Genomic DNA, 72,089 nt, shown 5'->3' on the forward strand with positions numbered 1-72,089 from the left:
CAGCGGGAGGTGTATACAGAATCAATGGGAGGATGGCAAACTTGTGTGATGCGTTGGGCTGAGTTCACCACACTGCAGTTTCTTGCGATCTTGGGCCGAGCAGTTTCCATACCAGGCTGTGATGCAGTCGGATTGGATGCTCTCTATGGCGCATCTGTAGAAGTTTGTGAGAGTCAATGAAGACATGCCGAATTTCTTTAGCTTCCGTCGGAAGTAGAGAAGTTGTTTGGCTTTCTTGACTTTTGCATCAATGTGAGTGGACCAGGACAAACTGTTGGTGATGGTGACCCCCAGGAACTTAAAGCTATCGACAACCTCCGCTTCGGAGCCATTGATGCAGACAGGGGGGGGGGGGGGGGGGGGGGGCGGGTGTAATGCTACGCTTCCTGAAGTCGATGATCAGTTCCTTGGTCTTTCCAGCATTTAGAGAGAGGTTGTTTTCGGTACACCATGCAACCAAGTGAACTATTTCCCTTCTGTAGTCTGATTCGTCGTTGTTTGAGATACGACCCACCACTGTCGTATCATCTGCAAACTTAGAGATTGAATTGGAGTTGAATCTCACCACACAGTCATGTGTGTACAGGGAATACAGTAGACTGAGCACACATCCCTACGGTGCCCCGGTGTTAAGCTAGCGATCTGTTACAGAACAAGTTGTCATGAAGTTTCTTTGTACTCCTCTGGACCTACACCTCGCATGACTGTTCACCTGTATGTCTTACTACCATCTCCTACAACCATCTGCTGATGGCCAGATGTGTCTCCACTTATAAGGGAATCCCTGATGTCAAGACCGTGAGATTGTCATCAGGTCTTCCTCTGGGTCAGTCTTGGAGTTGCCTACTACTGCAACATCCAAGTCGCTGTCATCACAGTCATCACCGCTGTCTTCCCATTCATCATCAGTGTTGTCGATGGCTTGGGAATGATTTCCAGGAACCGTTTCAAAGACCTGGAACGAGTCACCATGTACCTCTGAGGCCAGTTTCTCTAATACAGGGATGATTTCTTCTGTCTCTGGCTCAGTCAATGGCTGATCTTCTGTGGTATCAGCAGCTTCAATTTCTAAATGTTCCATCTCCAAGCTCCTGCTCTTCTCAGAGTCCAGCGCGGTCTGGGAGTCCCGCGTGACCACCTCGTCATTTCGTCCAGACCACCGGAGTACTGCTTCTGAAGCCTTGTCATTAAGCCCTGCCTGTGCTGCTGGAAAAGAGATCTGCAAGTAGCTCATAGTGGTCTTCATCTTTCTCGCCTTCCATACCTTCACTTTCTGCATCATCGTCAAAATCTTTGAGCAGATATTCGTCGTAGTCTTCATCGGATTCAGCATCGTCTGCAATGTTATCTCCTGTAAAATATAACATTGCAAAAGGAATTATTTGTTCACGCAATAAGGCGCCAAGTTCAAAGTCAGCCTTGTGTTTGCCGCCAAAATTTGGCTGAACATTCTATTCTGTGGAACTTCAGTGGGACTGAAGAAGTTGAAGAACGATTCGTTTGGTACGGTTTTCGTCGCTGTTCTGGGAGTGCTCCGACCTTTGTGCTTTGGTTTCATTTGGATTACTCTCATCACTACATTTTTGCCCTCACTCCAGTCAATTTTGCAGCCAGTGCAACAGATGATTTGTGGTTCAGCAATGAATGATTTAAGTGGCCACGAGTCCAACTGATAAACGTTCGTGATCACCTCATTTGTGAAATACACATTAGGCTCGAACTTAAACTCCAGAGTGAAGCTCCACGACTTCCCATGCTCTGTCCATTTAACACTCACATCTTGCAGGTGCTTTAATACGGGTTCGTCACGCTCCCGTGCCATTGAGTCTATGCACGTACTTGAAGACTGTTATCCAGAATTGCGGAATGTTCACCGGCAGTTCCATCCCCTTGTCTGATTTGTCTTCCTCCACCTGGACTTCTTCTGAATCTTCATACACCATGCACACTGTAATGTCTTGTGGGGATCTGGAGTGTTCAGCTGACCAGCCATCTTCTAGGACACATAGTCGCTCGACTAGATTCAGGGACTCACATGATTTTACTCCAAGTACGGATCATCGTCCTCATCTATAATATGAAAAGTATTGTGTGCCTCATGTCTGCCAAAAATAGCTCCAGCTCACAAACACCGAAGGTCTCCATTGCTCTTGTTCCGATGTCCACCGGCAACCCTGGACGATCAGCGAATTTCTGCTGTACACTCAGCTGTTGCAAAGCAGATCGACTCACAAGGTTGGCTGTCACTTTAGGGTCAAAGTCACAACGTATTAGACAATTGTTCAGTCCCACCATCGATTTCAATTTAGATGTAAAGGTTTCCGGAGAGTTCTTATTAGCTTCAGTCTTCCTGACGATTCTGTTTTCACCATTCTTGTTCGGAGCTTCTGATTCCTCTTCGCGGTGAGATCGATGAAAAACTGTTCTTCGGTATTTATCCGCTGGTGAATGGTCGATGGTAGAACACGCAAAATATTGTTTGCAAATACCCAATACGGTCGCAACTTGGAGCAGACGTTTTCCAAAGGCTGGACATTGCCATGGGGCATGTCGCATCCCACACTTTTGGCACAAGATGGTGGTGGCTTCTGTTGGCTGCTTAAAATAGCCACCCACACTGAGACCATAGCCGGGATTCTCCAAAAACGGTGGCTAAGTGTTGACGCCAGCGTAAACACCAGAGTATTTCACGCCGTCAATGGGCCTCTTGGCCTAGCGATTCTGTGGCCGACAGGGGATCAGCATGGCCCAGCTGCTGTACGTTGCCCTGCACTACTGGCCGCAGGTCCACGAATGCGCGCGCCGGCCGCTTCCGCGCCAGTGCCACGCAACATGGCGGAGCCGCACAGCAAGCTGGCGCGGAAGAAGTTAGGCCCCCCCCCCCAGATCGCGTGGGCCGATCGGTGGCCTCCGATCGTGTTCCTGGCAGTCGTGGAGGACTCCTGGAGACTGACCCCACCCCCACCAGGACGGCCACCATAGCCACGACACCAAGCTCAGCCGGGTGAAACCATTCATGAACCACGCCGGCGGGAACTCGGCCAGTCAACCGCAGAGAATCGCCTCATGGGCCTCTTTCAACAGCCCCTGACTGGCGGCACAACGACTGTGCGCGCGATTGGCACTGATTCTCCAGTCGTCGGACAATCGCATCCCGGCGTTGGACCCGATCGAGAGTTCTGAGGCCCCATTCTCCACACCCGCGGCGAGCGCCATTTCGGCGCGGAGGCTCGGCGAATCCCGGCCCATGTTTCTTCATGAAGTGCGTCACAGCGCTAATCACGCTGGCTTCTTCTTCCGAGTTGGTGCCACAATCCTTCGAGCAGAGTGCTCCTATTCTCTGTGCAGCAATCTCACTCATCTGGCAAAACTTCACTGCCTGTTCCAGCACTAAATCTACCTCCCACAATAATCTTTCTCGGAGCTTATCATTAGCTACACCAAAGACAATTTGGTCGCGGATCAGCCAAGATTTCAGGTTGCTGAAGTTGCATGACTGGGCCTTGAGCCTCAGGTCAGTGACAACACTGTCAAATGTGGTTTTCGGGTACACATACCAAACATGTATCGCTCAAACGTGTCATTCTGTTTATGAAAGTGCTTCACGACTTCATCATATTTCTTGCGATCCTCTTCTTTTCAATTGCTTGTGGACCTGCCACCATTAGCAGCAACGCGATTCGCCTTTCATCAGGCTGGGTCTGTAAGCCCAGGGCTGAAACTTAGAGTCTGAACTGTTGCTTGAACAGCCGCAAGTTTTCATCTACATTACAAGACATCTGAAGCTGGTGGGAGGATCTCAGTCTGTCCATCTCGAGCTTCAGCATCTTCTAGCGCAATGAGTCACCTCCGGTCGCAGTTCACCAGACCGGTCTTCGAGCTGAATGCCTAACTTTGCCACTGCTGTCGTTATCTTTAAACCTTCAGCACTCCTGTAACCATGTTGTGTGTGGTCTTCTATGCCTTGCAAAGGAATCCAGCAAACATGTAGATTTGTCCAAATCAGGATCTTTATTGAATCACACGTGTTAAGATAGTGATCTGTTACAGAGCAAGTCATCATGGAGTAGGGTGGCATGTGGCGCAATGGGTAGCACTGGGACTGTGCGCTGAGGACCCGGGTTCAAATTGTGGCCCTGGGTCACTGTCCATGTGGAGTTTTCACATTCTCCCCATGTCTGCGTGGGTTTTGTCATGATATCAACATCAGCATATCATGGTGCAATCACACACACACTGATGGACAGGCAGTTGGACCAACCAGCACACACATAACATCGCAGCCAATCACCAGTGAGAGCACACGCACTATAAAACAAGGAACACCACAGTTCCCGCTGATTCTACCAGGAGATAGCTCAGAGCACAGAGCTCACAGCGTGCCACTCAGACATACACCATGTGCTGAGTGCCTCACTAAGATAGTGATAGGGCTGGGTCCACAGGTTAGCTGGTGAAGCACGTACCCAAGCCAGCAGTTAGTTGTTACCGTTGTTTAGACAATAAAACTGAGTTGTACCATCTACAGCCGTGTTGGATCATTTGTGCATCAGAACACCCAACACGACATGATACCAGTAGTGGAAGCTAACCAGCGACTGTGAGACCTACCTGCACCCTTTCAAAAATCCGCCATCCTGCTCCATGGAAAACATCAGCCCGCCGCAGCCGCTCCGAATCGCTGGAAATCTCGGCGTAAACTGGAAGCTGTTTAAACAGCGCTTCCAGCTCTTCCTAGAAGCCACAGACAGGGAGAATGCATCCGACACCAGGAAGATCGCCCTCCTCCTCTCCACGGCGGGGTAACACGCCATCCACATCTATAACTCCCTTACATTCGCGGAAGGCGAGGACAAAACAAAATATAAGACGGTGCTCCTGAAGTTCGAGGAACAGTTCAGCGTGGAAGTCAATGAGAGCTCCGAGAGGTACCTCTTCCAGCAGCGCCTGCAGGGTAAGGATAAGCCTTTCCAATCTTACTTGACACACCTCCGTATCCTCGCGCAGTCCTGCGGCTATGAGGCCACCTCTGACTCCATGGTACGGGATCAGATAGTTTTTGGCGTCATCACGGACACCCTACGCCAGCAGCTCCTTAAAATAAAGCGCCTCCCCCTAGCGACTGCCATCGAGATCTGCGTCCTCCATGAGAACGCGACCAGCCGGTACTCCCAATTCCAGGCAGCCGAAACGGCACGGCACGGGTCCTACGAGGTGGAGCGGGTCCAGCCGATCGAGTTCCTCCCGGCCCATGGCCCGGACGAGGGCGGCCATTTTGCGCGCTTTCCGAGGCCTCCCGCGCTTGTACGCGCCAAAAGAGGGAACGTTGATGCAGAAGGACGTGATGCGCAGGCGTGCTCTACGCAGGACCGCACCACGCATGCGTGGTGGCGCAACGAACGCCATGACATCACGACGTGCGGCAACTGTGGCTCCACCCACTTAAAGCGGCAATGTCCGGCAAAAGCGCGACAATGTCTCCGCTGTGGCAGAATGGGCCACCATGCTGCCTGCTGTCGAGCAGCTCAACCTGCCAACTCCCAACAATTCCGCCAGCCTCGCAGGGACGTGCGGGCGATTCAGCCCCCCTACACTGAGTCATATCCAGATAGTATGCAGACCAGCGATACCGAAGACAGGGAGCCCTTCCACGTTGCGGTAATCCACAAGAACTGGATATCCCCAAGTCGGAACCACCAGCCGCTGCCAGTGCACAGCATTGATCCGGGCGATTGAGTGGTGTGCCACCCTAACGGTCAACCGATCACAGATCACATTTCGCCTGGACACTGGTGCCTCCGCCAATCTCCTCACATGGTCAGCCTTCCAGACCTTGAAGGTTAAACCACCGATTCTGCCATCCCACTGTCAGTTGGTTGACTACAATGGAAACGTCATCCCAGCCACGGGGTCCTGCCAGCTCGATGTTACAAACAACTCACACAAAGCCACATTATCATTTGAAATCGTAGGATCCTCGAAGGACTCTCTGTTAGGCGCACAGGCGTGCAAGATCCTCCACCTCGTTCAGCGGGTACACACTCTGTCTCCAGAAGCCACGTACAATTTCCCGGCTGCAGACTTTAGGGCGCAGCTCCACTCATTCCTCGCGCACAACCAGGAGGTTTTCGAGGGCATGGGCACACTGCCCTAGACGTACAAAATACGGCTCAACCCAGACGCCACCCCGGTCATTCACGCACCTCGTAGGATCCCAGCACCACTCAAGGACTGCCTCAAGCAGCACCTGCAGGACCAAGGAGTGCTTTTCCGGGTCACGGAGCCAACGCCATGGGCCAGCTCCATGGTGTGCATCAAGAAGCCCTCCGGCGAGCTCCGGATCTGTATCGACCCAAAAGATTTGAATCACAATATTATGAGGGAACACTACCCCATACCCAAACGAGAAGGAATCACGAGCGAAATGGCTCGGGCAAAAATATTCACCAAGCTTGATGCCTCAAAGGGCTTTTGGCAGATTCAATTGGATCAGTCCAGCAGGAAGCTGTGCTCTTTCAACACTCCATTTGGCAGATACTGCTACAATAGGATGCCATTCGGCACCATCTCAGCCTCCGAGATGTTCCATTGCATCATGGAACAGATGCTGGAGGGCATCGAAGGGGTACATGTCTACGGAGACGACGTTATCATCTGGTCCACCACACCACAGGAGCATATCAGTCGTCTCCAGCGTGTCTTTGCACGGATACGAGATTAGGGCCTGCGCCTCAACCGAGCCAAGTGCTCTTTTGGCCAGTTTTTGGGGTCCACATCTCCCGGTCGGGTGTGCGGCCGGATGCCGACAAAGTGGCAGCCATAGCAGCCATCAGACAAGAAGGCAGTGCTGCATTTTCTCGGGATGGTCAACTTCCTGGGGAAGTTCATTCCTAACCTTGCTTCGCACACGACTGCTCTTCGCCACCTGGTCAAGAAGACAACGGAATTCCAGTGACTGCCCGCACCGCAGAGTGAATGGCAGGAGCTCAAGATCAAGCTCACCACCGCCCGGTCCTGCCGTTTTTCGATACCACACGGGAAACAAAGATCTCAACTGACGCCAGCCAGTCCGGCATTGGGGCGGTACTCCTGTAACGGGACGACACCGCATCATGGGCCCCGGTCGCCTAAGCGTCGCGGGCCAAGACCCCCACAGAACAGCGCAATGCGCAGATTGAGAAGGAGTGCCTAGGCCTGTTGACTGGCATCGACAAGTTTCACGATTTTTATATGATCTTCCGCAGTTCATTTTTGAGACCGACCATCGCCCCCTGGTCGGCATCATTCAGAAGGACCTCAACGATATGACCTCTCTCCTCCAGCGCATTCTGCTCAAGCTCCGGAGGTACGACTTCCAACTTGTCTACACCCCGGGGAAGGATCTCATCATTGCAGATGCTCGGTCCAGGGCGGTCAACACACCGCCCGATTCGGAGGGGTTCGTTTGTCAGGTCGACTCACAAGTAGCCTTCACATCGGCCAATCTGCCAGCCACTGATACACATCTGGCCCACATTCGCCGTGAGACTGCGGCTGACCCCCTTCTACAGCGTGTGATGCGCCACATGACGGACGGGTGGCTCAAGGGGCAGTGCTCACAATTTTACAACGTCTGGGACGACTTGGCCGTCATTGATGGTGTCCTCATGAAGTTGGACCGGATCGTGATCCCACACAGCATGCACCGGCTTGTCCTCGAACAACTGCGCGAAGGCCATCTCGGAGTTGAAAAGTGCCGGCGGAGGGCCTGAGAGGCTGTGTACTTGCTGGGCATCAGCGACGACATCGCCAACATGGTGCTCAACTGTCCCACCTGCCAAAGGTTTCAGCCGGCGCAACCCCCTGAGACCCTTCAGCCCCATGAGTTGGTCACGTCCCCCTGGGCGAAGGTGGGCGTGGACCACTTTCATGCGCTCGGCAGGGACTACATTATTCTGATTGACTACTTCTCAAGTTATCCGGAGGTAATACGCCTGCATGACACGACGTCATCAGCTGTCATCCGGGCATGCAAAGAAACCTTTGCTCGCCATGGAATTCCACTCACCGTCATGTCTGACAACGGGCCTTGCTTTGCGAGCCAAGAATGGTCTTCCTTTGCCACTTCATACAACCTCACACCCGTGACGTCCAGTCCCTTGCATCCTCAGACAAATGGCAAGGCGGAAAAGGGCATCTACATTGTGAAACGGCTCCTCTGCAAGGCTGCTGATGCCGGATCGGACTTCTGTTTAGCCCTGCTGGCCTATCGCTCGGCCCCACTGTCCACGGGCCTCTCGCCAGCCCAGGTGTTGATGGGTCGCACCTTCAGGACCACTGTGCTGTCCATTCATGTTCCTAAACCCGACCATGCTCCAGTATTGCGAAGGATGCAACAACAGCATGCTCAGCAGAAGGTGGCACATGACGCTCGGGCGACTGAGCTTCCTGCCCTAGCGCCTGGAGACAACGTCCGCATACACCTACCGGAGGGTGGCTGGTCGACAACCGCCGATGTTCTCCACCATGTGGCTCCCCGCTCATTCGTGGTTCACATTACTGATGGCTCCATTCGCCGCCGTAATCGGATGACCCTTCGTCTGGTTCCGCGCTCGCTACGAGATCATGCACCGGTGCCACGCCCTCCTGTTGTCCCTGATGTCGATTTTGTTGAGCTTCCTGCCACTCTGCCTCTTCCTCCCGCACCCGTGGCCAGGCCCATTCCTCAGCCGGTGGATCCTGACCCATCCTTGAGACGGTCAACCCGAATTCGTCGTCCACCTAAGAGACTTGACTTATGAGCCTGTTAGCACATTGGACTCACTGAATTGTTTTACAGTACTGTTAACGAGTTTCTTTTCTTGTCGTTCATTGTTCCAGAAGTTTTCTCTCGTCGTTTGCTGATTGCATTTGTTCTGTTATTGGTACAACATCGTTGTTCTGTTGCACCTGACACTTTCCTCTGTATATAGTTTAGCCTCATGTACATGTTGTAAATATTGCACACACATACTCAGATGCATTCACTACACATTTCTATTTATTCTCATGTGGGCACATATCCTTTGTGAAAGGGGGGGGATGTCATGATATCCACATCAACATATCATGGTGCAATCACACACACACTGATGGACAGGCAGTTGGACCAACCAGCACACACATAACATCGCAACCAATCACCAGTGAGAGCAGACGCACTATAAAACAAGGAACACCACAGTTCCCGCTCATTCTACCAGGAGATAGCTCAGAGCACAGAGCTCACAGCATGCCACTCAGTCATAGGCCATGTGCTGAGTGCCTCACGAAGATAGTGATAGGGCTGGGTCCACAGGTTAGCTGGTGAACACGTACCCAAGCCAGCAGTTAGTTGTTACCGTTGTTTAGACAATAAAACAGAGTTGTACCATCTACAGTCGTGTTGGATCATTTGTGCATCAGATCACCCAACATGACAGGTTTCACCCCCACACCCAAAGCTGTGCAGGTTAGGGGGATTGGCCAAGCTAAATTGCCCCTTAATTGGAAAAAAAATAATTGGATACTCTAAGTTTTAAAAAAAAGTTATCATGGAGTTACTTTGTACTCCTTTGGACTACACCCAGCACGACTGTTCACCTCTATGTCTTACTACCATCTCCGACAACCATCTGCTGATGGCCAGATATGTCCCCACTTATAAAGGAGTCCCTGGTGACATGACCACAGTCTTGAGACCGCATGGTGTATCTGCACCGCCACCTGCTGGTTGGAGGCCGCACACTATCCATTTATGATATTACTTACAAGCATATCACCACAATCATCTTCTTCGTTAAACAACTACATGTTCTGTGTGCAACGTTACAATGGTTGTATCACAGAATACAGCAGGATGATCAGAGGACACCGGAGAGTTCTCCTTGCTCTTTTTCAAACTGTGCCATTAGAATCTTTATGTCCACCTGAGAGGGTGGACAAGGCCTTGTTTTAACGCATACTCCAAAAGACGACATATCCGAAAGTGCAGCACTTTCTCAGTATTGCTTTGGGAGTGTCAATCTAGATTGCAAATTAAATGGGCTTGAATCTATGACGCCTGACAGAGTGGTGATGGTGCTACCTCTGATAATGCTGATTTGCTGTTTTGCAATGCATAGCTTCACATCTGAATAAAATAACTTTTTCTACTCCCTATTGGACCTCCATTCTCCAATCCTGCTGCCATCTTGCCCTCGGCAGCACGGTAGCACCGTGGTTAGCACAATTGCTTCACAGCTCCAGGGTCCCAGGTTCAATTCCCGGCTTGGGTAACTGTCTGTGTGGAGTCTGCACGTTCTCCCTGTGTCTGCGTGGGTTTCCTCCGGGTGTTCCGGTTTCCTCCCACATTCCAAAGATGTGCAGGTTAGGTGGATTGGCCATGCTAAATTGCCCTTAGTGTCCAACAGAGGTTAGGTGGGGTTACGGGGATAGAGTGGAGTTGTGAGGATAGGGTGGAGGTGTGGGCTTAGGTAGGGTGCTCTTTCCAAGGGCTGGTGTAGACTTGATGGGCCAAATGGCCTCCTTCTGCACTGTAAATTCTATGTTATTGATGTTAATCACTCCACTACTGGTGGCTGTGCCTTTAGCTGCCTGGGTTCCAAGCTCTGGAATTCCTTCCCAAAACCTTTCTGCCTCTCTTTCCTTCTTTAAGATATTCCTTAAAACCTTCTTCTTTGGCCAAGCTTTTGGGAATCTGTCCTAATATCTCCTTATATAACTCAATGGTTTGAGCTGTTTGACTTCATTGAAGGTGGTAGGTAAGTGCAAGTTGTTGTTGTATACTTAGTGTTGCTGCAAAAGTGCAACCCAGATCACCTCCTACACTAAACATCTCGGTTGAATGCAATGTGTGAACACACATCTTACAGACACCAGCACAGTGACCATGATCAGTGCGTAGTTGGAGTGGACCTGATAGGTCAGGTGTTTCCTGTTATCAAAAGCAGTCACAGGCGACTAATAAACCTCAAGACACAAAACAGGGTGATTTTCTCATCAGGTTCAATACAAATGGCAAAGGAAATTTAAATTGTTTATCCTAACAGAACCAGAGGAAGTATTCCAGGAATACTCAGCTAGACACCTTGCACCCCAAACCAGAGTGAAGGTTTCATTTTATAAATGGATCACAATCTAAAGCTTAGAAAGACAGTAACAATCCACAGAAACGTGGGCTGAATCATGTAAAGAACTCAATTTTGCCAGTAAAGTACAATCAGCAGTAGAAAGGTTCATTCACATTTCCACTAGATAAACATGCTTGATAGCTACACAGGTTGGAGAAAGAGATACAAACATTGCAGCGCTGGCCCACAGGGAGACGGGGGAATTTCCTTCCACCATGATCAGGAATGAGAATATGAAGTTCTGATGGCATCTTGCCATTCAGGATCACCTGTGTGGAACACTTAGCGGAAACTTGGAGAGATTGGGGGCACGATCTACCGCCTGCCCGAGAGGCAGTGCGGCATGTCGCAATGCGTAGGTAGATGCCTGGTGATCCCGCTTCCCGGATCCACCCAGCTTGTAATACCTCGAAAGATCAAACGTGGTCTAACCCCCTGGCCTTGGAGAACTCGGGTGAGTGCCGTTTAGTGCTGGTTCCCACAAACGGGGAGCAGATGGATCAGCACTCATGGGGGTCCCCCAGGGATTGGAGGCCCCCAGGTACTTGCCCACTGGGCAGGTTTTCACCCTGGCTTTGATGGTGCCACCTGGGCACCCTGACACTACCAAGGTGTCCAATGAGCACTGCCAGAGTGCCAGGTGTGCACTGCCAAGGTACCAGGCTGGCATTTTTCCCAGAACGGGATCGGGTCTGGGGGTGCCCTGCGTGGGTGGGTGTAGCCATCTAAGATGGTCACCTGCAAAGGACCATGGGAATTATGGCCAACCCAGGACTCCGGCAGATACACCGCCTATGTGTATCTAAAACACAGGTAACCAGACCTGATCGAAACCCCCGCTCATTTGCATTTTAATGGCCCATTTTCCCAGGACAATAGAACTCCAATCAAGCAACCGGTACAGCCACAGACTGATCGGCGCCACTCCCCTTACTCAGAAAGCACAACTGCCAAGGTCAATGACCGCCAAGGACCCACCCAGATACCAAGGCACCAGCCCCTTTATTGGCCAAAATCGAAGAGAGTGATCAGAGCCCTGTCGAACTATTGGATCTAAGATTAAGGACCGCCCCAAAGAGCGCAAAATCCCAGAGGGATAAAAGAGAGCACAGCCATGTGTTCGGTCTCTTTTAGATCCGGCCTGTGCCAGCCCAATTGTAGCAGGAACAGCCAGCTAAGTTCAAGACCACGATCGCTACCTGACGGATGAGCCCAGCAGAGACAGAGCCACTTTCTTCGAACCAGCCAAGTGAAATCCAGATAAAGGCCTTATCCATTTGCACAGTGCCGGTCACCCTGAAGTTAAGTATAGGTTATTGTAGCAGATGTAAGGTGTAGTTTAACTCGTAGTAGATATTGTGTTTGCATGTTGAGATAACTCTAGTGTATGTAAATAAACCATCTTTTTAACTACCTAACTGGTTGTGTGGTCATTTGACCGATATAAGGGAAGGCTTGTGGTTCACTAAGATAAATAGAAATACCCACAGTATTGGCGACGCTGTTGGGACCGAAACAGAGCAACATGGGGGTGGGGGGTGCCTGAGGACCCCCTTACAGATGAGCTGGGGCTTTTGGAATTCGGGGATCATGTTGGGATGTCGAGAGATCCGGACACCATTTACAGATGGCATCCCGATTTTCTCCTGCACTGAGGAGTTCAGGCGAGTGGAGCACCTCAGTACAGAAAACGGGACTAAGTGCGGTGGCGTCGGGAGTTCCCCGCTGAGGCACCAAAACTACCCAAATGGGAACAGAGTCTCATTCGAAAGCATGGGAAACACCCAGCTAAACACAATCATTTTGGGACTTTCTGTTCCCATTCGGCAGATCTTGCCCTGGATATCTGTAAAAGAGAAGCAGCTATTTTAACTGACAGGCATGTGTTGTCTCTGTCCAATTTGCTTCTCTTTACTGTGCCCAAGTGATCCTTGTCACCAAGCTAAATAAGGAAAAACTACCCTCTATTCTTAACCTGTTTGCACACTTTAACATTCAGCTGTGATGGAGGAGGTCTGACCAAAATATTAACTTTCCTCTTTCAGGTGCTGTCTGAACTGCATCATTTACTGCTTTCACTCAGTGTTCCTCTTGTCTTGTTTGCAAATCCACCGGTGACCCCACCTCTCCCTATCTCTGAAACCTCCTCCAGTCCTACAACCCTCTGAGACCTCTGCACTCCTTCAATTCAGCACATCCCTGATATTCATCGCTCCATCACTAGTCGCCACGCCTCCAGCTGCCTAGGCCCTAATCTCTGGAATTCTATCCCAAACCTCTCCATCTCATTCTTCTCCTTTAAGACAACCTTTTAAAACTAGATGTAATATTTTCTTAAGCACTTTGATATCAAACATTCCTTTGAAGTGCCCTGCGATATTTTACTATGTTAAAGGTGCTGTAAACAGTAAAGCAGCCCCAACATTGCAAAGTCACCATGAAATGTTGTCTCTGCTCTTAGTACGAAGTCTTACAACACCAGGTTAAAGTCCAACAGGTTTCGATGTCACTAGCTTTCGGAGCTCCTTCCTCACCTTAGTGACAGAGGTCATAAGGGTGTGAAGGGGCTAGCAACGTGACTTTGGTGAACTGCCGCTGTGCATCCAGTAAACTGCTAAAACCACAGTGCACTGGTGTAGTAGGGGGTGGATAGAGTCTGGTGGCAGAGGCAGTGTCCGGAAGAACTGCTTGGCCCTCTTTGCTGTTTGGTTTCTTGAGCATTGTTGTGGTTGCTCCTACCTAGAGCAGTGTTTTTCAAACATTTTTTTTACCCGGGATCCATTTTTACCAATCGACCATCCTTCGGGATCCACGCCGGCTGACCTTCGTGACCCTCGCCGACTGACCTTTGCAACCCACGCCAACTGATGTTCGCAACACACTCCGCCCGAACTTCGCAGCCCACACCGCCAAACTTCAGGCCTGACCATTTTCACTTATCTTTAATGTCACAGGTGAGCCTGCTTGACCCTAGTGATCTCATTTGCTTTGTCATTCAATATCACTGTTATAACCTGCCTGGATCGTATCTGGGACAATTGATTACCCCATGACTCTTGGTGAATATGAGCTCCACTAATGGGGAAGATGGGGGTGGGGGGTGAGGGGCAGGACAACCACTAGTAGTTGCAGCTGTATAAATATAGCTGGCCAGTGTGGCAGCTAGAGAAGGAAGTAGTGGTGAACTACTGCTGCTGTGTACATATTGTTGCAAATAAAGTGACTTCCTGTTTGACTCTACAAACTCGTGCTGGATTCTTCTTGGCCCTCACAAATGTTACATTTCTGCTCCAGACTTCAGCTGATGATATAAGTTCTCACTGCATTCATTGAAGAAAATCAAGAGGTTTGTCCTCGAATTCACCATGCTTAGTCTTCAAATGCCGAAGAAGTTTTGAGGGTTTTAACTTTAATTTGCCAGTGCGTCCCTGCATATAACACACATGAGCTTTGCATTGACACAATTAATAAAGCCAAACATCAAGAAATCATCTTTCTACTGCGTTGTTCCTGATTTCAGCTTCTTCTTAATGGGTTGATCAGCAGAGGCCGTGGAGCTCACATCAGCACTACTGGCAGCTACTAAATGGAGGAATCACGTTGTGATCTCTGCATGTGTTAATACATGTTCAGTTTATGTAAAGTAAGTATCGGCAGATGATTGCTTGATGGCAACACTAACAGGAGCTATATAAGGAGTTTCCCGCTCTTTCTTAAGTTAGTGTGTGTAGCGAACAGCTAGAGTGAAGACTTGATTAGATCAGAGTGTAGTGTATTATCATAATTGTTAGTTTAATCTAAATTTACTTATTTGTTTTACAAGTCAAGTATTAAAGTGAAAGAACTCACAAGATTATCATATTACTCAAATAATTTGTCATCATCTGGAAGACTTCAACTATTTCTCATCAGAATTCAATACAACTCGGCAAGACAAAAGAGTAATATTTATATTACAATACAGTAATATAACATCTCTCTCGTGCCCAGAGCACGTGCCTGTCACTCGTGTGACATGCTTTCTGCCGCCACTTCTGGAGAGAAGACTCCCTTGATTTTTCAAATGAATCCGCTCGGAGGTCAGCGCACTGACATCAGGAGGAGGTGGTCTGCCTTGCCGGGCTCCAGGCCTGCCCACGCATGCGATGAATGGCCGGCATTCTGAAAGTTGGTCGCGGCCAGCATTTTTAAAAGCGAGTTGCGGCCGTTGGCCACTTCTTCTAGCGATCGGGAATGCCACGAGCGATGACCCCGCAACCCGCCCGACCCCCGCCCATGACCCACCCATGGGTCGCGACCCTGATTTGAAACTGACTGATCTAGGGAATGTGAGAGTATTCCATTACGCTCCTGACTTGAATATTGTAGATGTTGGCTATGCTTTGTGGGACCAGGGGTTAAACGACTGATCACAGAGTTCACCGGCCTCTGTCCTGTTTACCTTTGGTCAATGTGACAATGTGGCTAGTCCAGTTCAGCTTCTGGTCAGTGTTGAATGCACGGACATACGCTTTGGGGTAGGGGTGGGGGCAAGGTGATGTAAGGAGGTGTGCTGCTGCAAAAGGGGGTTAAGGAGCGTGGTTGGACAATTAAAGGGAGAGGCAGGTTACTCCTGGATAAAGGGCAGTCCCTGGGAGAACTTCATATTCATGTCGGATCCATCAAATCATTCATTCCCCAACACTGACATCATTCACCATGATAAGAACAAATAAAAAAAGCTTGAAGGAATATTCAGGAGAAAAAAAACGAAAGATCAAAGGGGCAAAAGTAAAACAAAGATGAAAAGACTATGTCGAGGTAGCAGCTCACTCAGGTCAGCAGATAGCAGCTGCTACATGTTCTACTACTATATCTCTGGACTATGGAGGAGAGGATATCAAACAGGATTCCCATTCCTTACTCAGGCAAGTGTGCTTATATGGAGTTACGACAAAGTGTCCATGACCAGAAATGTTAACTCTGATAACATTCTCCTGATAGATTCAAGCAGACTTGCTGAGTTTTTCCAACTTCCTCTGTTCTTACTTGTATAGAGGTTGGCTAAGGACAGCATTGAGTTTGTTGCTGTCTTTGGTGTAATAGTGTGCCGGCAGTAGTCTAACCTCAGTGAGATGTGTGAGTATTTAGAATTGGATACAAACAAATCCATCAATATTTAAGTCATTGAAAACAAGAAATCGGATAAAAATAAGGAACTGCAAATGAGCAAAATGAGATATGACCCTTTCACCATTTGACTAAATAAACCAGAGGGCTACGTAACAGTGGAATGTGCAATGTAGATTACCTCAGGCTAGTCCAGTTTAATTCCACAGACAACAGGAAGACTCTGAACATACGTTAGTTACTTTCAACACTGAGATTCAGAAACTGTAGCAAGCTATGATCCCTGTCAAGCAGCTGAGAGTCACCAAAGGCTTTGTTCTCCTTCTGGTACTGGTACAATTACCAGGTAAGAAATGTTAAAACTGTTGAAAAAACTTTATAGACGATAAAGGGTGAAAGTTTTGTATCTAACACGACGAGCGCGATTCTCCGACCCCCCACCGGGTCGGAGAATCGCCGGGGGCCGGTGTGAATCCCGCCCCTGCCGTGTCGCGAATTCTCCGCCACCGGAGATTCGGCGGGGGCGGAAATCGCGCCGGTCGGCGGGAATCTCCCGGCGATTCTCCGGTCCGCGTTGGGCCGAAGTCCCGCCGCTGTCAACCCGCGCCAGCCGGCGTGGATTGAACCACATTTGGGACAAGGCGGCGCGGGCGGGCTCCTGGGGGTGATCTGGCCCGCGATCGGGGCCCACCGAACCGCGGGCGGGCCTGAGCCGTGGGGGCACTCTTTTCCTTCCGCCTTCGCCACGGTCTCCACCATGGCGGAGGCGGAAGAGACCCCCTCCACTGCGCATGCGCGAGGATGCCGTGAGCGGCCGCTGATGCTCCCGCGCATGCGCCGCCCCGCAAAGTCAGTTTCGCGCCAGCTGGCGGGGCGGAAATCAGTCCGGCTCGGGCCTAGCCCCTCAAGGTAAGGGCTCGGCCGCTCAAGGGGCGGGATTCTCTGATATCGGCGCGATGTCCGCCGACCGACGCCAAAAACGGCGCAAATCAATCCGGCATCGCGCCGCCCCAAAGGTGCGGAAGTCTCCGCATCTTGAGGGGCAGAGCCCTTACATTGAGGGTCTAGACCCGAGGCGGACTGATTTCCGCCCCGCCAGCTGGCGTGAAACTGACTTTGTGGGGCGGCGCATGCGCGGGAGCGTCAGCGGCCGCTCACGGCATCCCCGCACATGCGCAATGGAGGGGGTCTCTTCCGCCTCTGCCATGGTGGAGACCATGGCGAAGGCGGAAGGAAAAGAGTGCCCCCACGGCACAGGCCACCGTGGGGGCAGCCCCCGGTGCTAGATCACCCTGCGCCCCCCCCCCCCCAAGAGCCCACCCGCGCTGCCTTGTCCCGCCGTCCCAAAGGTGGTTCAATCCACGCCGGCTGGTGTGGGTTGACAGCGTCGGGACTTCGGCCCATTGCGGATCGGAGAATCGGCAGGGGATTCCCGCCGACCGGCGCGGCACGATTCCCGCCCCCGCCAAATCTCCGGTGGCGGAGAATACGCGACACGGCAGGGGCGGGATTCACGCCGACCCCCGGCGATTCTCCGACCCGGTGGGGGGTCGGAGAATCGCGCCCAAGATGCGGAGACATCCGCACCTTTGGGGCGGCGTGATGCCGGACTGATTCGCACCGTTTTTGGCGCCGATCGGCGGACATCGCGCCGCTATTGGAGAATCCCGCCCAACGTAATGACACTTATGGCCCCAGTAATCTTTTACACTGGTAAAAAATTAATTCTCGAGATATGGACGCGCTGACAAGACCAGCATTTATTGCCCATACATTAGTTGCTCTGCAGTCTGAGTGGTGAAGTGCTGTTAGTTTGGGAATTCTGGGATTTTGACCCAGTGACAATGAAGAAACTACCATATATGCCCAGGTTGGGATGTTTTATGTGTCTTTGGGACAACTTGGAGGTTATGGTATTCCTATGCACATGCTACCCTTCCTCTTTCGGTGGTGGAATTTGTGGATTTTGGAGGTGCTGTTGAAGAAGTCTTGACGTATTGCTGCAGTGAATCTGTAAGCGGGTGCACTGTGGCCATATTTGTGCTGGTGTGTCAGTGAATGTTTAAGTGGTGATCATGTAGACTGCTTTCCTCTGGGTAGTGTTGAGCTTCTTGAGTGTTGTTGGAACTGCACCCACCCAGGCAAGTGTGGAGTACAGCTTCATACTCCTGATTTCTGCCTTGTAGGTGGTGGAGAGAGAGGTTTGGGGAGTCAGGAGGTGAGACACTCGCTGTTGAATATGCAGCCTTTTCTCTTCCATGTTCCTTGGTGGAAATGTCAACAGTTCCAGCCTCAGATGTGTATTTATATGACAAATTTGTAGAAGAAAAAATTCTCAGAATGTTCAAATTGAACAGGAATAAATACATGGGTAGCTAGAGGATGGAAAATATATCATCAAAAACGCCAATCTGGAGAAGGAGTTATATAAATACTTAAGTGACTGAGAAGTGGGATAGTTAATAGCTTGAAGATAAGGACAGAGTTGCATATGCGCCTGTAGGCGATTGGTACTAAGATAGTAAGAGGTTTTACAACACCAGGTTAAAGTCTAACAGGTTTGTTTCGATGTCACTAGCTTTCGGAGCGCTGCTCCTTCCTCAGGTGAAGGAAGGAGCAGCGCTCCGAAAGCTAGTGACATCGAAACAAACCTGTTGGACTTTAACCTGGTGTTGTAAGACTTCTTACTGTGCTCACCCCTGTCCAACGCCGGCATCTCCACATCATGGGTACTAAGATAGACAGCGCCATCTGACAGAAATGAAACAGAGCCCCGGGTTGAGCCCGTTTAGCCGGGTGTTTTCCGGCACTGGTAGCTCCAAGAATGACCCTGCTATTAAATGGGACACAGCTTCATTTCTGTGCCTTTATTTCTGGTATACCCACCCAGGCTGCACTTAGTCCCATTTTCGGCACTAACAAGCTCTCCTTGCCAGTGCAGGAAGAGATTGGCTTCAGGGGTGCCAGGGTACTACCTGTCATGATATGCAGACATGCAGATAATGATATACAGACAGGCAGCTAATGAATACAGAGAACAGGACATGACCAATGAGCAGGCAGGATACTCAGGGGTGGTATCTCACTATAAATGGCATGAGGCACTCACACTCTGCCTCTTTCCACTGATAAACATCTACAGAGTGTGTCAGGGTGTATGTACAGTATCACACCTCCAGCACATGGCTAAGAGCTAGTCTGGTTCAGTCAGACAGAGTAACCACACTTAGGTTAGCAGAGAGTCGAACTCACAAAGAACTGTGCTAACTGTTCCAATGGTTCAATAAATCAGTTTGAACTAACGTCAAGGTCTGGACTATCTTTTGGTTAAAGCTGCATCCAGTTGCAGCCTGTGTTATATCAGAGTACATAACACATCACTACCTGCCCAGAGACCGACCCCCAAGTGCCAGTATTCCTGGTCCATGTTGGTGGAGACAAGTGCTAAACGGCGCTCGCTCAGGGTCTCTGAGGCATGGGTGTTAGAACCCCAGCTTGGGTAACTCCAGCACGAATATATGCAAGTGAGCCTGACTGCACAATTGAATATGCAAACCTGGATCTCACCCATTGTGGGCGGGATACAGATTGTGACGCCTCGCAAAATACCATTAGATCTCGCGAGGCGTCACAAGGATATCACAGGATGAGGGAGAGCCAGGAGAGCCTGAAATGGGAACCAGGGGCGGGATTCTCCGACCCCCTGCCGGCGTGAATCCCGCCCCCGCCGGTTGCCGAATTTTCCGGCACCAGATATTCGGCGGAGGAGGTAATCGCACTGCGCCGGTCGGCAAGCCACCCCCCCCGGCGATTCTCTGGTCCGTGATGGGCCGGAGTCCCGCTGATGGAATGCCTGTCCCGCCAGCGAGGATCAAACCACCTCTCTTCCCGGTGGGACAAGGCGGCGCGGGCGGGCTCCAGGGTCCGGGGGGGGGGGGGGAATCTGGCCCCGGGGGGGTGTCCCCACGGTGGCCTGGCCCCCCGATCGGGGCCCACCGATCCGCGGGTAGGCCTGTGCCGTGGGGGCACTCTTTTCCCTCCGCCTCGGCCACAGTCTTCACCATGGCCGATGCGGAAGAGACACCCCCCCCCCTGCGCATTCGCGGGGCTAACATCAGCAGCCGCTTATGCTCCCGCGCATGCGCAGACTTCCGCCGCCCGGCAAAGTCCTTTCGGCCCCGACTGGCGTGGCGCCAAAGGACTTTCCCGCCGGCTGGCGGCGCGCCAACCACTCCGGCGCGGGGCTAGCCCCTCAATGTGAGGCCTTTTCCCCTAAAGGTGCGGAGAAGTCCGCACCTTTGGGGCGGCCCGACGTCGGAGTGGTTCACGCCACTCCATCCCGCCGGGACCCCCCGCCCCGCCGGGTAGGGGAGAATCCTGCCCCAGGACATTTTATGGGATCCGAGAATGGAGCCTCTTTAAAAATATTTGCTATCGCCCGTCTGTCAAGCACCCATCGAATACCTTTATAAAATAATGTTCATGACAGATAATTCCATATTTTGACCAAAGCTTTAGCTGACCCTTCCTTGCGTTCAGCTCAAATCCCATTTTTTAACTTCTGTAAAGCAGCTGGGGAGTTTTTATCTATTATATAAATACAAATTGTTGTTTTTTGGAATTGTTAACCCCCACCCCCGTCCCCAACTCCCCCCATTCCTGGTAATGTTCTAGAAAGGGTAAAGTGTCATCTGTGTCTCATTGGGTTGCCTCTGAGTCCGGAAGGTGTGAATTCATGTTCCACTCCAGAGACTTCAGTACAATACTGAGGGAATGTTGGAGGAGCTGGGCAAAACTCTCCACCTCACGATGCACCAAACACGAACCGTGCTCAGGCAGAGAATCGGGCATCCGGCCAAAATCAACGTCTGTGCCCGGTGCCGAATCGGTCACCATGCTCTGGTCCCTTGCTGGTGGCAGCATGCAAAACCGGCATGTGTATGCATTTAAATGTGATTAGAGCATTTGACCCACTATGCTCTGGGCCTCCGCGATGCTCCGCACCTCTCAGGCAGAAGTCCCGTGGGCGCAATGTATGACAGGTATTTACATACGGGGCCTGGATGCCATGGCTGCTGAGGGAGAGAGAAGATTAGCAAAGTTTGAAAACTTTTTAAAATGTTACCGCAACTTCCGGTACCGCAACCATGAGTTGAACGGTAGCAGGAAAGGTGCCTCCCACCTGGAAACTTATTTTTGGACCTTTTGGACCCGAGGAATGGGCACCAAACCTGTAAAAAGCCAAGCCAACCGAACCCGCATCAACAACTCGTCCAATTAGCGATATTGGCGAACCACCAGAGAGGTCACAAGGGGAGCAAAAGCAGGAAACGAAAGGCCCCAACATCAGAGCCAGGGGACCCATGCGGCAACGCAAATCCAAACATGGTGGACCCAGCAGAGTCACCAACGCCATCCCAGTTGTCGACGGAGACGCTGATGGTTCACCTTGATAGAAAATGCAGTGCAGAAGGAGGCCATTCGGCCCATCGATAGAACTCCAGAAGTATATAGAGGCCGTAAAGGAGGACCTAATGTCAGCAATGAAGACAGCAATCGAGACCACACTGGCCCCCATACATGGAATAATGGACAGGGTGGCACGACATATGAAGGGCCAAGGAGCGACGATCCAGGAAGTGGAGAAAGCGGTCACCGAGCAAGATGAACAGTTCACCTTGTTCGAGGCCGAGATAACAAGATTGGCGGCAACCCAAAAGACACTGAAGGCCAAGATAGATGACCAAGAGTACAGGTCTTGGTGCCAAATCCACCAAATACTTACACAGAAGATAGGAGCGGGAGAAGGCCTTTTGGCCCTTCGAGCCTGCTCAGCCATTTGTCACGATCATGGCTGATCATCCACGTACGTACTTCAAGGTGACCTCGGAGCCTCTTGACTAAGGTGCCCCACCAAGGTGATAGTCTCTCCGATCGTGGAGGGCGCAGGTGAATACAGTGCCGGGAATTTGGTGTTGTCCCCGGACTGGTCCTCCAGGATGTGCTGGGGTTGTGACTAGGGGGCGACATGCCACAGATGGGCCGGCATGGTCTGTTGATGATCCTGCAAGACAGAAGACAAAACACATGGTGAGATCTTGGGAAGGAATGGTCTGGGAGACAGGGGTGATATAGGGACATCATTTTGCATTAGGGGCTCAACTGGTTGTCGCATGCTGACCTCCGCCTCGGAGATAGTCCTCTCCTGCCGCTCCCCGGATAATTCCATTGCCTTATGCTTGGTGAGGGGGTAAGAGCCCTGAGCTCCAGCTCGCCCTCTCCAGTCTTATCCCAATTCATTATGTTATGAGCTGTCTTTTCCTAGGGGACACATAAAGACATGGAGACGCATGGAGGCGAGTTAAATGAGGAGAGAGAGACAGAGAGGTTTAGCAAGGGAATCCCGAACTTTGCAGCTGAAACTAGTCTCAGCAATCATTCTTCCTTCATCTCATAATCAGAGACACTTGGCAGGATTCTCCGTCGTCTGATGTCAGAATCGGGAAACACAATTGGGCGGAGAGTCGGCTTTGAAGGCAAAATCGTGGCAGGTGCCAGTTTCACACTAAATCGCAATTCTCCGATGCCTCGATAGTGGCGTCAATGCATTCCAGAACGCACGTACAGTAAACGCCTTTGGTAAATCATTAGTAGGACCGACCCGGTATTCTCCGGGGGCTCCACAATTCTCCGCCTCCACCAGGCGAATTCCCAACGTCGAGGTTCACTTGTGCTTTTAAAAATCGTGAAACTGGTGCCATGGCTGACGAGGGAGAGAGGGGGTAGGACACGGAGAGGCGTGACCCTGGTGGGGGGGTGGGGTGAAGGGGATCAGACTGTGGGGCCGCAGTAACCCCTGAAGGGACTGGGGCAGTGTCCAGGCACGGATCACCATTGCTGCGGCCTGCAAGCCCACATCCAACGTCCGCCAATTCTCCCCCCACACGCCCCTCCGCAGCCAGCCCAGACCAGCCTGTTTTGTTACCTGTCTGGTAGGTAACATGTGCTACTCAAATCTTGGTTAGTGATGAGGTATTCAGAATCCCAATGAAGAAGACTTCCAGTAGTAACAAAGGGTTTATTGAGTAACTACAACAATATTTACATGAGTTCTTTACTTTAACTTTGATACTAATGACAAGGTTAACAAGATCTAACTATGGTAACTATACGTAACTCCACTGACTATCTAAACTAGTCTGCTGTTGCTTTGACCACTGTGCACCCAAGAGAGAGAGAGCCCCATTGTGGCTGCCTTTTATACCCCTGTTGATCCGGCCCTCTAGTGATCATGTGGTGCTACTGATGACACATTAACCCCTTGTGTACATGCACACATAAAGATCACTACACAGTCCACCCCTCACGCCCTTCTGACAGAGCACCGAGGCAGGTTATAACATTGTGAACAGGTGTTTAATGTGAAAACATATACACAGATTTGTACGCTAGCCCCTATCGCTAAACTGTGCCCTGCACCCATGCCAACTTAACTAGTGTCTAATTTTTCAGCCTTACAGGCCCTAACACTATGTCCAGGTGGATCCCCAGATTGCACATCAGGAGTGCAGGCAGCCTGCTGTAATTCTTGCCCTGCGATCTGGGCCCCCTTTGGCGGCCATCTTTGGGGCGACCGGGCCTGGATGGATCCGGCTTCTGCAGTGTCCCAGATGGTGCAGTGCCAGCGTGATCTGACCGCTGCCCACCAGATGCTGCAGGGACAGGTTGGGGGTGGGGGGGGGGGGGGGGGGGGAGGAGCCCAAGGTGCTGCGGTGTTCCCGCACCTCCCCTGTGGGAGCCACCAGCACAGGCCTCCCCGGGGTGCCCGATTGCCCCCAGGCTACTCCGTGGACGGGGGTGCGAGCGGAGCTAGCCTCTGAGGCATCCCTGCCACCTGGCACTGCTAGTCCTGGTGTCTCGCTGCCACTCGGCAGGACTGCCACCTCCTTCTGGGTCTGTGCCACATTAGCCAGAGACTGTGCCATCTTGTTCTGGGACTGGGCTCCCTCCCTCTATGTCTGCACCGCATCAGCCTGTGTCTGGGCAATGCTACCGACATTCCCCGCTGTGACTGGGCCACGTTAGAAGCCAAAGTCCAGCTGGCTCTGGCACATGTCTACCTATGAGAGGGCAGCCCCGTCGTGGCCCTCGGCCATCGCCTGCACAGAATGCCCCAGGCCTTGGACATGCTGATCCACAGCCGAGACCGTCGTCCCAAGCATCCACCATGGACGCCACCTGTGTGACGTTGGCCTGGGTGGCACACATGGTTGGCACCATCTCCTGCTCCTGCAAGCAGTTGGACTCCTCAAAATTGCACCCACAGGTGCTGGATGTTTGCCGACAATCCCTCATGTAGGCCCTGGCTCTGCGACTGCATCTCCACAATCAATGGGACTGTCCTTTCCAGAAACCCGTCTGGACAGCAGCTAGTCCCTGCCGTCCTCCGACTTTCCACCCCTTCGGGTGTTCCTACCTCCACCTAATGTACCGGAGCATCTGTGTGGTGAGCACTAGAGGCCCAGGAGCTTCTTCACTAAAGTGCCCAACTGAGGTGAGTGTCTCTGGGATGGTGGAGGGTGTTGGAGACAGCTGTGACGGGAAATTGGTGTCAACATCGGTCTCGAGCTCTGGGGTGTCCTGGGTTTCCGGCATATGGGTCTCCGGTGTCATTGTCGCTGATCGGCTCACGGGGTTCAGGCTGTGGTTGGGCAGGGGCACCAGAAGTACCCGCCCCCATCATCAGCAGGTCCTGCAAGACACAAGACAAGACGATGATTAGACCGCAAGCCGGGTGGTAGTGGAGGTGGTGTGTGGGTGAGGGTGGTGGGGGGGTAAGGTGGTGCGAGGGTGGTGGGGGGGTGAGGTGGTGTGCTGGTGGTGTGGGGGTGAGAGTGGTGTGAGGGTAGTGTGGGGATGAGGGTGGTATTGTGGCTGGTTGACACACGTGTGGTGAGGAACCGCAATTCAGCAGGGTCTCACTTCGTTGCCTGAGGCCAAATTCCACCCGGCGAATGCCCTTTCCTTGGACCCACTGACCATGTCCAGATCCCGCTGCCCTGCTGTGGTGAGGCACCATAGTTCCAGTGGTTCCCATACATTATTTTCCCGCTCCTGTGGTTATGCACAGCCTTCTCCTGGGAGGGAAACAGAAAATGCATAATGTTAGACAGTCCGACGTGTGCAGCCCAGGGAGTGGGTAGCTAGTGGCTTCAATGGCCAGGGTACCCGGCCATGGGAGCCAGTATGGGTGCCCGCATGTGGTGCTGGGTAGGGGTTCGACCACCCTCCGGGTGGAGGGGTTAGGGTTACGGGTGTATGGGACACGGGTTACTGCCAGGGGCACAGTGTTGCCGACTCACCCTGGCCACCCTGAGGATGTTGTGCAGTTTTTTACGGTACTGCATGCCGGCCTGAATGGCATTGCTGGTGGCGCTGACCGCCTCTGCCACCTGTACCCAGTGGACGAACAGTGGCAGGTGGCAGCCTCCTTCCCGGGCCGGGGTACAGGGTCAACCACCTCTCCATCAACCAACTCTCCTCCAAGGCATCCAGGAGGGTCTTATGCTCAGTATCGGTGAATCTTGGGGCCGCTCTCCTTGCTGCCAAGTTGTTGGCTGGGAAGGTGTGTGTGGGGAGTGAATGCAGCTGTAACTTGTCAGCCTCCTGAGTGTCAATTGCGAATCCAGCGAATCCGGCACCGTTTCTCATTGGAATCGATTGTGTTCCACATGGCGCTGGTGCTAGCCCCTCAACAGTAGCAGAATCGGTCCAGGTGCGGTGCCAGGTTTGCTGTCATGGAACTCCACGAATCCTGCGCTGGCATCTTAGTCTCAGGTACGGAGAATTCACCGCCTAACTGTAGGAATTTAAAATTTTACTAGGATAATCTTTTAAGTTAATTAAGTGTTACATCTAAATTTTATTACAAAGTGTACTGGACAATGTAGTAGATTTAGTACATCGCGCACAATAAGAAAATGGAATAACTATAACTGAACCGTTTCCTTATTCAGAAAATACGAATTATGTCTTTTTCTTGATGGCAGTGTTGAAATTATACAAATGTATGATCTTGTTTGTTCTCTCTTTCAGAAAGTACAGTTTCTGTCTGTCCACTGAGGGTGGAATACCCCAGGGCTATGCTAAACTGCAGTGTAGGAGATAGACTAACACTGAACTGTGCAGTCCTGTTCTGTGGTCCTGTGGTGCCCGATGTTCACTGGTGTAAGTTCCATTCAAATGGATGTCAGAATGTATCAAATCATCATCAACTTGGACCTAATAGTTCTATTAGCACAGGACAACTTTTAATCATGGTTTACACAATCCCTGCTGTTAACCTGACTGACAGTGGCACATATCAATGTCAAGCGCGAAAAGGCTATGTGAGAGCAAATGGACACTCTATTGTTGTGAATGTATCAGGTAAGAATGCTTTCTAAACAGATATATCCTTTTTTTCTGTGACCTTTGTGCTATTCAGAGTGAGGGAGGTTAGCACTGGACATGAAACCTATCGCATTTTGCGCAGCTAAATCCTTTCAGGTTAGGTGTAGCACTAATCCCTCTACATTATCCAGTTAAGCACTCTCACACCAGGTAACGGCAAGTCATTCATTCCATGATGTACATCTGACCAGCAGATTTACACAAGACCACAAGGTCAGTGCAAAGCCAGAGGGTTAATGCGATGAGTGGCTCAATGCGTGACCAATAGATTACTCCAACACATAAATGAGACCCTTATATTCAACTCATATTTCAATTTAGGACTCCAGCCACCTCACCAGGGTCTTTGCCAGGATCTTTGCATCTACATTGAGTCGCAAGATGGGCCTGTAGGACTCGCAGTCAGTCGGGAGCTTGTCCTTTTTGGGCATCAGTGATATTGAGGCTTGTGCCAGTGCAGTGTCTGCGAATATCCCGCAGGTGCGGGGCCATTGCTGCCGCGAAGTCCGTCGGGAATCCATCTGGCACCGGCACCTTGGCTGCCTGCACAGAGTTGATACTCACCATGACTTTTCCCAATTAGAATGGTGCTTCCAGACCCATCTCTTTTCTTCCCCCACGACCGGCATGTCCAGTCCGTCGAGGAACTGCTTTGGCCCTGAGTCCCCCTCAAGGGGCTCGGAGGTATACAGCTCCCGGTAGAAAGTTGCGAGGGTTGCGCTGACCCTTTCTGGCATTGAGAATAACCTACAGCTATCATCCCTAACCAAGGCTATCTGCCTCGGGGCTGTCTGCTTTCTCAGCTGGTGAGCCAGCAGAAGGCTGGCTATGTTTCCATGTTCGTATAAGGTACCCTGTGTCCGGCGGAGCTGGTGCACTGCTTTCCCCTTGTAGAGCAGGTCAAAGTCCATCTGTAGCTTTTTTCTCCCCGCCAATACTTCCACAGTCAGCATCGAGGAATATCACCGATCAACCTCCAGTATGAAGTTGACCAACTGTTGCCTGGCTGCCTTCTCCTTCCTATCTTTGCGCACCTTGTACACAATAATTTTTCCTCTTATCACACCTTCTGTGCCTCCCAGAAGATGGAGGGTGAGACCTCCCAATTCTGGTTGTTGGTTATATACCCACCTATGCCCTGCGCTATCCATTTGCAAAATGTCTTATCGGTCAGGAGGGCCGTGTCCAGCCTCCATGGGGCGCGTGGAGCCCGGAGCGTCTCCAACCTCACATCAACATAATGCGGAGCATGGTGGTGTGAATCACCATGGGTCCACTGCTACCAACTGTTCCACAAAAACATTCAATTCTTTTGCCATGTTTAATTTTTCTCCTGACTTGGAGGTTTGATCAGTCTGTGTGTGGGTCTGTATGCAGTTAAAGTCCATCCCCCATGATGGGTGCGTATGTCGGTGATATCCACCATGGTTTTCTTCATAGATTCCGCGTCATCCCAGTTGGAAGCATACACATTTACAAGGATCACTGGTACCCCTTCCACTAACCATGATGTACCATCACCCTTCATCCATAACCATCCTCGTCGGTGTAAATGCTGTCCTCTTTTTGAGCAGTATGGTCCCCCCCTAGCCCTTGTCCTGTCTGTCCCACCCAGCCCTTTTTTACCCTCAGTCAATCCTTCTCACTCAGGTGGGTGTCCTGGAGGAAGACTATGTCGGCTCTCAGACTTTTCAGATGAGCAAAGACTCTGGATCTTTTCAGAGCCGTTAAGTCCCCTGATGTTCCAGGTGACTATTCTGATGGGGGGATCAACTATACTTACCCTGTGCATGGGCCCTGCACTTCGGGGTTTCCCTTTGTTTGTGGGCCATCCAATAAGGCCGTGGTCACTGTACTCACCATGAGGCTGGGCCCCTGCGCTCTGGGGTTTCCCTTTGTCCAGGGGCTAACCAAGTTGACCACCATCATTGTGTACGTCACGTGAATGCGCCCCTGCACGCCAGGGATTCCCCTTGTTTCCACTTGTACTTCCCTGTGCAAGATCACCCCTCCCCCTGAATATATCCACACCTTCCCCCGATTGTCTTCCCTGCTCTCCCCTTCCTCACCCTCTCTGGGTCCTGCTGTTCTCACCCCCTTCTTTCTGAGACCTATCGTCAGATCGAAGATGAGGCACATCAGTCCTGCACAAATAGTATCTCCTGTTTCTTTTAACCCATGAGACCAGGATTCTGGTTCACTGCTGGTGTCCTGGCCTCCCGAGCCCGTGCTTGTGCACTAATTTGTCTGCATCTGCCGGTGAAGTGAAGTAGTACTCCCTACATTGGAATGTCACCTAACGTTTGGCGTGGTACAGCATCCTGAACCGTACATTGTTCTTTTAAAGGGCCGCCTTGGCTGTGTTAAGCATGGCCAGGTCTGCCCCAATGTTCTGATACACACAGATCGAGTGTCCTTCCCATTTATAGGACCGTGTGTACCTTGCCCAGTTCAGGATCTTTTCCCTTGGTATTGGTGCAATTTCGCGATGATGGCCCATTGCTGCTCCCCAGCCTTGGGCTTTGGCCGGAGTGACCTGTGGGCTCTGTCTACTTCTGGGGGCTTGGGGAACCTTTCCCCACTAACAGGTTTGCCCAGCAACTGTGCCACGTACTCAGTGGGGTTCCTAACCTTGGTACCTTCCGGTAGGCCCACAATGTTAAGGTTTAGGCAGCGCGACCGATTCTCTTGGTCCTCCACCCCTTAGATTCCCTTGTGTCACCACCAACCTCCGTCTCCAGTGTGGCAATCCAGTCGCTCTGGTCAGTCCTGGCCTTCTTCAGCTCTCTGATCGTCGCCTCCTGTGTCTCCAGACGTCACTCTGTCTTTTCCAGCGCTGCTTGAAGGGGGACCAGCGCCTCCACTACCACCACTTTCACCGCCGGCAATTATTTCGAGTTTGATGGCGTTGTTGAGCCCTTGGAGCTCCTGTGTTAGGAGGTGCCTCCACACATTTATCGCTGGGGGGTGGAAGGGGGGGGGGGTAACCCAGAAAATGTTCTAGTGGCCCAGAAAATGTTCTAGTGGCCCATCCCATTCATATGTGATCAGATCCTCGTCACCCCACGTGTTTGCCATCGCCTAAATCTTCCTTTCCAGAATTTTACTGGATCTACCATCTTTTCAGCTTCTCAGGTTGTTACCTGAAATTGCTCCTTTATTGTGGTGGTGTTGAAGGAGGGTTTTGGCAGTATATTGTTGGATTTAAAGTGACTAATTTCAAGTTTCCCAGGAGGCGAGATGCCTTTTGTGCGTCCGCTCAGCACATCCCCTTCACCGAATGTCCCTATATGCACCACTTAGCCATGGGCCCAGACTGGGACACAATCCGCCTAGCTAACTATAATGGGCTTGAGGTAAAGTTTCAAACTAAGATCGAGCCTCCCAACTGAAATGATCTGTCATTCCTATACATAGTCCGTTGACTTCTCTGGGACACCCCCCCCTGACGTGCGCCTACCCTCCCCACCAGTTAGGAAATACTGAGCGAGTTCTGAGGTGACGGCCCATCAGCACCTCAGCAGGTGTGACCCCTGTGGTGGTGTGGGGTTGTGTTGTAGGGTAACAGAAAATTAGCAGGCTGATGACGCAGCAGTCTGTCTGATTGTTTCTTCCTGGAGTTTTTAGAAGTCTGTACGGCGTCTTGGCCAACCTATTGAACGCAAGGTGGTATGGGGCCATCCGAGTGTGGCGAATGCCATTCACTCGAACAAAGTTTTGGAAGCCATCGCCATTAAAAGTTGTGCCGGATACAATGAATTCTGGCAGTCCATCTAGAGCGGACACTCGCCGTATTGTGTGCACCATAGCTGCCGAGATCGTGGTCCCCATCTCCTATATAGGCAGCTATCTGGAGTGGGCATCCACCAAAACTAAAAATATCTTGCCCAAGAAAGGACGCATGTGGTCAATGTGGACCCGAGTCTATGGGCGACCCGACCATTCCCAGTGGATTGGAGATGGCCAATGGGGGCAGCGATTATTGAGTCTGACAGGGCACACATTGCTATACCATTTTTTCAATGGCTTTATCAATTTCTGGCCACCATATACAGCTAGGTGCCAATATCATCATCTTAGTTTACCTGGGTGGGCACGATGTAGCTGCTGTAAGAGAGGTTCCTGGCTGGTGGTAGACGACTTGTGAGCCCCACAGGATGACACCATCTTCACAGGTCAGTTCATCTTGGCGGGTTAAATTGAGTCGCAAATACTTGGATTTCTCATGGTGACACCCAGTCTGTATCATTTGTTTCACTTTCGACAATATCAAGTACCATTGGATCCAGTTCTGAATGTGGCCAGCCGACACTGGCAAGGTGTTCAAGAAGTTCAACACCAATATCATCTTCTCGGGTAGAACAAAGAACAAAACAGCACAGGGTACTAGGGGTGGTGACACGCCTTTCGGTAGGGGGAGTCAGCTCAATGCATCTTCATTGGCAAACTGAGTGGCAGGTCTGTGCTGGAAGCATTATTGTAGGCTGCAAAGCAACAAGGCCCTTGCAGACGCTATTGGTGGTAGTGGTTTACCCTCTCCCAATAGACCCAATAGTGACTTATGGCTGGGGATTATAACAACTCGCCGTCTGTACACGTATTGTTGGAGTTTCTTCACACCATATATGATTGCTAATCCCTCTTTCTCGATTTGAGCATAGTTTTGCTCTGCTTTTGAAAGGATCCTTGAAGCAAAGGTGATGGGCCACTCAGAACCATCTTCAACTTGTGGGACAATACTGCCGCTATACCACAAGGAGATGCACATGTTTGCACTGTTGCTTCACAGCACCAGGGTTCCAGGTTCGATTCCCAACTTGGATCACTCCCGGTGTCTGCATGGGTTTCCTCCAGGTGCTCCGGTTTCCTCCCACAATTCCCAAAAGATGTGCTGTTAGGTAATTTGGATATTCTCAAATCTCCCTCAGCGTACCCGTATGGGTGCCGGAATGCAGCGACCAGGGGATTTTCACAGTGACTTTGTTGCAGTGTTAATGTAAGCCTACTTGTGGCAGTAATAAAGATTATTATTATAAGATGTGAGAACGATCAGTTTCCCAAGGTCAAAGTGAACTAAAGGGTTTGAGGATTGCAAAGCTTGATTCACCAAGCAAAAAGCTTTTTCTTGTGGCTCTCTCCATTGCCACCATTGATGTTTCTTCAGTAGCTCGTGTAATGTTGCTAATGTTGTGGCTACATTTATCATGCTGAGGAAGGATTTATACTTAGTCACATTCCTGGGTGCTGGGACCTCACGGATGGTCTTGACTTTCGCCTCGCGGGGATTTAGGCCTATTGAATCTACACAGAATCCTAAATACATAATTTCTGAGGCCTGGAATGTACATTTTGTGTTTCTGGTGGACATTGGCATCCTGGGATCTTTTTAGCACTTCCTCCAGGCTAGACATGTGCCCTTAAGGAGCTGTCCTGGTGACTAAGACATCGATGAGGTAGACCATCACCTTGGGACTCCCTTGAAGGAAGTTTTCCATCTTGCGCTGGAAAATAGCGCAGGCTGACGCTATGCCAAATGGCAGCTTTGTTCATTTACTGAAATAGACCCTTACATGTATCTATTGTGGTGAACCTCTGGGACTCTTCATCCAATTACAATTGTTGATATGCATGGCTGAGATCTAATTTAGAGTAGACAAAGCCTCCCACCAGCTTGGTGTAGAGGTCTTTGATCCTAGGGATTGAGTACCTATCCACCTGTGTCGCGTGATTGAAGGTTAATTTGTAGTCCCCACAGATTCATATGGATCAATCCGGCTTGAAAATGAGGACTATGGGGGCTGCCCACTCAAAGACAACTGAACTGGTGTAATTATGCCCAGTTTTCCTAATTGCTTAAGCCCAGCTTCAACCTTTAGCCTGGGTGCCCTTTAGCCCCAGACGGTCCATCAGCTGTATGGGTGGCTCCAGCACAATCAATGCCATCTTTTTGGCTGGGATAAGAGTGTGCAGGGAGTGGATTGTGTATGTGCGGCTGCAGCTTGTCAGCCTCCCGCGTGTCAATCATGGACCTGACGTATCCCGCACTATTTTTCAATGGACTCAAGTGTGTTCCACGCGGCACCAGTGCTAGCCCCTCAACAGTAGCAGAATCGGTCCATGCGCAGTGCCAGTTTTTCTGGCGTAGAAGTCCATGGATTCTCAGAAATGGAGAAATGGAGAATGCCGCCCATACCGTTCACACTTCGGACGATTTTAATGTGGACTGTCTTGTTTAACTGACTGCATTCAGGCGATACATTGCGTGCCCCTCCTCAAAGCTCATCTATTGTTTTTGCATTGGTGTGCTCTGCCTTGCACGCAATGTGCTCGTATATGGCCTCTACAATTACAATAGAAACATAAAATGGCAAATCTCTTGGGGATGGTCCCCCCACTGCTTTAGCAGTCCACCTCTGTCTTACGTTGACGGCCTTTTCTTTTCCCGATCCTTTGACTCTGGTCCAATCCCAAGGACTGTGTCTGGTTTTCTGCTGTTGATCCTGCCACACACCTCGTGGCCATATGAAATGAAATGAAATTTGCTTATTGTCACAAGTGGGCTTCAAATTAAGTTACTGTGAAAAGCCCCTAGTCGCCACATTCCTGCGCCTGTTTGGGGAGGCTGGTACGGGAATTGAACCGTGCTGCTGGCCTGCCTTGGTCTGCTTTAAAAGCCAGCTCTTTAGCCCTATGCTAAACCAGCCCCTGACAACATCTGACAAGTGTTTTGTTGCCTTCATATGGACTCCATTTTGGATTCTTGCACATCCTTGCTCTCTCCACTGTAGCATTGATGACTGGGCCCTCATGCGGAGGTCTCAAGCACTGGAATTCCCTCCCTAAATCTCCCTGCCTTTCCACCCTAAAATCTATATTTCTGATCAGTTTTAGGCCACCTGCCCTCTGATCTTTTTAAGTATCCATATGTCAGGTTTTGTGACAACCACTCCTGTGAAGTACTATGGGATGTTATTTTACTACATTGAAGGCACTGTATAAATGCAAGTCGTTGTTGTTATTGTTGTTCTAAATTGTTCCCTCGGTGGGGGATGGGGGCGGTGGGCTGGAGTGAAGGACTGACATCCATTGAAAACCTCCAGCAGAGGGCAGTAGGGAACAATCGGCCGTGCAGTGGGATCCCTGAACCTGAACTCATTCTCTCCATCTCAGACCCCAAATGCCTCAGATCAATTATAATGGTTGCAATATCTCTACCCCAGCTGAGACAGACTACCAGCAGACAATTCAAACCAAGTATCTTCTTGTCTATACAGTACAATGCTGTGCTGTAATTTACCTAAGTGCCCTTCAGGCAAAAATTCATCCCTCAATCAACATAATTAAAACAGATTATCTGACTGTCAACAAATTGGAAACTTACTGCGCACAAACTGCCTACTGAGTTCCCTACGTATTGACTGCACCTCAAAGGTGTTTCATTGACTGCAAAGCACCTTGGGCCATCCCAGGTTTGTTTTTTTATGTTTTTTTATAAATTTAGAGTATCCAATTATTTTTTTTCCATTTAAGGGGCAATTTAGTGTGGCCAATCCACCTACCCTGCACATCTTTGAGTTGTGGGGGTGAGACCCACGTAAACACGGGGAGAATGCGCAAACTCCACACGGACAGTGACCCAGAGCCGGGATTGAACCTGGGACCTCGGCTCCATGAGACAGCAGTACTAACCCTCATCCAGTGGTAACAAAAGGTTGATTGAGTAACTATAACTGCATGACTTCTTTACTTTAACATTGATACTAGTGATACGGTTAACAAGATCTAACTACAGTAACTATACGTAACTCCACTAACCATCTGAACTAATCTGATACTGCCCTGGTCACAGTGCACCCAAAAGAGAGCGAGAGAGACCCAATGTGGTTTCTTTTATACCCCTGTTGGTCCGGCCCTCTAGTGACCATGCGGTGCTACTGATTACACATTAACCCCTTATGTACATGCACATAGAGAGATCACTACAAGTGTTATCGGACTGGAGCCACACGTAAGCCAGAACGTCTCTGAAGTTAAGTTTACTCCTCTAAAGGATTTTACTGAAGCTGTTATGGTTTGGGGAACAATGCGCATTTGGGGAACAATGCGCATTTGGGGAACAATGCGCATTTGTGCACCTTTTTACAGTACTTAACTGACATAATTGAAAAAAAACCTGAATATCGATTCTCTAACTGCCATGGTGGGAATTGAATTTGAATTCATCGTCAAGGCTTAGGGATTACTAGTCTAGTAACATGACCACTTCACTACCTTATCTCTGGGCGGCCAAGTATTGAAATTAAACAAATATATATAATAGATAGTCCTGTTTGTTCTCTCTTTCAGAAAATACAAAGGCCGCCTGCTCCTTCTTTGTACAGTCCCCGAGGACCGTGTTAAACTACAGTGTGGGAGACAGTCTGACATTGAACTGTGCGGTTCAGTACTGTGCGAATGGAATTCAGTTGCCTGAGGCTCATTGGTGTAAGATGCATGGGGAAACCTGTCAGCCAGTGACTGGAAAGATTCATTATCCAAACATAACATATTCTCCTCAGGATATGGAAAAGAAAATGCTGGTAATTCACACCGTGTCTCATGTTGAAATGGGAACCGGTGGCATTTACCAGTGTCGGGCCACACAAGGAGCTGTAACCACAGTGGGTCAGCTTGTGAGTGTAAATGTGGGCGGTAAGCATTGATTTCCTTCATTTTACTTTGCTGAAGTCACTCACATCATGTTTGCACAGTTGACTTGCCAATGATTCCTCCAATATTGTGTGCTAAACTTGACATGTACTTGAGGGTTGATTTATCACATGGAGCTGCAAGAGCCATTTTCTACCAAACTCTGAACAAGGTACAAGGGATCTTATAAATTATCCATGATGAAGGTTATTTAAAAAATTGGAGCATGTTTGTTGAGTTGATCAAAACATGTCGGGCGGAATTCTCCGTTCCCTGACGCCGATCCCGTAATCGGCGATCGGGCGGAGAATCCCTTTTTTAAAAAATTTTTAGGGTACCCAATTATTTTTTTCCAATTAAGGGGCAATTTAGCGTGGCCAGTCAACCTACCCTGCACATCTTTGGGTTGTGGAGGTGAAACCCACGCAGATATGAGGAGAATGTGCAAACTCCACACAGACAGTGACCCAGGACCGGGATTCGAACCCGGGTCCTCAGCATGGCAGTCCCAGTGCTAACCACTGCACCACATGCCGTCCTGGAGAATCCCTTTTGACGCAGAAATAGGTGGGGGGGCGCCACACTCCTTTGGGTCGGCCTCAGCGCATCACCTGAAGGCCCTCTTCCGATGCTCCACCCCCAATGGGCCGAGTTCCCAATGGCGCTGTTCACTTCTTGCCTCAGCCGTGCGGGAACCCGACATGGCGACTGCGAACTGTGTCCAGCACCTCCACAGTCAGGCAGGTGCCATGCTGCTGCCCAGGGGGACTTTCGCGAGGGTTGGGGGGAAGGTGGGGGGGTGGCCAGTGGGGCACTATCCGGCAGGTTAGGTCCGCGCACGGCCGACGCGATGTTTTACTGCGCGACCGCTGCAGGTCATCGCCGTGCACATACGCAGCCACATACCTGGCCATTCTCTGGCCATTTATTTCATGGAGGCCGGGAGTTTTACGTGGTGCAGCTGCTAGCCCCTCACCGGTCGCAGCATCGGTGAGGTGGCACCACCGATTTTTTTTCCACGTAAAACGCCACAGATCCTCCGCACGTAGCCTCAGAAATGGAGAATCTGGCCCGTCATTTTGTATATTCTTTGTTGCTTTTCCATTTAACCTAATTTGTTCAGTTTTTGGTTGACTTATTTCCTAGATCTTTTTCACCTTGAAAAGCAGAGAACTTATGCTAAAATTATATAGAGCCTTTATTATTAGACTGCATTTGGAGAGTGGGGAACAGTTCTGGGGCTGGATTGTCCAGTTTCCCGACGGCGCACCATTCGCTGGCAGCGAGATTCTATACTCCCTCCGCTTGTCAATTGAGTTGATCGAAACATGTCGGGCACCCCCCCCCCCCCCTCCCCCCCAGTCTCCGGGAAACCCACAAATATGAGGTAGTCACTGAGAAGTCCATTAAAGAACTCAGGAATTTTGTTACCCAGTCAGAGGTTAGAATATAGACTTTCTACATCAAGGAGAAGTTGAGATGAGCTCAATACGTTTAAGATGATCTAGCCCCCAATTCGGCCCTCAGCCAGCAGGATTAAAATAGAAGAGGTCATTAATAACACCATAAAAAGCATTCGGCCCGTCGAGTCTGCTCCGCCATTCAATGGGATCATAGCTGATAGGATATAATCCTCAGCTCCATTTTTGCACCTTATCCCCATATTCCTTGATTCCCTTACTGATTAAAAATCAGTTGGTCTCAGCCTTGAACATACTTAATGGCCCAGCCTCTATAGACCTCTGCCGTAAAAGAATTCCACAGATTAACTATCCTCTGAGAAAATAATTCTTCCTCAACTCTATCTTAAATGGGCGACTCGTTACTCTGAGATTATGCCCCCTGGTCCTAGACTCTCCTACAAGAAGAAACATCCTCTCAGTGTCTACCACGGCAAGCCCCCTGAGAATCCTATGGGCGGGATTCTCCGGTCTGCCAGCCGTGTTTTCCTGGGTGGTGCGGTCTCGCCGGCAACAGAATTCTCCATTCCTGCCACCTGCCTATGGGATTTCCCATTCTGGCCACCCCAGGAAGCCCGGGGGGCCATGGGTGCACTGCCGGCACAATAGAGAATCCCGCTGGTGGAGAATCGAGCCCTATATGTCTCAATAAGGTCGTCTCTCATTCTTCTCAACTCCAATAGTACTGATGCAACCTACTTAAACTCTCCTCATAAGAAAATCTTTCCATGGTCAGGATCAACCTAGTGAACCTTCTCTGTACTGCCTCCAATGCCAGCACATCTTTCCTTTAATAAGGGGACCATGACTACTCACAGTAGCCCAGGTGTGGTCTAATTAGTGCCTTGTATAGTTTGAGAAGTATTTCCCTATTTTTATACTCATTCCCTTTGAAATAAAGACCAACATTCCATTTGCCTTCTCGATTAGCTGCTGAACCTGCATGCTGCATTTTGTGATTTATGCATGAAGACCCTCAAATCCCTCGGTGCTGCAGTTTTCCGCAGTCTTTCTCCATTTGAACAATATTCAGCTCCTTTATTCTTCCTACTAAAATGCATAACTTGATATTTTTCTGCGTTATATTCTATCTGCCAAGTTTTTGCCCTCTCACCTTACCTGTCTATATCCCTCTGTAGAGTCTTTGTGTCATCCTCACCACTTGCCTTCCCACCTATGTATTGTGTCATTTAGCATTGGTGACAACTCGCTGTGTGCAGACTATTTGCTATGTTTGCCTGCATAACAATGACTGCACTTCAATATGTTATAAATTCAAGTTGTTTCTTTCTTCCAGTTTTATTTAGTTGTGTATGTTTTTCAGCTACTCCACTTGCACATTCAGTGTGGCGATGGTACAGCATCTGCAGATGGATCATATTCGGTTTGCTAGCCATGATACCAATTTTGTTGTGCACCTTAGGGTGTGGCCAAGGTACTGCCCATCACATAAGCTTCCATTATTCAACAGTGAAATTAATCTGTAATAGAGTCATAGGGCCCTGAGCACTGTGCACACCAAAAGCCAGGGCCTACTGATCACCAGGAGTTGGTCCTTGGTCTTCACCCATCCTAGTCAGTGTGAGCTGCAGGCAATATTTGTGCCTCCATTGGTAGAATTCCCCCACAGGATAAATCAATTCTCTTCCTCCTTAACAACAGCCCATTGAGAGCAAGAGGGGTTTGGAGTGGGGAATGGATGGTAAACTTTGTTGTGATATCTCTAGTTTGTATTAGGCCTTCTCATTAACATATTCAAGGGGTCTAACTTCTGTTTTAGGGGTCTGCCTGTGATGCCAAATGAAAATGGCATCAAACTTAGCAATGGGCTCAATGCCTGTATTGTTTGGGCACAGGCCTTCCCACTGCTAAATTGGTACACTTTCCCCCAGTTTACTCCAGAGAAACATTAACCTGGCGGTGGGTGGGTCTTATCATGTAGTGATCCTGACATATTTACTTGCACACTCCCAGCAGGATCCCTTGTCCAATGTTCAGGCACTCAATACCGGAGCACAGGATCCAGCTTTGAGAATGGATGGTGCCCAATGGAAACCACCTCTTCGTACTTGCTGCTAACCATCTCATTCCCCATCCCCTAGACCCCCAACTTGTGACCCCTTCCCGCCATCACTTACATGTACTTGGACCCCCCCCTCCTTCCGAAGATCCTGCTGGATGTAGTACCAGCAAATGCCATCACGTCTCTGGTGGCGCTACTGAGTATGTAAGAGTTGCCAGTCTCTGTTTGGCCGACAGCTCTTAGTGGGCTGGACCTCTGCACCCCAAGATCCTTGATCCCAGAGAAGTCTTGCTGTTGTGCTAAGTGCCTGAGAGGTATAAGGTGCAGCGGGACCTCTTTAAATAAGGTAGCATGGTGACACAGTGGTTAGTTCTGCTGCCTCACAGCGTCAGGGTCCCGGGTTCAATTCGGGCCTTGTGTCACTGTCTGTGCGGAGTCTGCACATTCTCCCCTTGCCTGTGTGGGTTTCCTTCGGGTGCTTCGGTTTCCTCCCACAGTCCAAAGACATGCAGGTTAAATGGATTTGCCATGATATAAATTGCCCTTAGCGTCCAGGGATGTGCAGGTTAGATGAGGGTTACGGGGATAGGGCGGGGGAGTTGGTCCAGGTAGAATGCTCTTTCAGAGGGTCGGTGCAGGCTCGATGGGCTGAATAGCTTCCTTCTGCTCTGTAAGGATTAAATGATTCTATAAAATGGAGCTCTGGCCAACCCTTGAACAGGAAGGCAAGACCCCGGTCACCTCCACAGATTCCACCCCCAAGAGTGAGTCGGGACAGAAACATTTTGGCAAGAAGACCAAAGACAGATGTTAATGTGTGAAACCGGGGGAAAGGACTGTTTTTGTGAATACCACCAAGTAGAGTGCTGGTGAGGATGGATTCCCAGTTTGAAGAAATGAGGCATGTAGAGATTTAAAGACCAAGGAGACCCCAGAGGGTGCCTTGCTATGAGAGGTCCATTCCTTTATGCCCAGAAGATTGAGTGAAAGGATGCTGTTTAAAAGGACACTGGAAGATTCTCCCTGGTGGGACAGGGAGAATGGATCCTGTTAAAACCGGGAGGAGCTTGGGACTTTAATAATAATAATCGCTTATTGTCACAAGTAGGCTTCAATGAAGTTACTGTGAAAAGTCCCCAGTCGCCACATTCCGGCGCCTGTTCGGGAGGCTGGTATGGGAATTGAACCGTGCTGCTGGCATTGTTCTGCATTACAAGAATGTTGTTTAGCCCACTGTGCTAAACCAGCCTTATAAACTCTGCTGAGAGTGTGGTGTAATGTATAAATATGGCATGGGGATTTTGGTTATTTATTTTAATAAATTTAGAGTGTCCAATTCTTTTTTTCCAATTAAGGGGCAATTTAGTATGGCCAATTCACCTACCTTGCACATCTTTTTTTGGTTGTGGGGGTGAGACCCAAGCCAAAACGGGGAGAATGTGTAAGCTCCACATAGACAGTGACCCGGGGCCGAGATCGAACCCGGGTCCTCAGCGCCATGTGCCGCTAACCACTGTGCCGCTTCAGATTTTGGTTGTCTTAAGAGCTTAATGGAGAGTAACATTTCTGAGGTTTAGTGCACTGGTTGTCCACTGAGTAATGTTTAGTCATTTTGATTTTAGTTTGTTACAGCGGAAGTCTGAAAATGTGAAATCCTGCCATGTGATTCTTTGCGTTGTTCACTGGGAAACTCCATTCCTTTCAAAGTTATTGGTCTCTATGGAAATCGTAACAATAATGATATTAACTTTGTTACTCTGCTCTCTCTGCAGGATGATATTGACCCAACATCACCACTGATCCTTGCTCTTCTCCTCAATCCCATAGCCATTGGTCACTCTTGAAAGGAACAACACCTGGATAGTCAGTCCATTCAAGCCATATTCCACCAGCAAAACCACACTGAACCAGTGTTCAGCAGAGGGCCCAGGACTCAATATTGCCATGGTAGTCACGAAAGTTCACAATAATTTCAGGCCAACTAACAGGAATAAAACCAATGGCAATTTTCACAGAAGCACCTCAAACAAAAAGGTTTGCAGATTATGAGCTGAATGATACAATTCTTTGTTGATGGGTTTGATGGTGGGGGGAGGGGGGGGCTGTGCGGTGGGCGAGGGTGTGATGTGTGGGGGTACATAAGATCCAGCCGTGTGGTTTCCTCTTTTCTGTTTTCTGGGGTTACAGGGATAGGGTGGGGAAGTGGGCCTAGATAGGGTGCTCTTTCAGAGGGTCAATGCGGACATGATGGACCGAATGGCCTCCTTCTGCACTGTAAGAATTCTATGTTTCTGTTTCTGTTTCTGTAATGATTTCAGAAATAAATATTTTTTTTTTGTGAAATATTTTATTGAGGCATTTGTGATTTTATAACAGTAACAGTAAACCAGACACAAACAACTATAAACAGAGTGCAACAAACCTCTGCCTCCCTCACACACCCCACTCAGAAATAAATGTTACAAGAAATTGATCCCATTTCTTTCAGAAATGAATACCTTGTATTGAAGAAGCAAAACTGGATCATGAACAATCTCTAGTTAAACTGTCCAGAAATTAGAACGCACCATTGTTGTAGGATGGGATTTTATTTATGTTTAGCTGTTCTATCAGGTCCTCAAAGTCAACCAACTTCTCGAGATGTTGAGGTCAAGTGTTTTGCTGAGCGTATTGTTCATGCAATAATACTTAGGCATACAGTTAAACAATAGGTTTCGCATCATGTTTGTGGGGATTCAAATGTTCCAGCAGCCTTGATTTTTTTTCCTTTCAAATATTATTATTAAGGCATTTATGTTAATAGTAAATACAAACACAAGAGCAAGAATAAACAGGAACATCACAATAAATAACTAGCTAAACAACACCCCAACCCCCCCCTGCCATTCCTCTCCTGTCCTGCCTTCCCCATTTTAACCCTTTTATCCCCCACCTTCCCCCCGCCTGTGCTGACACCTCAATCCTCCTTGAAAAAGTCGTTGAACGGCTTCCACCTCCAGGCAAACCCATCGATCGACCCTCTTAAAACAAACTTGATTTTCTCCAACCTTAGAGACTCTGCCAGGTCGCTCACCCACACCCCCGGTTCCGGTGGCTCCGGGTCCCTCCACTCAATCAAAATCCTTCTCCGGGCTATCAGGGAGGCAAAGGCCAGGGACAGCGGCCTCTCTCGCCCCCTGGACTCATAGATCCTCTGGCACTCCGACTATCGCCACTTCTGGACTCGGGACGACTTTCACCCTCAACTCCTCGGACATTACATCCACGAACCCTTGTCAGAACCCCTTCAGTTTCGGACATGCTTAGAACATTTGAACATGGTTCACAGGCCTCCCCACGCACCACCCATACCTATCTTATACCCTCTCAAAAAACTTACACATCCTAACCCCTCCCCCACGACCCACTTCCTAACCATGGCGACCCAATGGCAGCTGCCCAATAATAATTCATTATATTTGTCAATGCCAGCCTGCCCCCGCTCCAATAACACCTTCTTAACCCGTGGGGTCTTCCCTGCCCACACAAATCCCGAAATCAAAGCGTTGACTTTCTCAAAGAATGATTTTGCGATGAAGATAGGGAGGTTCTAAAAGAGCCTCGGCAGCACTGTCATTTTCACTGTCTGCACTCGCCCTGCCAGTGACAGTGGCAGCACATCCCACCTCTTAAAATCCCCTTTCATGTGCTCCACCAACCGAGCCAAATTCAGCTTATGCAGCTGCACACATCCCTACGATACCTGGATGCCCAAGTACATGAAGCTCGTCCCCACCACCTTAAATGGCAGCTCTCCCAACCTCCTCTCCTGCTCCCTGGCCTCGATCGGGAACACCTCACTCTTCCCCATATTTAGCTTGTACCCGGAAAACCAGCCAAACTACTCCAGGATATTCATGATTCCCTCAATATCCGCCAATGGGTCCGAAATACACAGCAACACGTCATCAGCATACATCGGGACCCTGTGCCCAACCCCGCCCCTCCGCACAATCCCTCTCCAACTCCTCGATGCTTTAAGTGCCATTGCCAATGGCTCTATGCCAAGGGAAAAAGCAACAGAGAGAGTGGGCACCCCTGCCTTGTCCCACGGTGTAACCCGAAGTAATCCAAATTCACCCGATTCATTCGAACGCTCGCTACCGGCACCTTGTACAACAGCCGGACCCAGTCCACAATCCCCTGCCCAAACCCAAACCATCCTAACGCTTCCCACAAATACTCCCACTCCACCCGATCCAAAGCCTTCTCTGCATTCATTGCCACTGCCACCTCAACATCCTGTCCCTTCGGATAACGTTTAATAGTCTCTTAACCTTTGCTGACAATTGCCTCTCCTTTACAAACCCCGTCTGGTCTTCCCCTATCAGCCCCGGCACACAATCCTCAATACGCGAGGCCAGGATCTTCGCCAGCAACCTAGTGTCTACATCTAATAGCGATATCGGGCGGTATGACCCACACTGCTCCGGATCTTTATTGTTCTTCAATATTAGGGATATGGACGCCTGTGATAATGTAGGGGGGAGCTCCCTCTTTTCCCTCGTCTCATTATATGCCCTCGCCAGCAGAGGCCCCAGGTATCCCCCAAATGTCTTAGAAAATTCCACAGGGAACCCTTCTGGGCCCAGGGCCTTCCCTGCCTGCATTGCCCCTCTCCTCTCTATCACCTCCATCAGCCCAATGGGGGCTCACAGCCCCTCCATCTACTGTATTGTTGTTGACCAAAACCTTCAAATCCCAGATTATCATTATCATTTGCCACTCTATATTTTTCTTCTACCTGGATGACGTGAACTGCTGTCCACAACTCCGCAGCTAAAGGTGAAAATAACTCTATGTAAGGAGAACCAATCGCAACACATGCCTCAGTCAGATTCAGTTAATATGCTGCCTTCCTCAACAACAAACTGTATATAAAACCGAACTGAAATAACTCAATACGGCTCGTGCTGTATGAATAGTCCAAGTGTAACCGTCTCTAAGTCTGTTTGCATGTGTTATTGACCACTAATTTAATTTAAGCCCTAAACAGATGTCTTGACCTTACAGCTCCAGGTCAGTGCGACAATGATTAACACAGGTAAAAATAAGTCAACGTTCAAACATCTTTAGTTCTAACATCCATAACTTGCTTGAGACCCATGGGGTAGGAGCAACTAGTCTCCCCGTGAACTTTGTCGAGTATGATCTCCTCTGCTAAGGGGTGTGGAGCCCATGGACAGGTGAATAGACTTTGATATAAAAGTTGGCCAGATGTAGAACCGACACCTCACACCCGGCTGAAGAGTATTGTACATATTATTACTTTGCAATAAAACTAGTTTCTCTTTATCCACTCACCTCAGACTCGCCTGTGGTCACTAAACTTGGCTAAAGTAGGCAAATCCTTCCTACCTTTCTCAATCATGGCTCCAAATTAAGCTCTCATGAGGCCAGAGACAACAACCTCTCCCTCTCTCTTCAAATTAATATCTCCTCCCTCTTCCCCTTTCTCTCTCTTCCTTCTCTCTCTCATCTGCCTTTTTTCTCCCTTCTTCCACTTCTTTTCCTATTCCTCCTTCCCTCAGCCTATCTCTCCTTCCGACCCCACTCTCTCTCCTTCCCTGCATCTCGCTCTATCCCTCACTTCTTCCTGTGGTCTCTGTTTCTCATTCAGCAGTGGTTATATAGGTCATTCCATGTTCAAAGTTCATTGGTTACTGTGTGTTTGTAGTTATTTTAAGAGATTACAATTTAAGAATCACACTTCTCTATTTAAAGAAGATTGCGAGCTAATATTACTACAATATGAAGATAATTAATGGAGGTACTACATGAACAGACTACAAGTCGGTCTGATTAGGCCTTTTCCAGTGCAGGAACAGAGGATGTATTCTTAACGTTAGAACTAAATTGATTAAACCTGAAGTACACAAAAACACAAGAAATAGGAGCAGTAGATCATTTGGGCCATCTAGCTTGCTCTGTCATTCAATATGATCATGGCTGATCTTGGGGTTCAACTCCACCCCCTTCCCTACTCCCCATATCCCTTAACTCCCCGAGTAACCAAACATCTGTGTATCTCAGCCTTAACTGTAATAAATGATGGAGCATCAACAACCTTCTGGGGCAGATAATTCCAAAGATTCAAAACTCTTTGACTGAAGTAATTTCTCCTTCTCTCAGTCCCAAATGATCGGCCCCTTATACTGAGACGTAGAAACATAGAAAATAGAAGCAGGAGGAGGCCATTTGGCCCGTCGAGCCTGCTCCGCCATTCATTATAATCATGGCTGATCATCTAGTTCAATACCTTGATCCTGCCTTCCTCACATAGCCCTTGATCCCTTTAGCCCCCAAGAGTTAAATCTAATTCTTTCTTGAAATTACACAAGGTTTTTGCCTCAACTACTTTCTGTGGTAGCAAATTCCACAGGTTCACCACTCTCTGGAAATTTCTCCTCACCTCAGTCCTAAAAGGTTTTACCCCTTATCCTCAAACTATGACTCCTAGTTCTGGACTCCCCCACCATCGGGAACATTCTTTCTGAATCTACCCTGCCCAATCCTGTTAGAATTTTATAAGTTTCTATGCGATGCCCTCTCACTATTCCCAACTCCAATGACTAATCCTAACTGACTTTGTCTCTCTTCATGTGACAGTTCCGCCATCCCAAGCATCAGTCTGGTACACCTTTGCTGCACTCCCTCCAGAGCCATGATGGCCTACTCCTCTGGATGCTGCCCATCACCCCCATCCAGCCGAGGGTCCCCCATTCCCCACCGAGCATAGGGGCAGCAAGCCTAGTGCCCCTGGGCTCTTTGCCTGTGGGCAAAGATGGCTACTCACCTCCTCGTCTCCCCACAGAAGCCCTTCACAGGTTATTGTAGTAATATTATCTGAGGAAGAACATCCTTCCTCAGATAAGGACACCAAAACTGAACACAGTACTCCAGGCGTGGCCTCACCAATGCCCAATTCAATTGCAGTAAAACATCTCTATTCCTACACTCAAAACCTCCTGCTATGAAAGCCAACATATCATTTGCCTTCTTTACTGCCTGCTGTACCTGCCTGCTTCATTCAGTGACTGATGCATCACTGAGTATCCACCTCTCTCAATTTACACATTTTCAAATAATAATTTGCCTTCCTATTTTTGCTACCGAAGTGGATAATCTCACATTTATCCGCATTATACTGCATCCACCATGTTTATGCCCACTTATATGCCTGTCCAAATCCCGCTGAAGCATCCCTGCATCTTCCTCATAGCTCACCCTCTCATCCAACTTTGCATCATCTGCAAATTTGGAGATAATACATTTAGATCCCTCGTCCAAATCATTAATGTATAATGTGAACAGTTGGGGTCCTAGCACAGATCCCTGTGGTATCCCACAAGTCACTGCCTGCCAATCAGAAAAAGACCCATTTATTCCAGCTTTTTGTTTCCTGTCTGCTAACCAGTTTTCTATCCATCTCATTGCGCTCGAGCGAAACGAGGCCGGTGAATAGCGGGAGAGGCCGAAAACAAGAACTGCACCAGGTGCCAAACAGCTTGCGATGCAACCGGCCCGCTCCTGTAGGCGAAATCGAGATCTCACCGGAGCGTGGCGAGAAACCAATTAACACAACTTAAGCCCTATTTCCATACAATTAGTGGGAGCTACCCCATATCCAATGGCCTCCCCAGCAAGTGCTCACGTTGGCGCCGATTAGTATTCCTTTTGAAAAACATGAACCTGGTGAAGGGCTTCTGTGGGGAGACGAGGAGGTGAGTAGCCATCTTTGCCCACAGGCGAAGAGCCCAGGGGCACTAGGCTTGCTGCCCCTATGCTCGGTGGGGAATGGGGGACCCTCGGCTGGATGGGGGTGATGGGCAGCATCCAGAGGAGTAGGCCATCATGGACAGTGGGAGGAGGGGAGGTACTGGGGAGCAACCGCACATGACACTAGCCTGCCAACCAGTAGATCATCTGTACCAGTTCTGGGGGCAACCCTTGTCCTTGCCCGTCTGCCCCACTAACCACCCATAATCCCCATCGACTGCTGAGGCCGTGCATCTGAAGGCTATTGCTAATAGGGAATTGGCAATCATGGTTAAGTGAGAACTTCACACAACCCAAGTGGATTCCCATGGGTGGGCGGGCCATGAGGCATGTGGGAGTCATCGCCTAGCATCCCAATCACACCTTGATGCCTGGACACTGTGCTTGAACACTGCGGGAGGCAACACCACACAGGCAGCAGCCAACATTGGAACACCGAGGGGACGAGACACAGCTCTGGGGACATGTCCATGGCCGGTGGGTGGGTGAGTGCTACGGGGGGGGGGGGGGGGGGGGGGGGGGTGCAGAGATTCCTGGAGAGATGGGCCGCAATACGGAAGAAAGTGACAGGGGCGTCATACTGGTTGTGCTTTTATTGTGTAAAACAACTCCCCACTCTCCCGATGGTGCCACCCCACCCTCGGGGGAGCTGTTGGCCAACATCCCCACTCCATCGGACGTGTCAGGGTTAGCACCCAGCGCTCCCTCATCCCACTCGGTGCCCAGAGGGCCCTGGGTTCATCTTGGGATGGAGGGGCAGCTGGTTCAAGCCTCGGCTGCCCCTGCATAATCTGGCTCTGCCAGCCCTGGTGGCTCCCCATAGTCCACACCATCGTGTTGATGCCCTCGGCAATGCTCCTCAGTGACTGGGCCATGCTCTTCAGCACCTCGGTCATGCCCACCTTCGACTGGAACAAGCTCTGCAGCACCTCAGCCATTCCCATCTGAGAGCGGGACATGTCACGCAGAACCTCATCAAGATCAGCCTGGTATTGGGTCGCATCCCCCAGAGAGTCGGACATTTTGCTGAGACCCTTAGCCATGGTCGTCACCGACTGCACAACACCTTAGGCACCTTCACTAATGCTGCCAACTTCATGCACCAGTCTCTCCACTGCAGTCGCCACCCTAGAAGTGTTGACCTCGGTGCCACACATTGCCAGTGGCGTCTTGTATGCCTGTAGCCTCATGGACTCCTCCAAGCGGAAACAGACCTGATGGAGTGTCGCTGACATCTTAATCTGAATGTACTGGCCGCACCCTAATGTCTCCATCAGCTCTGGCAACCCTGTACCAGAGGCTCAGCATCAGGTTGGGACCCAGCTGGGTCCTGGGATCTGATGTGTTATGTACTCTGGGATAACACAGGCTGCAACTGGATGCAGCTTTAACCAAAAGATACTCCAGACCTTGAAGTTAGTTCAATCTGATTTATTGAACCAGTAGCACAGTTAGCACAGTTCTCTATGAGTTCCACTCTCTGCTAACCTAAGTGTGGTTACTCTGTCTGACTGAACCAAACTAGCTCTTAGCCATGTGCTGGAGGTGTGATACTGTACATACACCCTGACTCACTCTGTAGATGTTCATCAGTGGAAAGAGGCAGAGTGTGAGTGCCTCGTGCCTTTTATAGTGAGATATCACACCTGAGTGTCCTGCCTGCTCATTGGTCATGTCCTGTTCTCTGTGTTCATTAGCTGCCTGTCTGTGCCTGTCTGTATATCATTATCTGCATGTCTGCATATTGTGACAGGATCCAGCAGACTTCCAACGACTGATATACATCAGCAGCAGTGTGGTGCTCACCAGATTGTGCCCTAGATGCCTGTCCACTAACATTTCCCACCGAGGTGTGTGTATCTGCTCTGGTGGAAGATGGGGATGACAGCTGTGACACATCAATTGTGTCTTGCTTGGAGCTCTCCTCTGAGGTGTTCTCCTGGGAGGTTGGGGAGGGGGCCACCCAGGATGGAACAGCGCATCGGGTGGAAGATCTGTGGGAGAATGGACATGTGTTCAGTGGAGGGATGGATCAATCAGTAGGTAATAACACGTATGACAGGATCTCTGGGTGGGGCCTGGTGAGACACTGGGACACTGTTGTGTGGAGTTTGCACGTTCTCCTTGTGTTTGCGTGTGTTCCGTCCCCACAACCCAAAGATGTGCAAGGCAGGTGGATTGGCCACGCTAAATTGCCCCTTAATTGAAAAAAAAAATGAATCGGGTACTCTAAATTTTTTTTTTTAAGTTACCAATTTTTTAAAAAATTCTTTGAAGATGTAACTGTAGTGTCTGAAGATGTGTCACAGGTGTAACCTATGCGGCTTCCTCCAACCTCTGCTTGGTGACCGCTCTGTCCTTGGCCACCCCAGTTACCTCCAGGGCCCATTCCTCGAAGGTAGCGAGGATTTTTAAGTCTGGCATGCCACCGCCAGTCTTTCCCCTCACCCAGTGATTGTGGGAGAGCCTCTCTTGCGGAGACACAGAGAGGGCACTGTTAGCCACACATGTGGTTCACAGTGGTGGGAGGGGGTTGTGAAAGAAGAGTGGGGCGGGTTACCAAGAGAAGGGGGGGTGAAGGAAGGGTTGGAGGCCGCATGGAGAATGGGGGGCCTGGATGCTCGCATGTGACGGACACCTATGCTGCCCGATGTAGGTCGATGACCTTTTTACAGCACTGGAGGTCAGTCTTCCTTGTCACGCTCCCAGAGATCACAGCCACCATCCCCTCATCCCAGGCAGAACTGGCTGCCTTGTGGTTCACCCTCCAGGACCCTCAGGTGAATAGGACATCCCTCCTGACCTCCACCGTGTCTCGAAGCCTGGCCAGGTCCGCATCGCGTATTCTTGGGGCCAGTCTTCTTGCGCTGACTGGGTTTGGCTGTGCAAGAGCTGTTTAAGTGCTGTTCAACCTTGTCAGCGGGGGGCCAGTGAGCATGGTCACGGCGGATCGGCTGGCAAACCCGTGGGTTCTCGTTAAGTGAGCCAATTAACATTGAATAGCTTTGCCAGCCTCACTGGGAAGATCATGGCAGTTCCCCTCGCTACCATACTTAGCAATCTTTCCGGGGAATTGCGTCCACCACCCGCAATCGCATACGCTTTAACTTTACATATTAATCTGCTATATGAGACCTTGTCGAAAGCTTTCTGAAAGTCTAAATAAACCACATCCACCAGTTCTCCCTGGTCAGCTCTACCAGTTACATCTTCAAATAATTTTTTTTTTGTTGCTAACTTTAAAAAAAAATTTAGAGTACCCAATTCATTTTTGTTTTCAATTAAGGGCCAATTTAACATGGCCAATCCACCTACCTTGCTCATCTTTGGGTTGTGAGGGCAAAACCCACACAAACACGGGGAGAATGTACAAACTCCACACGGACAGTGACCCAGACCTGGGACCTCGGCGTCATGAAACAGCAGTGCTAACCACTGCATCACCGTGCTGCCTTCTTCAAAGGATTCTAGTAGATTTGTCAAGCATGATTTTCCTTTCGTAAATCCAGGCTGACTTTGTCTGATTATACCACTGCTCTCCAAATGCTGAGCTATGAAATCCGTGATAATGGATTCCAGCTAGGGGAAGGGAAGGTGGCCGGTGTCTATAATGAGTTGATGGAATGGAAGGGAGCCCTGGTGGGGGACATTAAGATCAAGTGGGAGGAGGAGTTGGGAGAGGAGGTGGGGACTGAGAGGTGGGCAGAGGCCTTGCAGAGGGTGAACACGTCCTTGTCGTGTGCAAGGTTAAGCCTCATCCAGTTTAAAGTGGTACATAGGGCTCATATGACTGTAGTGAGGATGAGTAGGTTCTTTGAGGGGGCTAAAGGATAGGTGTGGGTGGTGCACAGGGACGTCCACATGTTCTGGGCTTGTTCAAGATTGAGGGGGCACTGGCAGGGGTTCTCGGACGTGATGTCTGAGGTGCTGGGATAGTCCCAAGCCAGAGTTGGCGACATTCAGGGTGTTGGAAGACCCGGGGGTCCAGGGAGTGAGAGAGGCCGCTGTTTTGGCCTTTGCCCCCCTCACAGCCAGGAGGTGGATCTTGCTCGGGTGGCGGGACTCGGAGCCGCCGAAAGAGGGGGGGGGGGGGGGGCGCGGTGAGTGGCCTGACGGAATTCCTGAGGCTGAAGAAGCGTCTTGAGGGTGTCGGGGGATGGGTTCAGCTGGAGGTGGAAGCCGTTTATTGATTTCTTTAAGGAGATTTGAGGAGTCAACTGGGGGGGGGGGGGAGGGGGGGGGGGGAGGGGGGGGGGGAGATGGGAGGGGAGGGGGGAGTTAAGGGGGCTTAAAATGGGCAAGACAGGATGTGAGAAGTGGGTGACGTCAGTGGAGCGGGGGGTTGGGGGAGTGGGTGTTGGTTGTTTATTGAATTGTTTGGTTGTTCTTCTGATTTTGTTTGTATACATGAAAAGGCCTTGAATAAAAATCGGGTGGTACCAGATGTGAGCCACGCCGGCGGGTGTTTGGCTGGTCGACTGGGGAGAATCACCACGGGGGCCTGTTCCAACGGTCCCCACCAACGCCGTGTCAAATGCGTGCTTGCGACTGGCGGGTCTGTGGAGAATCACGCAAGCGCCGTCACGCCGGATTTCCGGCATGAACAGCTATTCTCCGTCCTGGCACTGGACACGATTCCGGCGTGGAGGGTCGGAGAATCCCGCCCCATATCTTTACTAATTTCCTTCAGCTCCTCATTAAAACTGTGCCCTGGCATTTTCTATTCACTAACCAATAGAAAAATATCTCTTCATGTCTACCCTATCAAGTCCCTTCAGAATCCACATCTACTGATGTTGGAATAATGGTCTGTTGTTCCCTGTTTTCTCTCTCCCTCCTTTCTTGAAAAGTAGAGTTACGTTTGGCAACTTCCAATCTGATGGGGCGGTTCCCAAATCTAATGAATTCTAAAAAATCACAGTCGCGCACGCATTTCCTCTTCAATTATCGCCTTTATAACCCTAGGATGCCTTAAATTTCACCAATACGTTTCCTGTGTTAGTAAGTTTACTTATTACTTCATTCTACTTAGCCCTTAGTTTATGGTCTATTTCTGGAATGAAACTTGTGTCTTCTACTATGAAACATATACAAAATATTTGTCCCGTGTCTCTGTCATTTCCTCACTCCCCATAATCATTTCTCCTGTCTCTGATTCTAATGGACCAACATTAACTTTAGCTACTCTCTTCCTTTTTATGTACTAATAAAGGCTCTTACAGTCTGTTTTAAAACTATTGGCTAGTTTCCTCTCATGCTTTATTTTTTATCAAATATTTGGTGGCCGTATGATGGCTTCTAAAACACTCCCAATCCTCAGGCTTGTTACTGTGTCTTGCAATATTGTAAACTGCTTCTTTTAATTCAATACTACCCCCAACTTCCTGAGTGAGTGTGGTAGTCACCACAGTTGTATTATATTGTATATACTGCACTGCATACGAGGGTAATTTAGCATGGCCAATCCACCTACTCTGCACATCTTTGAGTTGTGGGGGTGAAACCCACGCAAACACGAGGAGAATGTGCAAACTCCACACGGTCAGTGACTGAGAGCCGGGATCAAACCTGGGACCTCGGCGCCGTGAGGCTGCAGTGCCACCCTCTGTGCCACCGTGCTGCCTTTACAGAATGTACTTATGTTGGATATTTTTAATTCTTTCTTTAAATCTTTCCCACTGTTTATTTACAGCCAGACCTTTTAGTCTGTTTACCCAATGTACCTTAGCCAACTCTCTACAATTTGATTTTGTTTTAAGTTCAAGGAGCGGGATCCTCCGACCTCCTGCCAGACTGGAGAATCGCCGGGGGGCATCGTGAATCCCGTCCCGCCGCCAGCTGCCGGATTCTCCGGCGGCGGTTTTTCAGCGGGGGCAGGAATCGCGTCGCGCCGGTCGAGGACCGTTGGCAGTGGGCCCCCTGGCGATTCTCTGCTCCACGATGGGCCGAGTGGCCCCCCGTTTTCGGCCAGTCCCGCCGGCGTAAATCAAAGAAGGTCCTTACCGATGGGACCTGGCTCTGCTGGCGGCCTGCGGAGTCCTCGGGGGAGGGGTGCGGGGGGATCTGGCCCGGTGGGGGGGGGGCCCCCATGGTGGCCTGGCCCATGATCGGGACCCACCGATCGGCGGGCGAGCCTGTGCCATGGGGGCACTCTTTCCCTCCGCGCCGGCCACTGTAACAGTCCGCCATGGCCGGCGCAGAGAAGAACCCCCCTGCGCATGCGCTGGGATCACACCAGAGCATGCGTGGCGCCAACCCCGCCAGTGCCAGCCTATCCCCTGAAGGTTCGGAGGATTCCGCACATTCTGTGTGGCCCGACGCCGGAGTGGTTCACGCCACTCCTTGGCGCCGGTACAGCCTGCCCCACCGGATAGCGGAGAATCCCAGCCAAGATTCGTGCGAGATTGGAGTCTGTTACTTTCAAAGTTAATCTGGAATTCAATAGTATTATGATTACTATTTCCCAGTGGATCTTTTACTCCAGCATTACCAATTAACCGTGCTTCATTACACAAATCAGACCGAAGATATTTCATCCCTAGTTGGTTCCAAAATGCATTAGTCTAAGAAAGTGTCACAATACTATTACAGAAACTAATGTTCTGGATTATTCTTGTCAATTTGATTGTCCCAGTCTATATAAAGATTAAAGCCTCCCCCCAACCCACCCCCCAACAATTATTACATTGCTTTTGTAACAAGTTCCAGGATCATCTTGCTTAACTGCTTTGTCCAAAAGCATCAATACTTTTAGGGGACCTATAAAATACTCTCACAAGTGTTTTCTGACACTTTCTATTTCTAAATTCTACCCATATTAATTCTGCTTCATGATCTTCTAAGGCCAGGTCCCTTGAGCCGGATTCTCCGTCGGCCAATGCCGAAATCGGGAAACGCGATTGGGCGGATATTCAGTTCCGACGCCAAAATCGCCTCCACAGCTCCAGTTCCAGAACGCACGTACAGTAAACACCGTTTTATTATCATTAGAGGGCATGATTCGGTATTCTCTGGGGCCTCCGCGATTCTCTGCCTCTGTCGGCCGAATTCTCGACGGTGCGGGTCACTTGTGCTTTTCAAAAACATGAAACTGGCGTCGTGGCTGATGAGGGAAAGAGAGGATGTAGGACATGGAGAGCTGCGGCCGTGGTGGCCGGGCCGGACACTCACCAGGGTGGCTGGGTTGGGGGGGGGGGGGCTCTGCCAGTGCTGGGGGGGCTCGTGGGTGACAGGGGAACGGGCCGTGTGGTCAGGGAGGGACCGCCATTGCCGAGGCTTGCAAGGCAGCTATCTTGCTGCGCACACCCACATGGGATCTGCAGAGTAAGACCAGTCGTATTGGTGCCCCACCCCCCCCCACCGAACCCCAAATCCCACCCTCCGCCACCCCCCCATCACCCAATCGGTCGCCGCCCACCGATGGGGCATCACACGGCCCTCTCAAGGGCAATGCTCACTGTAGCCCCTACGGGGGTGCCGGGCGGGAGGCACGGAGTATACTGTTGGCAAGGGCAGCACCAGCCTGCAACCTCCTCCATGAAACATACCTGCCGCACAACAGAGTGCGGGCCCTGGGTTGGCAGTAACATCAGGTGTGGTCCGTGGGACAGAGGATGATGACAACACCCTCTGCGATGAGCTCTGGTTCTCCGCGTTGTTTGACAATATCTGACTCCTGCCCATAGTAGGACCTTTCATCATCCACCTGGGGTGATGTCTGCATGCAAGCTGATCATTTCATCACACGGCCCTATCGGATCCCTGGGGTGACGGTGGTGGGGGCGGTCGGGGAGGAGAGTAGGGAGCCAGGCCACTGACAACATCCGCCCCCCCCCCCCCCCCCCCACCCCGTACCCCATCTCTGGCCAGCCCACCCTTCACACCCATCTGAGAAAGCACCGAGGCAGGTTGTAACAGTGTTAACAGGTATTTAATGTGCACAAATATTTACAGATATATGTCCTATCCCCTACCACGAGACTGTGCCCGTGCCAACTTAACTCGAGTCTAACTTCCTGACCTTATGGACCTTAATGCTGCGTCTCACCACCAGCACTTCCATTGCGGACACCCCCTTTGCGGGGTTGGCCTGGGTGGCACGCATGGTCGGCACCACCTCCTGCTCCAGCATGCGGTGGGACTCCTCCAACTGCACCTGCAGGTACTGAATGCTGGCTGACAACCCCTCATGTAGTCTCTGGCTCTGTGACTCAATCTTCACAATCGATGGGATAATCCATTCCAGAAGGCCGAAACCCATCTGGACGGCAACTAGTTCCTGTGGTCAGCTCCCTTCCGACTGTTCGCCCTCTCAGTTGTCCCTACCTCCACCCGCTGTACCGGATCAGCTGTGTGGTCATCACCAGAGAGTCCCCCAGGAGCCTCTTCACTAAAGTGCCCAGCCAGGGTGAGTGTCTCAGGTATGGTGGAGGGTATTAGAGATAGCTATGACGGGAAGTAAGTGTCATCCTCAGACTCAAGCTCCGTGTGTCCGCTGTCTCAGGTGGAGGGCTGGTGTCCGAGCTGCTCAGATCATAGAATTTACAGTGCAGAAGGAGGCCATTCGGCCCATCGAGTGTGCACAGGCCCTTACAAAGAGCACCCCACTCACACCCACGCCTCCACCCTATCCCCATAACCCAGTAACCCCCACTTAACCTTTTTGGACACTAAGGGCCATTTAGCATGGCCTATCCACCTAACCTGCACATCTTTGGACTAGGGAAGGAAACCGGAGGAAACCCACGCAGACACGGGGAGAACGAGCAGACTCCGCACAGTGACCCAAGTCGCGAATCGATCCTGGGACCCTGGAGCTGTGAAGCAACTGTGCTAACCACTATGCTACCGTGCTGCCCCAAACAGCTCACAGGGGAGCTTCAACTGTGGCACTGGCTGGGGATAAGGTCACCACATAAACCCACGCCATCACCAGCAGGTCTTGCAAGACACAATAGAAGACGCATAATTAGACCGTGGGCTGGGGGGAATGGGCATTGTGTGGGGGTGATGGTGGGGGTGGGGGGAGGTGAGGGTGAGGGTGGTGATGGAGGGTGATGAGGGTGGTTGACACATGTTTCACGGGGAACAGCAATTCAGCGGGACCTCGCTTCCTCACCCAGGGCCGATCTCCACCTCGGTAACTTCCCTTTCTTCGAGCCCATCGACCACGCCCAGGACCCTCTGCGCAGCCACAGTGAGGAGCCGCAGGTCCGGCAGTCCTCCTCCAGTCTTCTCCCACTCCCAGCTTCCGGGCAGTGGGGGGAAACAGAAAATGACAGTGTTAGACAGTCCAACGACGCATGCAGCCAGGGGTTAGGTAGCTGCTGGCTTCAGTGGCAAGGGCACCCAACCATGGCGGCCGGTATGGGTGCCAACATTGGTCGAGGCTCGGCCGCCCTCCAGTTGGTGAGTGGAGTCCGTGGGTGTGTGGGATGTGGTTAGTGTCAGGGGCACAGTATTGCCTACTCACCCTGGCTGCCCTGAGGAGGTTGTACAGTTTCTTCCTGCACTGCAGACCGGTCTGGATGGTGTTGCCCACAGCGCTGACTGACCTGCTCTCAGGCATGGCAAACGGCACTGGCTGGTACACTCCTTCTGGGACCAGGGTATAGGGTCGCCCGCCTCTCCTCCATGGCATCCAGACGGGTCTCCAGCTCGGCGTCCGTAAATCATGGAGCTGCTCTCCTTCCAGCCATCTTGTTGGCTGGGATGGTGTGTGGGGGGAGTGAAGTGTGTAGCCTCCCGAGTGTCAATCACAAATCCAGCGAATCCCGCACCTTTTTTCATTGGAATCGATTGTGTTCCACGTGGCATCGGTGCTATCCCTTTGACAGCCGCTGAACCGATCCAACTGCGGCGTCAGTTTTGTTGTCATGGAAGACCATGTATCCTGCGTCGGAGTCAACACTTAGTCTCAGGAACAGAGAATCCAGCCCTGCCCTGGGGCGGGATTCGCCGTCCCGCTGCACCCGTTTTCTGGTGAGGTGTGCCCCCGTTGGCAGCGAGATTCTCCGTCCCGGCAGCCGACCAATGGAGTTTCCTAGTGTAGCGCACAAAGACTCCGAGAGACGAATAGAGTGAAGTCGATGAGGCTTTATTAAGCGTGACTGTTTCCCCCGCAGTTCAGTAGTAGACTGCCTGCGGGGGAGGACTCCAGGTACTGATACTCCGCCTTCAGGGCGGAGCTAGAGGTCAACGTCCAACCAGGACCCGGGATCTGTCAGCCAATGACATCATGGCTTCACAGTCCCACATGACCCCTAATGCATACTACCACATTCACCCCTTGTTAAAAATGAACCCGGCGGGGTGATGCTTCGCATGGTGGTAAGGGTTTACAAGGCTGGTCCTGGGAGGAAAACTTTCACATGTTATAACAGTATGTACAAGGTTTTTTGTTTCAAACTATTTACAGTAATCGTCAGGAATAGACAAAATGTTCTCGTTAAAAGTCCACATTGTACTGTTAGATCGACGCCACGAGTCGGTCGGGCGGTCTGGTCGTCCGTGTCGATCGCCTCGGCCCCGGTGGTGGTGGCGGTGCTTGTTCCGGTGTTGTCTTCTCCGGGAGCCTTACGGTTTCAGCTTGGGCTTCATTCCTGGTCGGGCCTGGGAGGAGGACTGATCCTCCTGGGAAGGGGGCGGTCGCGGGGTGCGGCGGTGGCAGGAAGGGGGGGGGGGGGTTGGGTGATTGGTGTCGGGGGGTTGTGTGTTGCCGGCGGGCGCCAGATCTCGCAGAGAGACCGTGTCCTGTCGGCCGTCGGGGTACTCCACGTAAGCGTACTGCGGGTTCGCGTGAAGGAGGTGAACCCTTTCGACCAACGGGTCCGACTTGTGCGCCCGCACGTGCTTTCGGAGCAAGGTGGGTCCTGGGGCCGCCAGCCAGGTCGGCAGCGACGTTCCAGAGGAGGACTTCCTGGTTAGTGGTAGTACACAGTAGTGACCGGATGGAGTGGAGGGCGTCCGGAAGGACCTCCTCCCACCGTGAAACTAGGAGGTCCCTGGACCGTAGGGCCAGTAGGACGGTCTTCCAGACCGTGCCGTTCTCCCTCTCTACTTGCCCGTTCCCCCGGGGGTTGTAGCTGGTCGTCCTGCTCGAGGCTATCCCGTTGCTGAGCAGGAACTGGCGCAGCTCGTCACTCATGAAGGAGGACCCCCTGTCGCTGTGGACGTATGCGGGGCAACCGAACAGTGTGAAGATGGTGTTCAGGGCTTTAATGACTGTGGCCGCGGTCATGTCAGAACAGGGGATGGCGAATGGGAAGCGGGAGTACTCGTCCACCACATTAAGGAAGTATATGTTGCAGTCGGTGGAGGGGATGGGTCCTTTGAAATCCAGACTAAGGCGTTCAAAGGCGCGGGAAGCCTTAATCAGGTGCGCACCATCCGGCCTGAAAAAATGCGGTTTGCACTCTGCGCAGATGTGGCAGTTCCTTGTGACTGTACGGACCTCCTCTAAGGAGTATGGGAGGTTGCGGGACTTGATAAAGTGGTAAAACCGAGTGACCCCCGGGTGGCAGAGGTCCTCGTGGAGGGTTTGGAGGCGGTTAATTTGTGCGTTGGCACATGTGCCGCAGGATAGGGCATCGGACGGCTCGTTCAGCTTTCCGGGACGATACAAGATCTCGTAGTTGAAGGTGGAGAGCTCGATCCTCCACCTTAAGATCTTGTCGTTTTTGATTTTGCCCCGCTGTGCATTATCGAACATGAAGGCTACCGACCGTTGGTCCGTGAGGAGAGTGAATCTCCTGCCGGCCAGGTAATGCCTCCAATGTCGCACAGCTTCCACTATGGCTTGGGCTTCCTTTTCCACTGAGGAGTGGCGGATTTCTGAAGCGTGGAGGGTTCGGGAGAAAAAGGCCACGGGTCTGCCCGCTTGGTTAAGGGTGGCCGCTAGAGCTACGTCGGAGGCGTCGCTCTCGACCTGGAAGGGGAGGGACTCGTCGATGGCGTGCATCGTGGCCTTTGCGATATCCGCTTTGATGCGGCTGAAGGCCTGGCAAGCCTCTGTCGACAGAGGGAAGGTCGTGGTCTGTATTAGGGGGCGGGCCTTGTCTGCGTACTGGGGGACCCACTGGGCGTAGTATGAAAAGAACCCCAGGCAGCGTTTTAGGGCTTTTGAGCAGTGCGGGAGGGGAAATTCAATGAGGGCGCGCATACGTTCGGGGTCGGGGCCTATTATCCCATTGCACACTACGTAGCCCAGGATGGCTAGCCGATTGGTGCTAAAAACGCACTTGTCCTCGTTGTACGTGAGGTTCAAGGCTTTAGCGGTCTGGAGGAATTTTTGGAGGTTGGCGTCGTGGTCCTGCTGATCGTGGCCGCAGATGGTTACATTGTCGAGATACGGGAATGTGGCCCGCAACCCGTGTTGATCAACCATTCGGTCCATCTCTCGTTGGAAGATCGAGACCCCGTTTGTGGCGCCAAATGGGGCCCTTAGGAAATGGTATAATCGCCCGTCTGCCTCGAAGGCTGTGTACTTGCGGTCACTTGGGCGGATGGGGAGCTGATGGTAGGCGGACTTGAGGTCCACGGTGGAGAAGACTTTATATTGGGCAATCCGATTGACCATGTCGGATATGCGGGGGAGAGGGTACGCGTCTAGTTGTGTGTGCCTGTTGATGGTCTGGCTATAGTCTATGACCATCCTTTGCTTCTCCCCTGTCTTCACTACTACCACCTGTGCTCTCCAGGGACTATTGCTGGCCTGGATTATGCCTTCCTTTAGTAGCCGCTGGACTTCGGACCGAATGAAGGTCCGGTCCTGTGCGCTGTACCGTCTGCTCCTAGTGGCGACGGGTTTGCAATCCGGGGTGAGGTTTGCAAATAAGGACGGGGGTTGCACCTTGAGGGTTGCGAGGCCGCACATAGTGAGTGGGGGTATTGGGCCGCCAATTTTGAAGGTAAGGCTCTGTAGGTTGCACTGGAAGTCTAATCCCAGTAATGTGGGGGCGCAGAGTTGGGGAAGGACGTAGAGCCTGTAGTTTTTGAACTCCCTCCCCTGCACCGTTAGGGTAACTATGCAGAAGCCTTTGATCTGTACGGAGTGGGATCCTGCAGCTAGGGAAATCTTTTGTGCGCTGGGATGGGTGGTCAAAGAACAGCGTCTTACCGTGTCGGGGTGGATAAAGCTCTCCGTGCTCCCGGAGTCGACTAGGCATGGTGTCTCGTGCCCATTTATCAGCACCGTTGTTGTCGTCGTCTGGAGTGTCCGGGGCCGAGCTTGGTCCAGCGTTATTGAAGTGAGATGTGGTTGTAGTAGTTGAGCGTCTTCTTCGAACCCCGTGGAGCCGTCGACACTGGGGTCCGTTGTTGCCGTCCAAGATGGCGTCGGGGGTGAACAAAATGGCCGCCCCCATGCGTCGTACAGGTCTGGGGTGGTCCAAGATGGCGGCGCCCTTCCTCCCCTCGTGGTGGCCGGGACCCAAAATAGCTGCGCCTGCGGGTCGCACATGGGGCGCTGGGGGGGTTGGGGAGCGTTAGGAACGCGCGGGGCTCCCTCCTCTCTAGGGACAGCGGTGGTCGGGACCCAAATTGGTAGCGCCGGCGGGTCATACGTGGGGCGCGGGGGGGGGGGGGGGTTTGGGGGGCGTTAGAGCCGCGCAGAACTCCCTCTTCCCCGGGGAGAGCGGTGGTCGGGACCCAAAGTGGTAGCGCCGGCGGGTCATACATGGGGCGCGGGGGGGGGTTGGGGAGCGTAAGCGGCGTGCAGGGCTCCCTGTTCTCCCGGGACCGCGGTGGTCGGGACCCAGAGTGGCTGCGCCTGCGGGTCGTACATGGGGCGCAGGGGGGGGGGGGTTGGGGAGCGTAAGCGGCGTGCAGGGCTCCCTGTTCTCCCGGGACCGCGGTGGTCGGGACCCAGAGTGGCTGCTCCTGCGGGTCGTACATGGGGCGCAGGGGGGGTTGGGGAGCGTAAGCGGCGTGCAGGGCTCCCTGTTCTCCCGGGACAGCGGCGACCTCGCGGGACCGGCCCACAACCGCGAAATGGCCGTTTTTCCCGCAGCTCTTGTAGATCGCTGCGCGGGCCGGGCAGCGCTGCCGGGGGTGTTCGCCTGGCCGCAGAAATAGCAGCGGGCGCCCCCGGTGCGACTTGGCGTTTGGACCGCGCAAGCCTGTGGGGTGTCCGGGGGGGGGGGGGTGGGTTTGTCGCGACGGGTACGTACGGAGCCCAATGGGCTGCCGCGCGGTCGGGGCCGTAGGCGCGGGTATTTCGCGCGGCCACGTCTAGCGAGGCTGCTAGGGCCCGTGCCTCTGAGAGTCCTAGCGACTCTTTTTCTAGAAGTCTGTGGCGGATTTGGGAGGAGTTCATGCCTGCCACAAAAGCATCGCGCATTAACATGTCCGTGTGTTCATTTGCGTTCACCGACGGGCAGCTGCAGGCTCGTCCCAAAATTAGTAGCGCGGCGTAGAATTCATCTATCGATTCTCCGGGACTTTGCCGATCAGGGGGTTAGATAGGGTGGACAGTGAGAGCCTTCTCCCGCGGATGGAAATGGCTGGCACGAGGGGACATAGCTTTAAACTGAGGGGTAATAGATATAGGACAGAGGTCAGAGGTAGGTTCTTTACGCAAAGAGTAGTGAGGCCATGGAATGCCCTACCTGCTACAGTAGTGAACTCGCCAACATTGAGGGCATTTAAAAGTTTATTGGATAAAAATATGGATGATAATGGCATAGTGTAGGTTAGATGGCTTTTGTTTCAGTGCAACATCGTGGGCCGAAGGGCCTGTACTGCGCTGTATTGTTCTATGTTCTATGTTCTATGTCTCGTTGCGAGTTGATAGCGAGCGTAGATCTGGTTTACTGGGCGGACATAGAGACTTTTTATTGCTGCGAACGCCGTCTGGAAATCCTCTGCGTCTTCGATGAAAGAGAAAATCTCCGTGCTTAACCTCGAGTGCAGGACCTGTAGTTTTTGGTCTTCTGTGACCCGGCCGGTGGCCGTTCTGAGGTAGGCCTCAAAACAAGTCTGCCAGTGCTTGAAAGCTGCTGCCGCGTTCACTGCGTGGGGGCTGATCCTCAGGCATTCCGGGATGATCCTGAGCTCCACAGTCCTTTTTAGTCAAGCTTAATAAATTGTAGTGCACAAAGACTCCGAGAGACGAATAGAGTGAAGTCGATGAGGCTTTATTAAGCGTGACTGTTTCCCCCGCAGTTCAGTAGTAGACTGCCTGCGGGGGAGGACTCCAGGTACTTATACTCCACCTTCAGGGCGGAGCTAGAGGTCAACGTCCAACCAGGACCCGGGATCTGTCAGCCAATGACATCATGGCTTCACAGTCCCACATGACCCCTAATGCATACTACCACTCCCAGTATGGGCACCCCCACACCCTCGGGAAATCCGAATATGCTGCCGGCAAAACGGAGGATCCCGCCAACAGAGAATCCAGCCCCTTATGTCATTGTTTGTCATTTTGTCTGTCTTTCTTAAATATTGTGTCCCTGCAGACCATGAAAGAAATCCAAAATGTTGAAGGAACAAAGTTGGTGACACATTTTTCAGAGAGGCAGCAGCCATTGCAAGATAGTAAATTGATGGGCAACAAAAGAGCAACTGGTCCATCAAGCACCCCCCACACTCTGATGGTTGAGGCAACTTGACTAGACTTCCCTTGTCCCATTCCATGACCACCAGAGAGAACCCAGAATCAATAAAAACTCCAGAGAATTTGTCCCTGATCTCCTCAGTCACTGAAAACCAGTCCAGGATATCACAAGGAACATTTTCCCCAAAACATATCCAAGTTGAATAAGCCTATAAATCAAATCCAGCTTATAGTTAACCACACAATACAGGGCTGATAATCAAGTCTGGGAAACATCTTTTCCTGGTCTACCGAAGATATTTAAACTGCCTTTAAAGAGAATGGGCAAACTCCAAATGGACAGTGACCCGGGGCTGATATCGAACCCGGGTCCTCGGCGCTGTGAGGCAGCAGTCCTAACCACTGCGCCGCCGTGCCGCCCGTCAATAGTTTCTTTAGGTGGTGTAGATTCTTCCCAATTCGGGCTGAACACCACTAAGTCATCAATATATACGACACAGTGACTCAGTCCTCAAATCACTTAGCTCATGAGCCTCTGAAAAGACGTTCTTCAGCCCAAAAGCCGAGATCTCCTTTTGCCCTCTCAGTTAAAGATACTTACCAATAGCCCTTTAGCAACTCTATTTTGGTGATGAATTTCAACCATTCGATGAAAATGTGGAATAGGAAACAAATCCATCTTGGCTACAGCATTCACCCACTTGTAGTCCACACACAGTCTCTGGGCTCCATCCAGTTTGGCACCATGACAATAGGGAGGTCCAATTACAAGAACTCAATTCAATAACGTTATTCTGGAGCATATACTCAATTTCCTTCTGAACCTGCGATAACTTAGCTGGTCTTAACCTATATGGACGTTGTTTGATTGTAACGGTGTCCCCCACATCTATGACATGCGTTATTAACCCTCTCAACCTAGTTTATTCCCGCAAATACATTTTTATGACTGCAGTAACTCTGTCAATTAGCTCCGGCTCTTATCTGGGCGATGACATAACCACTGTTTTAAATTTGCCAGCATTTCCTCATTGCCCAAATGAATTATAGGGAAGTCACTGTCAGAATTTGACCACTTGTCTTCATCCTGTTTCATTACAAACAAGGGGCGTCATTCTCCGACCCCCTGCCGGGTCGGAGAATGGCCGTTGGCCGCCGTGAATCCCGCCCCCGCCCCCGCCGAAGTCTCCGAAGGGAGAAAAGTCGGCGGGGCGTTAATGGCGCCGCTGCCGCGGAGAATGTCACGGGTCTGCGCAAGGCAGCCGATTTTCGGCCTGCCGATATTCTCCCTTCCGGATGGGCCGAAGTCCCGTCGACGTGATGACCGTTCACGTCGACGTCAATCAAACCTCCTTTTCATCGGCGTGACCCGGTGCTCCAGGCTCACGCCGACCAGCGAGGAGGTGAGTGACGGCCTGGGGGGTTGGCTCTGGGCAGGAAATGGCGTGGCCGCAGACTGATTGCGTGAGGAGAGGTGTGTCTCGGCTTGTGTGTGTGTGTGCGGCGGGGGGGGTGGTTAGAGTAGGCTAGGCTCCGGGGGAGTGCCGGGAGGGGGTCCGTGCCGGGGTGGAGGTTGGGGGTTGGGGGGGGTCCGTGCTGGGGTGGAGTTTGGGGGTTGGGGGGGGTCCGTGCTGGGGTGGAGGTTGGGGGGGGGGTCCGTGCCGGGGTGGAGGTTGGGGGGGGGGGTCCGTGCTGGGGTGGAGGTTGGGGGGGGGGTCCGTGCTGGGGTGGAGGTTGGGAGGGGGGGTCCGTGCTGGGGTGGAGGTTGGGGGTTGGGGGGGGTCCGTGCTGGGGTGGAGGTTGGGGAGGGGGTCCGTGCCGGGGTGGAGGTTGGGGGGGGGGGGGTCCGTGCTGGGGTGGAGGTTGGGGGGGGGTCCGTGCTGGGGTGGAGGTTGGGAGGGGGGGTCCGTGCTGGGGTGGAGGTTGGGGGTTGGGGGGGTCCGTGCTGGGGTGGAGGTTGGGGAGGGGGTCCTTGCCGGGGTGGAGTTTGGGGGGGGGGTCTGTGCTGGGGTGGAGGTTGGGGGGGGGGTCCGTGCTGGGGTGGAGGTTGGGGAGGGGGTCCGTGCCGGGGTGGAGGTTGGGGGGGGGGGTCCGTGCTGGGGTGGAGGTTGGGGGTTGGGGGGGGTCCGTGCTGGGGTGGAGGTTGGGGAGGGGGTCCGTGCTGGGGTGGAGGTTGGGGGGGGGGCTGTGCTGGGGTGGAGGTTGGGGAGGGGGTCCGTGCCGGGGTGGAGGTTGGGGGGGGGGGTTCGTGCTGGGGTGGAGGTTGGGGGTTGGGGGGGGTCCGTGCTGGGGTGGATGTTGGGGAGGGGGTCCGTGCTGGGGTGGAGGTTGGGGGGGGGGGTCCGTGCTGGGGTGGGTGATGGGAGGGCAAATGAGTTGGTCCACCTGGCCAGGTGCCAGCCCCGAACAGTTGGACCCATGCGGTCCATGCCACCTGGCTGGGGGGAGGAGGGGATATGGGCAATGATGACATGTCGTCGTTCCCCTCCCCCCCACCAGGCCGTCATGTTTTCAGACCATCCAGCGATGTTGGCCGCCGTGGTGGCAGCCGCTCATGTCTATGTTGCCCTGGATGAGGAGGAGGAGGAGGAGGAGGAGGAGGAGCGTGCCAGAGAGGCGGCGCAGGCTGCCGCAGAGGGGCAGGCGGCAGCCGCCCAGGCTGGAGGGACACCTGACCGACAGGACGAGGAGGGGGAGGAGGACGTCGCGGCCCCACGGCAACGGAGGCACCCGAGGGCGCCCCGTGTGTACCGGCCCCGGCAGTCATACCAGGACCTCACGGACCGGGAATGCAGGAGGAGACTCCGGATGAGCCGGGAAACCGTGGCACACATCTGCCACCTGCTGGCACACCTGTCACCGCGTGGCACTGGCGGGGGACACCCTCTCCCCGTGTCCGTCAAGGTTACGGTGGCCCTGAACTTTTATGCAACGGGGTCATTCCAGGCACCGAGTGGGGACCTGTCCGGCATATCGCAGACATCGGTGCATCGGTGCATCCGGGCAGTGACAGATGCCCTTTATGCCATGGCGCACCGCTACATCCGCTTCCCCGTGGACCGGGCCAGCCAAGATGCCCGGGCCGTGGGCTTCTCTGCCGTTGCCGGGTTCCCCATGGTCCAGGGCGCGATCGATGGGATGCACGTCGCCGTGCGGCCACCTGCAGATAACAGGGCCGTGTTCACTAATAGGAAGGGGACCTATTCAATGAACGTACAGGTGGTCTGCGACCACCGCATGATGACCCTGCACGTCTGCGCCCGTCACCCAGGCAGTGTACACGACTCATTCGTGTTCTCGCGGTCATCCATCCCCGGCATGTACGAGGGACGCCATCCCCGGCTGAGGGGCTGGTTGCTGGGCGACAGGGGCTACCCATTGCGATCGTGGCTGATGACGCCTATACGGAGGCCACGCAATGAGGCGGAGAACCGCTACAATGATGCCCATGTAGCGACAAGGGGAGTGATCGAGAGGTGCTTTGGCGTGCTGAAGATGCGTTTCAGGTGCCTGGACCTCTCTGGGGGCGCCCTCCAGTATCGGTCAGATAGGGTCGGCCGCATCATTGTGGTGTGCTGCGTCCTGCACAACATAGCCCAGCAGAGGGGCGATGTGCCGCAGGCAGAGGAGGGCGGAGTGGAGGAGCAGCAGGAAGAGGCCCAGTCCTCACCAGATGAGGGGGATGGGGGCAATGGTCAGGGCAGACGGGGTAGACACAGGCGGGTGGCTGTCCACCATTACCGGCTGGCCCAGCGGGCACGGGACAGGCTGATAGACGCCCGCTTCACTGACTAGATGGGCGTGGGAATCGGGTAGTATGGCCACAGACCGCACACCATGACAACAGCCGACCACCCACACCCCCCACCCATCCACCCACCCAGCACCCTCACCCCCCTCCCCAACCCCACACATCCCACCCGCATGCACACCACCCCCCCCCCAATTGCCGATCCACCGGCGGCACAACGGACCGGGCTCACCCAGTTGCGGGTGGACGCGTGTCTATCGCAGGCCATGGAGGATGATGACAACCCACCTCCGATGAGCTCCTGGTTCTACATCGTTGGACTATGTCTGACCCATGGCCACAGTACCACCATCCACCCGGACCATCCCTGCATGCGGCTGTGACACTGCAGCGCACGGTCCCGTCCTCTGCCCGGGGGATGTTGATGGCAGCCCAGGGGCAAGGGGGCAGACTCACCTGGGGCTGAGGTAAGACCACCCGTCACACACACACTTGCGCTCAACGTACATGACACGCCCGCACACTTTGGACAGAGCACAAAGGCAGCTTCGGTAGGTGTAACATTGACTTTAATAACCAAAGGAGTTCATGCACGTGCCCTAGCCCCTAAAACTCATCTGTGCCCTGCACCCGTGCCAACTTACTCAGTGTCTAATTGTTTGGCCTTACGGGCCCTTTGACTACGTCTACGTGGTTCCCCAGACGGTACAGCAGAACTGGAGGTGGACTCCTGTGATTCCTGCCCTCTGACACTGGATCCCTTTGGCGGCCGTTTCCTGGGGCGTCCTGGCCTAGATGGGCCAGGCTGCGGCCCGGGCGACTGGGATGGCGAGCTGCCAGCCTGTCCTGCCCGTTGCCCACCCGATGCACCTGGGACGGAAGGGGGGGAGTCCGAGGTGTCGCGGTGTACCGGGACCTCCCCTACAGAGGGAGCCGGGACGGACCACACCACCTCCTCCTCCCTCGGGGTGCCCGATGGCCCCCAGGCCTCTACATGGGTGGGGGATGCGAACGGACTGGCCATCCGACGCGCCCCCGACATCTGGCGCTGCCAGTCCTGGAGGCCCGTGCTGGTATCGACAGGGGTCTGCAGGTTTGCAGCCATGGAGCCCAGGGGGTTGTCGAACCCTGTCTGTGACAGTGCGACGCCGGCTCGCACATGGCCACTGGCGCCGATGCCCTCAGCGATGGCCTGCTGAGACTGGGCCATGGCCTGCAGAGACTGGGCCATGGCCTGCAGAGACTGGGCTATGGCCTGCTGAGACTGGGCCATGGCCTGCTGAGACTGGGCTATGGCGTTGAGCGCCTCTGCCATCTGGCGCTGGCACTGGCTCATGGCCTCCTGTGAGAGGGCAGCCATTTCCTGGGCCACAGACGCCGCCTGCACGGAAGGCCCCAGGCCTCGCAAACCGTTCCCCATGTCTGACACCGTCGCACCCATTGCCTCCACCGCGGACGCCACCCGTGCGGTGTCAGCCTGGGTGGCACGCATGACCGGGACCACTCCCAGCTCCTGGACGCGGGTGGACTCCTCCACCTGCGACCGCAGCCGCCGCAAGCCACCCGTCACCCTATTCGCTCCTCTCCGTGTCGGTGGTTGCATCGGATCTATGTGTGGGTGTGGTAACTCCAGGAACCCGGGATCCATCTGGACGGCAGATGTTCGCTTGGCCTGGGCTGCCCTCCGACCGCCCGGTCCCTCTGCTGCTCCTACCTCCACCTGCTGTACCGGGACGGCTGTGTTGTGCGCACCAGTGAGTGTACCAGACGCCTCATCACTAAAGTGCCCAACCGTGGTGAGTGTTTCTGCGATGGTGGAGGGTGTTGGTGACAGCAGTGGCGTTGTGTCGTGCTCTTCGTCCCACTCTGAGTCCATGGCACTTTGGGGTGGGGGTTCGTCTCCACCCATCCACTCTGAGTCACTGTCCGGTATTTCGTCTTCCCGGGTAGGGGTGTCCTGGGTCGTGCTGTCCCGGGTAGTGCTGTCCCGGGTAGTGCTGTCCCGGGTAGTGCTGTCCCGGGTAGTGCTGTCCCGGGTAGGGGTGTCCTGGGTAGTGGTGTCCCGGGTAGGGGTGTCCTGGGTAGTGGTGTCCTGGGTAGTGGTGTCCTGGCTCGGATGTGACGGGGGCCTGTGGCTGCCCCCCTCATCGCTGGGTGGTCGCCCCCGCACGTGACGGGGGTGTCATCTCCCTGTTGCTCCAGGTCTCTCCGTCTCCCGTGGTGTGCGAGGGGCATCCTGCGGGCGGTGTGCATCTGCGGGGATGGGTGCCTGGACGTTTGGTCCTGCGATACACAATGAAGCATGCATGGTTAGACATCAGGCAGTGATCAGGTGATACGGGGGAGGGGGATATAGGGGAGGGGGGATATGGGGACGGGCTGTTGGTGGCTCACTTGCTCGTGGGGCCCCGACCTCTGCATCAGCAACCTCCCGGTCCTCAGGTCCGCCAGCCAGTTCCAGGGCCCTTTCCTCGTGTACGGTCAGTGGCCTCTCATCAGCGGGCCCACCTCCAGTCCTCACATGCTCCCTATTGTTGTGTGCGCGCTTCTCCTGTGGGGGGGGGGGGGGTGGTGGCAGGGGTAAAAGGCAACAGTGTTAGGCAGGTATATGAATGCACGCCATCGGTTGCGCGTGCATTGCAGAGGTTAAGGTTAGGGCTGGATTCACTTGGGGATATGGGGGATATGGGGGAGGGGGGATATGGGGGAGGGGGGATATGGGGGAGGGGGGATATGGGGATATGGGGGAGGGGGGATATGGGGGAGGGGGATATGGGGGAGGGGGGATATGGGGAGGGGGGATATGGGGGAGGGGGGATATGGGGGAGGGGGGTATGGGGGAGGGGGATATGGGGAGGGGGGGATATGGGGGATATGGGGGAGGGGGGGGTATGGGGAGGGGGATATGGGGAGGGGGGATATGGGGGAGGGGGGTATATGGGGGAGGGGGTGATATGGGAGAGGGGGGTATGGGGAGGGGGGATATGGGGAGGGGGGATATGGGGGAGGGGGATATGGGGGAGGGGGGGATATGGGGGAGGGGGGTTATGGGGGAGGGGGGATATGGGGAGGGGGGATATGGGGGAGGGGGGATATGGGGAGGGGGGGATATGGGGGAGGCTCACCCTGCCTGCTCTGACGAGGTCGTTCACCTTCTTGTGGCACTGGGTGCCTGTCCGTGGTGTTAGGGCCACAGCGGTGACGGCCTCTGCCACTTCCCTCCACAGACGCCGGCTGTGGCGTGGGGCACCTCTGCGGCCGTGCCCGGGATACAGGGCGTCCCTCCTCTGCTCCACCGCGTCCAGGAGCACCTCCACATCGCGTGACTCGAACCTCGGGACTGAGCGACGGCTAGCCATCCAGTCGGGTGTTGCGGTCGGGTGTTCCGGTCGGGTGGGGGGGAGCTGCGCGGCCTTATGAGCCGTCACGCCGTGCAGCGCGTATGACGCTGCACGGCGTGAACCATTGCGCAAGCGCGGATCCCGTCACGTCGCTGCTAGCCCATTTCGGGCCGGAGACTATCGGCCCATTTTTATGACGTGACGCAAGTGGGACTTGCGCCGTTTTTTGCACCGATCGGCGGACTTTCCGCCGATAACGGAGAATTTCGCCCCAGATCTCATGCTTGCTCTCGCTTCTTCTAACCCAGTACTTCTTTAACGTGTTCACATAATAATAATGATAAATCTGTATTGTCACAAGTAGGCTTACATTAACACTGCAATGAACACACTGTGATTTGCATCTATCTGAGGCACATACCAGATAGTTCACCTCACTCAATTTCCTTTCAATGGGGTACAGCCCACTGAATCAAGCTTTCAGGGGCCCGCCTGACACAGGTAATAACACAAGCGCTCTCTCTCCTGTTGTAAAACTACGAGTCTGGGCTTTCCTGTCAGCCATTGTATTCATTCCCTGCTGAGCTGTCTTTTAAATATTTCTCACCACCTCACAAGCCCCATTCAGTCGTTCCTTAAATTCCTTAAAAGGTTTTCTCTGACTTTGGAATTAGCAACTTTTCACAAAATAATTTCAATGACCCTCCCACCTCATATCCGTAGACCAATTCGAAAGGACTAAATTTGGCATACTCATTTGGTGCATCCCTAATCGGGAATAATAAGAATTGAATCCTTTTTGTCCCAGTTTCTGCTCTTTCACTTTCATATCTTGTACCCCTCCAATAGACTATTTATTTTGAGATGAGGCTTCTTTGGAATTTCTGACCACTCCCTCTTCCTGGCCTGTCCTCCCATGTATCTTCCCAGTTTTCAGTCCTCTCCCATTTAAAAATGAGTGCAAAGAAAGACTTTGGCCTATGAACCAGTTCATAGTCATTTGCAAGCTTTGTAGCTTGTCTGGCAGTTCTAACTTTCTGTTCCTTAATATGAGTACTAATCACTGGAGTCAACAAATCTTAAATTCCTCCAACAGAATTATCTCATCATAGGTTTCTTCCATTTTTAATGCTCACATCTACCTAGAATAAGAGAATTTACAGTGCAGAAGGAGGCCATTTGGCCCATCGAGTTTGCACAGTCCCTTGGAAAGAGCACCCCACCCAAGCCCACACTTCCACCCCATCCCTTCCCCACACCGCCACCCTATCCCCGTAACCCCAACCAACCTTTTGAACTAAGGGGAATTTAGCATAGCCAATCCACTTAACCTGCACACCTTTAGACTGTGGGAGGAAACCGGAGCACCCGGAGGAAACCCACGCACACACGGGGAGAAAGTGCAGACTCTGCACAGACAGTCACCCAAGCCGGGAATCGAACCTGGGACCCTGGAGCTATGAAGCAACAGTGTTAACCACTGTGCTACCGTTCTGCCCTATCAAAATGACTTGCTTTAACCATTTAAAATTCATTGTAAGTCTGTCCAGACTGTTTTCTAACAGCTCAAAACTTTTGTCTGTAAGCCTCCAGTAGCAACTCATAAGCACCCGATATAGCTTTCTTCACTGTCTCATAATTCCCAGACCTTTCCTCTGAATAAGATGCATAGACTTCACTAGCACTGTCTACAAGTTTAGTCTGTAAAAGTGGGGTCCAAACATCTTGCCATTTCACCCGCTTAGCTCTTTTCTCAAAAGCACAAAAAAATGTCTCGACATCCCTTTCATCAAATTTTGGGGGAGATGGTACACGTCTGGACACCTTCCCACTAGTTTCCCATCTAGAACCTTCCACCACCATCTGCTCTAATCTTAACAGTTTCTGCTGCTTATATGCAAAGTTCGAAGCCTCTCTCTCTCTCTTTGTCTCTTTCTTCTCTTGGGGCTTGCTCCATTTCCCTTTTAAACTCCCTCTCTCTTTCCTCTCGTCCCCATTGAGAAGCTCATTCCCTTTCTCCTTTTTCTCTTTCCCTCTCTTTTTCTTCTCCTTCCCCCTCTTATTCCTTTTATCCCTCCATTTTCCCTGTGTCTCTAACTTCTTAAATTCTATGTCTCTTTGTAATTGGGCAGCACGGTAGCATAGTGGTTAGCACTATGCCGTCACAGCGCCAGGGTCCCAGGTTCGATTCCCTGTTTGGCTCACTGTCTTTCCGGAGTCTGCACATTCTCCCCGTGTTTGCGTGGATTTCCTCCGGGTGCTCCGGTTTCCTCAATTTCCGAAAGACGTGCTATTAGGTGAATTGGACATTCTGAATTCTCCCTCTGTGTACCCGAACAGGCGTCTGAATGTGGTGACTAGGTGCTTTTCACAGTAAGTGTCGTGTTGAGTGCTCTGCTACATAGACAAACCAACACGGTTGCGGATGGTACAACTCAGTTTTATTACTAACAATATTAACATCTGTAAACTGGTTACTGTGGTTCGTTCATTACCCTCTAACCTGTGGACCTAGCCCTAACACTATCTTGGAGAAGCACTCAGCACATGGTGAATGTCTGAGTGGCTTGCTGTGATCTCTGTGCCCTGGGCTGTCTCCTGCTGGAATGAGCGGGAAGTGTCGTGTCCCCCGTTTTATAGTGTGTATGTTCTTGCCTGTGATTGGCTGTGATGTTGTGTGTGTATTGATTGGTCCGTTGATCTGTCCATCAGTGTGTATGTATGTTTGCACCATGATGTTTATCTGAATATTATGACATCCC

At 52.0% G+C, this 72,089-nt stretch overlaps 1 protein-coding gene across 1 annotated transcript; it reads left to right on the top strand.

Annotated features, from left to right (window-relative positions):
* Positions 1-16,474: 16,474 nt before the first annotated feature.
* On the top strand, positions 16,475-40,944 carry LOC140429831 (netrin receptor DCC-like). The gene is made up of 5 exons (XM_072517312.1): positions 16,475-16,584; positions 26,334-26,666; positions 35,037-35,381; positions 38,163-38,273; positions 40,634-40,944. The coding sequence occupies exons 1-5, from the start codon at positions 16,515-16,517 to the stop codon at positions 40,636-40,638; spliced, it is 864 nt and encodes a 287-aa protein (XP_072373413.1). The 5' UTR covers positions 16,475-16,514; the 3' UTR covers positions 40,639-40,944.
* The last annotated feature ends 31,145 nt before the right edge of the window (positions 40,945-72,089 follow it).

The sequence above is a fragment of the Scyliorhinus torazame genome, chromosome 1, assembly GCF_047496885.1.
Source record: "Scyliorhinus torazame isolate Kashiwa2021f chromosome 1, sScyTor2.1, whole genome shotgun sequence".
Taxonomy (NCBI): Eukaryota; Metazoa; Chordata; class Chondrichthyes; order Carcharhiniformes; family Scyliorhinidae; genus Scyliorhinus; species Scyliorhinus torazame.

Bases quoted from the DNA above. Each gene is read 5' to 3' on its own strand.
- LOC140429831 (XM_072517312.1), top strand. From the start codon at position 16,515: ATGATCCCTGTCAAGCAGCTGAGAGTCACCAAAGGCTTTGTTCTCCTT. The intron at 26,667-35,036 runs GTAAGAATGCTT...TCTCTCTTTCAG, and splicing joins TATTGTTGTGAATGTATCAG to AAAATACAAAGGCCGCCTGC. The intron at 35,382-38,162 runs GTAAGCATTGAT...TATGTTTTTCAG, and splicing joins TGTGAGTGTAAATGTGGGCG to CTACTCCACTTGCACATTCA.